The sequence below is a fragment of the Amphiprion ocellaris genome, chromosome 16 (assembly GCF_022539595.1).
Source record: "Amphiprion ocellaris isolate individual 3 ecotype Okinawa chromosome 16, ASM2253959v1, whole genome shotgun sequence".
Taxonomy (NCBI): Eukaryota; Metazoa; Chordata; class Actinopteri; family Pomacentridae; genus Amphiprion; species Amphiprion ocellaris.
Window position 1 is genome coordinate 14607472 of NC_072781.1, and position 69715 is coordinate 14677186.

At 39.3% G+C, this 69715-nt stretch overlaps 1 protein-coding gene and 2 long non-coding RNA genes across 3 annotated transcripts; 1 reads left to right on the top strand and 2 right to left on the bottom strand.

The window, feature by feature from the left end:
- Window positions 1-41545: 41545 nt before the first annotated feature.
- On the bottom strand, window positions 41546-46893 carry LOC118469719 (uncharacterized). Its single transcript, XR_004846671.2, has 3 exons — window positions 46181-46893; window positions 44007-44130; window positions 41546-41980 (listed from the first exon to the last, which is right to left on the bottom strand). It is a non-coding gene; the product is annotated as an uncharacterized LOC118469719 (long non-coding RNA).
- A 1305-nt stretch (window positions 46894-48198) lies between these two features.
- On the top strand, window positions 48199-59659 carry LOC111562964 (E3 ubiquitin-protein ligase Mdm2-like). The gene is made up of 11 exons (XM_055018773.1): window positions 48199-48263; window positions 48758-48852; window positions 52196-52263; window positions 54308-54376; window positions 54973-55106; window positions 55206-55255; window positions 57271-57329; window positions 58043-58109; window positions 58200-58381; window positions 58458-58711; window positions 59220-59659. The coding sequence occupies exons 1-11, from the start codon at window positions 48199-48201 to the stop codon at window positions 59509-59511; spliced, it is 1335 nt and encodes a 444-aa protein (XP_054874748.1). The 3' UTR covers window positions 59512-59659.
- A 2042-nt stretch (window positions 59660-61701) lies between these two features.
- LOC111562980 (uncharacterized) lies at window positions 61702-63052 on the bottom strand. The gene is made up of 3 exons (XR_002745645.3): window positions 62864-63052; window positions 62729-62792; window positions 61702-62186 (listed from the first exon to the last, which is right to left on the bottom strand). It is a non-coding gene; the product is annotated as an uncharacterized LOC111562980 (long non-coding RNA).
- Between the last annotated feature and the right edge of the window lie 6663 nt (window positions 63053-69715).

Genomic DNA, 69715 nt, shown 5'->3' on the forward strand with positions numbered 1-69715 from the left:
TGTAGAGGGCTGAGCTTAACATCAAAGCATTTTTCACATTACTTTGCCATACATTTTTTCTTATCCCCAGTGGAAAGCAACACTCTTGACTGCAACACTTTCACTGACGCCACCATCACATTCATTTACTGTATGTTTACACTGGTTATCTGACCATGACCTAACACTTTCAATATTTATTCATCTCCTCCCTAAGTAAGAGGCTTCTGCAGCATATATACATTAAAAATGCAACATTAACTCATCCACTCTATATAGATTGTTACGATAGCGAGAAAAGGGAAAGGATAGAAAGGTGAAAACTGGTCACTTCAAAGCCCCTTTTGGCATCTTCTTCCTTTATAGGGGAGGTGTTGATGTGGAGATCAGTGAATGTGGTAATCATGGTCACATGATGACAAGACGCTCAATATCCATACATGTAATGACAACACGGATATTGTGTCCTGTGTTTTAATGTAGTAAAATCTAAACATTTATGTGAGTATATACAGTGCTTCTGTGTGAAATTAAATGATGTGGAAGTGAAGTGAGATAATACATACAATTATTAAGTTTAATGACGCTATAATCACCCATTTAAACTAATGTCCTAATTAATTTGTTTCAATTACCAGCAAGCTCACAACAAGCAATAAGCGAGTTATTTTTTCATCTTCCATGATGTGATTAGTGACATACAATATCTGCCAGTTCATTTGTGAATCCAGCCGCCCTCCCTTAATATCTGTCTGCTTGATTTGTATTCCACCACAGAAATGTTGAAAACTAAAACCATTCTTTCCCACTTTAACACTGTTTTCAATCCAGCTGCAGAAATTGCTTCATACATAATACATTAACTTTTAGTTATTTATTCATTACAACTGTTAGCATCGTTACAAATACATATTTTTTATGCAGTCCTCAGCCTCCACTTTCCTTTTTCTATGCCATTGCACTATATGGCACAGGCTGGGTTGAACTTTTTTTTTTTCCCCTCTCCTCTTTGATGTTGATTTATCTATTTCAATTTAAACATCAAGCTTTCCTTGTGATGAATGATGCATAGCCGGTTTTCTTGCTGGAAAGGGAGTTATAAACATGTTAATAACATTCCAAATTCAGGCTCAAATGGGAAAATGGTTGAAAGCACGAGTCAAATTGAAAACAATGTATTTGTGGGTTGGTGACTTGGCTTTATATTTGGATATGTCGGTCTGGCAGTTTGTCGATCCACTATTTTGGTTCAGGCTGAAATATTATAGTGTAGCATCTACAGTGTAAGATTGACTGTCATTAAAGTTAGAACAGACAGTCACGGTCTTCAGCATCATCAGCGGGGGAAAGTTAACAATATTTCAACATCTACCAGATGCACTGGCACAATATTGAGTACAGACCTTCATTTTAGTGATCCTCTGACTTTTCCTCTCACATCACCATAGGGTTTTGTTACTGGATGAATTTCAATAATATCCGGCACACACATTTACTTTCCCAAAAAAGAGAAATTCTAACTATTTCAACAATCTACTGGCTCTCAGGTCAAATTTTAATTTACCTGCAAAACTATAAACATTACTGTCAGCTGCAGCTGCACTGAATATATGCAAAAAGAAATGTGAACATGTAAACAATATACCTGCATCTTTGTCATTGTGAATTTGTTAGCATTTAGCTCATGTACAGCCACACAGAGTCAGTACAGTGTAGTCTGCTAAGAGACATGACTCTATGGATTGCAAATATAGGTCTTGCATATTTTATAAGTCTTGTCAGCTCAAATACTTGACACAGAGTCTGAAATTTCTTATTACTGGGTTCTCACCCTGGAAATAAATGTTGTTGTATTTGCATGAATATATTAAGTTTGAAGTTTAAAATCTGAATATGATTATAAATTTCAACTTGTGAGCTCATTTACTTTGCTGCTCATTTGGCTTCCATTTCTTTTGTTGAGTTTTAGCTGTTACAACGATCAACACAACACCTGAAACATATGGATTTGTTGAGAATATTTTTTGACCCTAACACTGAATAATCTTTTCTCTGCTCACCTCATTTACACGTTCAGTTTTGGCACTAAATAAATAAATAAAAAATGCTTGTTGAGTGCACCGAATGTCACTTTTTCACTTTTTCACCTACCTAGTAAGAATCTTTCGAAATTTGAATGAAGTCACCTCCCACCCTGCGGTCCAAAAAGTCACACTTTTAATGAGTAAACAAATAACAGACATGAACATCATGAAGTTTTGCACCTCGTGAAATGTGTCAGATCAGATTGTTCCTGTGCAGCAAGTCTGCCCACCTCCTTTTGCTTTAATCATCTCCTGTCTGGACTCCGACTCACTGCCAGCCAGCCTCTGTGTCTTTAACCTTCCCAGAATGATAGAGCATCTCAACCGTCCTGCTGTCTCTCCACAAATTCAAAACCTTGGTGTCACACGTAGCCGCTGAGGGTGTTGTGTTTTCCTTTCGCCAACATGCTTATTTCCTCAGTTCAGACTGAGCTCCTCTCCCTGCAGGCTCTTCAGTGAAGGAAGGACACTCTCACTCCTGCTAGTGCTGCAGAGTCACTCCAGATTTTCAATCACAGACTCTGCTAAATCATATCCCCTCTCACTAATCTCGCCTCTCTACCCTGCTGCTCTAATATGCATTTAGCAAAACAACAACCAAGGATATATCCTCCCTTTTGGCTGTTTTTCTTTTCCTAGATCTTTTCTCACAGGAATATTGTCACTGCATAAGGTGTAATTATAATTTTGGTTATCAAATTGAAGCTGATTGCACCTTTAACTTTGCTCCGGATGAGACTATTATCACTTAAATGCTTTATAAATGCCTTTTACATAAACCAAGTAGTATTTTCCACGTTGCAGCAAGTGGAAATTCGCCCTTGTTATTGATCATTAATTGTGCGTCTGATGTTTGAAGGTGACTCCTTCTGAGCTCAAACTGGGGTCTGCCTCTTTAATAACTGCCGGGGTTCTTCCAAAGGGGGAAACACTGCTCTAAGTCCGACGCTTTGTGCTTGTATTTACCCCCTCTGACTGCCAGGCAGAGTAAATATTTTATTTTGACAATTTTCTAATTCTCCTCTCCACAATAGCGAGCTGTTATTGCAGCAAAATTTTGCTGCTACAAGCAATTATGGCTAAAGGGCTCCACAAGCTGGGCTTAGTGAACTATTGTTAGAAGCATCAATCCCTTCAAGAATATGAGATTTAATGCATGAGAGGTGAGACTTTTCATTCCACTCTACTGCAATGAAGCTTTGTCCAATGTATTTGTTTGCAGCTAAGGTATTGTGTTTGCTGCCATGACAATTTATTCCTTGCCAGCCTCATTTAAATTGTCCTAAAGATAACATGCTTAACCACACAATGCTGTATTGCATTTTAGCCACAGATTTGCGACTCTAAGTAATTTATTTTCCCATAAATATGTGCATTTAGTAGAAACAATGTCAGAACGGTGGCCTCTATTTATTTTCTATTTACTCATAGTTGTGCTGGTGAAGGTTCAACATTTCTGGAAATAAGGAGAGTACCAGGAAACCTCCATGTTAAAGGCTGCATTTGGTGGTTGTCTGTGTACCTATTGCAGGATAACAACTACGTCCTTAAAAGCACAGCGGATTCCACTTTGTACATGTCAGCATCCCTGCCAGTGTGGAGGCAATTACTTTGATCATATAGCGTAGCATCTCAGTCCATTAGGAAACACTTCAGACAGTTAGAACTGTACGTTCTTTATTTGAAAAGATGGCACAATAGGCCAAATAAATTACTATCATCCCCTGGGATTCCATAGAAACTCACCAGAGTCACAGTCTAGGTGACGTGGCAGGTTTCAACTTAACAAATTCTCTCTTCAAATGGCAGTTTTTCACAATTCGGTCGTATCATTTGGCCAAAGAGGCCCTGAGTGATGATAACATTCTGTTTGTGAGCCCTCCTGCCCTGCGGTATCCATGAGTGCACAGTACATGTAAGGCCATGACCTTTGCTGTCTCGACTATCGCTCTTGCTCTTTACACCTGTGTGGAGCAGTGTAAAGGTTACAGTTTTTGTTTTCAACCGCTCTGCTGAAACTGCGCATAAGTAGTAGTGTAACAGCTTCTTTTTGTTTAGGTACTAGAGGAAAATCCTGGGTTTTGGACACCTCAATATTCAGGACCAAACGATTATGAGGTGGGCCTCTGCTGGATCTGCAGACACAGTCCGCTTTAAACAGAAAGAAACAAGCTGCTGCCTGAGCTCTCGACCGGAAAAATGATCGTGGAGGGAGAGAATGCGATCTGGCGAGTGCAAAGACTATCAAAATACACGGTGTCTTACAATGGACCCACATTAAATATTCTGCTGTTTTTAAGCTTTTATTTTTCAACAGCACATATTTTAAAATGACAAGTGTTGATAGGAAGGTTGGTGGTACATTCACAGAGCTGATATGGCTCTGGGGTGACTGTTAATAACCATGTGTTACATTAATTTTGTATAGACACTGGCATAGTGTTGATTTTAACACTCAGGCTTAATTAACACTGATGTTGCATACAATGGAAGCCCTAAAAGGCAAGGTGAACATTTGTTGTTTTGCAAGATGAAAGACACAATAACTACACGGAACACAGAAAATGTTAACAAAAAAATTATTTTAACAGAATAATAATGCGTGTGTGTGATGGCATGGTTAAATCACCTGCAGCGTAGTTCTCTTAGTGATTATGTGTGAATGTGTTCTCCATTCAGTCACTCAGTTATTCAGTTATTAAAAAAACTAGACATTATGCTACCTACCACTACTGACCTAAGGAGTCAGTGTGTTCAAATGTATGAAATCAGGAAAAAGAAAGAAAGAGAAGGATAGGTTAGAGGAAATGCTCAAATATATCCTTCTAAGATTTAAAGAAAGCCAATGCAATTCTTTCTGTACTTGCAATGTAACTATAGTGGTATTTTTATTCAAATATGCTGTACAAAGCATTGGCCATTTGAGAATCATCTTCCATGATATGAAACTTGATGAGGTTTTATTTGTATTGATTGTACTCCTGACTATTTCTAACCTGATAAGCGCTGCACATTCTCACAAGATCCAAATGCAGAGTCGGTCAGGACAGTAGATGAATGAGTTTGTGAGCATATTAATGTATGCGCCTTTATGTACATTATAAGCGTGTGCTAGCATGCATAATTTAATAATCAAATCCGGCATTATAAAGACATATGAAGTTCTGCGCTGTAGCGACTCCTTCCTATTGTTTTGACGCTAAATAATGAAGTCCCATTGTCACTCCTTTATTGTTATATGCTCACTGTGCATCTCCACGCATACAAACAAATGTCTTGCCAATATAAATCAACATTCTCTCACCACTTTCTCACATATATTACAGGCATAACTCTGAGTTACAAATAGCTTTAACTTTCATAGACTCAAATTAAACCCACCAAAGCTACAAGAGAGCATGAAAGGATGATTTCCATTCCTTAATCTGCATTGTTTGTGACTATTTAAGGTCATGCATATTTATAAGAGTGAAAGCCCCGAAGTAATGAGCATGTCTTGCATTTATCTTGTTACTGTCATTTTACAAAGAATGCCAATCTCCTCGCAAAGAGGCAGCAGTATTCCATTTTCTTGCTTGCATTTTAATTCAAACCCTGCAAATAATGTGGAATTAATATACAAGGGAATCCAGATACAGTAAACACCTTTTAAGGCAGAAGCGACTATACATATTGATTATCTCTGTGGTTAACTTGTGCCGATATTTCCGGTGCTGGGATTTAAAGCAAATCCACATCCAGTCTTTGTTTTATTTATTTATTTAAAATCGTTTGTGATGTGGAGGCAGCAGCCAATAAAATGCTATCGCTCAGAGATCAGGAGTTTGCATAGGAGCCTGAATATAATTTCAAAGCATAATAAAGCATATTGAATGATAGAGCACCGTGGTTTTAAAGGAAGTGCTGTTCTCATATGATTGTTTACCTACTAGATTGTCAAGAGGCCAGTTTTCTCCTCGTCTTCAAGTGATTGATCAAGAAATGTCTTTGACAGTTTGATGGGAGCTTGAGTGATGGGCATCCCTGACTGTATCCCACCTGTCAGTGTGGAATGAATTGTCCATCCCATCAAAGATCACCTTTGATCTTGCTGGTGGAGATAGTGGAGAGGCACGAGCAGGGGGCTCAGGTGAAAAAGCACCAAATAATGTTTCAACAGAGGGGGGAAAAAAAAATACGGTGACTCCTACACTCAGTTTCCAGTCAATCTCATTCTATGGAATTGCTCACTCTTCCGAGTCACTTCACATGTGGAGTTTATGTGATATGGTTTAAAGATTTCTTTTTTTTAGATTCTCACATGATTTATCTATAATTGGACACTTTGACGTAATGCCAGCATGACTGACTTAAGCTGTAATCAAACCACTTTGCTATCACAAGTAAACAAGGCTTTGTGCAAATGTGTCAAATTTTAAATCAATCACGAGTGAGCATGACCTCTTCAACCTTCAAGTGCTGATGTGTAAATGTGTAAGCAAACAGATTTAGATGTGTAATCTGTCATGGGAATTTGTAGTGTTTCAGTTGCCAGGCAGACTTAAATATGATTATCTCAAAGACAAACATTTCTTCTCATTGCAGAAACCCCTCTCACCTTCACCACTTCCTCACAACAAACATGGATGAGCCTGGATGGCTGTCTGGTTGTGTACATACAGTAGTGTTTGGAAGGCCAGTGGATGTGGCCCTGCTTGAAAGAGAAGCAGAAATGCATGCTGGTGGTGTAGAAGTAAAACAATCAACAGCCGCTGCAGGGATTTGGGCTCATTTCCTGGCAGCCTCTGGACGAGGACAATGAACATGGTGGGAGGCCAGCTAAGGATCAGATCCTGGTCACTGCTAGCATCTCATAGTGGGTAGAATCTCTCCTACTGGGTGGTTTCATTCTCCCAGTGAGATGTGGCAGTTCAGGCCAATGAACATTGTTAACACAAGCACCGAGGAAAAACTGAGCCAAAGTGGTGTCTTGGAGGAAAACTAGAGCACTGTTACAGCTTCATATCTGAACGTAAGCCAGGCTCGCTCTAAATATTTGCTGCGCTAATCTGTCAGTGTAGTATCACACAGGATGATGGGATGTTGCAAGAATCAGTGTTTAGCCTTCGTTATTGTTTACTAAAAGATGATTTTTTTTAACTTGCCACAATTTACTGCATTTGCTGTAGCTACTCATTGATAACAAACTCAAGACAACCCAATCAACCCCACCCTGTCAAAATAAATGTGTGACTTTACAGATAATTTTTCTGTCATTTTTACAGATTCCTCTTATGATAATGAATAAAATTACAACAATAGAATGTATTTTACAAGGGATGTCCCGGACCAGTATAACAATTTCTAGCTTATCAGTCTTAGCACGAACATAACCTCGACTCTTGCTTATTTTTGCTTATATCCACTTGCATACAGATATCGTAAATTTGAATTATTCTCAATTTATTTATAATACAAATTTACCGCATTAGATACGTATCCTGAGCAGATATTACTGCATCAAGCCACAGGCAGACATTATGGGCCTGTTACATGTACTACTGTTCAAAAGTTTGAGGTCACTTAGAAATGTCCTTATTCTTGAAAGAAAAGCAGTTTTTTTCAATTAAGACAAAATTAAATTAATCATAAATACAGTCTAGACAGTGTTAATGTGGTAAATGACTATTCTAGCTGGAAACAGCTGATTTTTAATGGAATATCTACATAGGGGTAGAGAGGCCCATCTCCAGCAACCATCACTTCTGTGTTCTAATGCTACAATGTGTTAGCTAATGGTGTTGAAAGGCTCATTGATGATTAGAAAATCCTTGTGCAATTATGTTAGCAGTTGAATATGTGAATATATGAAATTGTCTGGGTGACCCCAAATTTTTGAATGGTAATGTATGCCTTTAGGATTTGCTTGTACTATTCTAGTTGACTCCAGTTTGATAAAAAGACATGTAACCAGGTCATTAAGCATCACAGAAGACTTTGTCATGGTGCCGCATTATTACCTATATCCCCAATGCTTTCTGCTTGTCAGCATAGAACTGCCCACCTTGATGGTTGCTCTAGTGTTAAACAGTAAAAGGTTCCACCTTGGGGTGTAACGTGGTGCTACAACTAAACAATATTTGAAGTATGTATTGTCAACAATAATTATTTTGGATTAGGACTCGGTATCAGCAGATACCTAATATTAAATGGCTCCTATTGGATCAAGTGCCAAAGAACTTGATTATGAAATTCCTAAAACGTGCATGTCTTATGTGAAATAATTAGTGGCCTTTTTATTCAATAAAAGAAACTGTTAAATATAAGATTATATAAGTGACAATTAACAAAGAACTATTGGTTCTGTAATTTTACATGGATTTATTTATTAAATGATATTTGAGAGATATAATTACAGACATGTTTACAACAACGTTGAATGAATGTGTTTACATCGGCTTATAATGTTAGTCTTGGCAATGAAACTGGAAAATGCATTTTAAATAATAAATACATTTTTGTGGAATATGGCTGTTTTATTTTTAAATGTTTTTTAAATGTATGTCAGCCAGCCTTCACTTTGTTCTTCAGTCCCGACTATTTCCTTTCATTGAAGCCCAAGCACACTTAATATTAGAGTGTGACCATATAGGTCAAACACTAAAGCACCATCTTAGCCATAGCATTGACACCTTATCTCACTAAAACGTTGAAGCAAGTGTGACAAATATTTGATGACATTTTCCAAGTTGTTGTAGTCAGTGTGAAGCCGAAAACAGTCTGGGCCCAAAAAAGAGCGACAGTTTGACTTTTTCTTCGTTAGCATCAGATATGGCTCTCTTTTCCGAGCATTCTCACCTATAATTGTTTTATGTTGTTGTTTTTTCAAGTTTTTCCTCGTCTTCGAGGTTGCATAGAGAGCTTGCACTGTGTCAGAAACTTGTGATGTTGTGAGCCTGTAAAGCCTTTTGAGACACTGATTGTGTCTCAAAGGGCTTTACAGGCTGTGATTCATGGGCGATACGAGGAAACTTGACTTGACTTACTTTGTTATTAGGTGTGCATCCCTCTGCTCTTTGGATTGCTCTCAGCCCACACAGTTATCAAATATCCTATAAAAGTCCATTTATATCTGTTCCACAGTTATGCAGAGATGAAATGTGACATTTGCTTGCAACACCATTCGTCACTGTCGTTGCATATCACATCAATATTTGGCCTACAAATACTTCTTTTATGCTAAATTCAGCTCATTTGATCATTTGTGACTGTTTCTCTTCCTTTATTATAGGTAATCTATCGTCCTTAAGGATAACCATAGCCATCATTTATCATAATCACATTCCCTGGATCCATCTCATGGTCAGAGATTAGGCTGTGAACTGGTATAATAAATGTATAACATAGGATGTGACTTGGTCTTTTGGTGTGTCTCTTGCCTATATTTAATTTATTTGGAGATTAAATTTCTCATAACCCATCTAAGAAATAACCCTCATATCTCGCTGATATTCTTTGATGCAATCAAAGCATCTTTTCACTCTCTTTCACATCTCAGCCTGTGGTGTTCAGCGCATTTTATACAAGGTTTTGCATATTGGGAAATTAGCTTTTTTTCATTTTATGTTAGCGATTTTTTTGTGTGTGTTTCACAGAATGCTTTACAGTGACTTACAATATGGCCAGTTCACCTGGACCTGCTGCATCCAGCTGGGTTTTATGTGTATGGAGGAGGAGAGAGCAATATTCATGATTGATGACTTACCGGGCAAGAAAAAATCCAAAGCTGAAAAACCTTAAATGTCTTGTGGCTACAGTGCATTACATTACAGACTATTGAGACCACTGCTGGCAGAAAAACTAGAGCAGTATGTCATTTTGGCTCTCTGTAGATCACTCCATCTATGATTGCACACTGCTGCATGTCAGTGACAAATGAATATAGAAAGGCTTTTGCTTTTTGTTTCTTGCTACCTACAGACACCAAAATCTTACATATTTTTGAAGTAATAGATTTTATTTATACAATTAAATACGCAACCTTTTTCATATCTCCATGTGACGTAGTGCCATCTAAATTTTCGGGAGCTCGCTTTCTTTTCTTTTTAATCCATGGAAGCACTGGTTGTTCAAAGATCTAAATCCAGCACATCTGTCACAGTCATCCGATGTGTTTTCCAAGCCCACAGCTCCTTCTCTACCAACTCCCCAGTGCAATGAGGCTACAGCGAGGGCTCGACCTCAGTCGTCCCTCTAGGTTCCAGCCCGTCCTTTCTTCACTCTGGTGGCTCAGACCAGCAAGAAGATGAAGGTAAGGACTTAAGGTGCTAATGAATTAACTGTCCAATTATAGATACTGTGGTTGCACAGACATCCACACACACTGGACTGCCTGCGATTCCTCTGTTTACCTTATTCAGCCTCCCCAGATAAAAGGAACATACTGCAGCAAGTCTGGCCAATCTGGTTGTTATTAAGCTAAACGTTACTGAAATAAAACCGTCTCAGATGAAAATTGCTAATTTTCCCAAGTGTTCAACAAAGGCTTGGTATGACTTCAAAGAACTCCAACTTTGTTAAAAGATCTCCCACATATATTCCGATTCTGTATTGCAAGACTTTCAAAGTAGATGTTTTTTTTCTGTTTTCACCTACAGCTGTTGTGTCGGCATCTACGGAGGCAGCGGAAATTTTCGTTTCTTCTTTGCTCTGACAGTTAAGAAGGAGCCTTGGCTTTATTTCACACCACAGCAGCTTGTGTCTTCATATTTGTCTCAATAACTCCTTTTAAGTACCTGCTGCTATGTGTTGTTTTCCCTCATTATAGGCAAATTACTGCTCTCTCTTTGTTTTGTATGAAGTAGTAAACCTAATGTAAATTAGCAAACAGCCTGAGGCCCCTACCCACTTGAGCCTGAGACTGTCTTCCTGTCAATCACATATAATTGGATGAACAGAAAGACGGAGAGTTTATGAATCATTGCAGGAAAACATGCAAAACTAAATTAGACGAACACGTGCACAGAGCACCATCCACGTGGACAAAAAACAAACGAGAACTGTACTGTACTATGCATGCACTGAATATGCTGTAAGTGGTGGTGGTGATTTTATCATATTTTGTCACCAAAAAAGCGTTTGTGGTTCTCAAAACATGATGACCGCTGTCAGCCACTCAAAGCACATAAAAGGCTGAAATTGCTCTAGCAACGAAGAAAGATATAAAAGTATGGGCTTTTTGTGCCTTTAAATTTGGTTCGCCCAAGGTTGCGTTATTTTGTTAAACACCTGGACAAAATGCTGAATAAAGACGTGCACTAAAGCTCGACATGTAAACACAATCAGGACAACTTTTGCGCAGCTGGTAGTGAATCAGTCCATTGAAACAATTCCAAAGCTGCAAAGTGAATGAATTTCCTGGCAACACATTTTGGCGCTAAACACTTTCTGCAAGACACACTCACAGGGGAGAAGGAGACAAGAGCAGTGTGATATGTCCTGTAAACCTACATTGCATCTGTTTTTTTTTTTTTTTTAAATTTCATATTGAATGAAAGACAGAAGTTATATGACAACACGGCGTAAACCAAATTTAAACTCGTCTCCGGAGTGGCAGTCGAACAAAGGCGAATTATACCCCAGCGGCACCTCGTCAGGCATCTTCACAGCTACAGCATATGTAAATCCTAGAAGTGAAGCAGTGTCTGTCACAGCTGTCAAAACACTACTCTGTGGAGACTTCACTCCATGTAGGAATGAAAAAGACACCTTGTGCTGGCGCTTTGTTATTGTCATCTACTGTAAATACACTCAAACACGTAAAAATGGAATTGGCGCTTATTCATCACTCAGCTGTAACAAGTCCATCCGCTTCAAAATAACTTCATTTCACAGCAGAGTGTTGCATCAGCAGATACGAGCAGCTCTGGCTTCCCAAACACAACTGTGCTATCACTGTAATGCTTTAAGGAGGCTGTAAAATAGAGGCAGATGCTAACCTGTTTTAGGTACACCCAGAGCCACATATCTTCCTGAACCACATCAAGGAGGCATATTCTACCCGTACCTTTCATTCCTCTAGGTCTATTTTTAAGTGAAGAGTTTCCATGGTAACCCGAAGGTGCAGGTATTGCTTGTTGAAAGTGGTTTTTGAGGTCTAGCCACAGAGTTGGACTTGAATAAAATAGGAAAGAACCAGAAACAACAGCCATACTTTCAATCTTTCTTTTTAGCTGCATAGTCAGAGAGGACATGAAAGAGGAATGTTTGAACTGTAGGAGATGGGCGGTAAGAGGAGGTGAGGATACCAAACTGTTGCTCGATAGATGCAAGCAGAGATTTGGCAGCGTTTGTGAGCTGGGAAGCTTTGTTTCAATTCCACCGTTTACCTTCAGGGTATTTTTCAGAGCTGGCTCATATGTTCATAACAATGTGCACAGACGACGCCACGCTCATAATTTGAAGGGCATTACAAAGTGACCTAGACATGTGGGGAAAATTAATAAGTATGTTGCGTTTGAGGCAAAAGCTGGGGAAAAAAGTGATATATATTCAACCACTGAAGTGTAGAGGTAGAGAGCAGCCAGTCTTTCTTCTTCAAAGCCTTCAGGATGAAAGAAATGATGACTTGGCTGTCAAGCAGCATTTCTTGACTGCAATGATTGTGCTGAAAAATTAGTAAAGAGTAAAGACAACTACATTGATTATATTGACTGTCAGCAACATCGGTGGTGGAATGAAATGGTAGCTCTTTACAAAAAAAAATGTGAGTCGACTGAGAAATTAATCAGGAATATAATTAAAAAATATAAACAGCATTATCATTTGAATTAGATATATTCATTCTTTTTTAACAACAGGTAAGTATTCGTTGTGCCAACACACGGCATCTCTACAACAGAAAACACGTCATGAACCAATTAAGCATGCACTACTTTTGAAATGATAATGGACAGATTGACAGTGGAGCCATAAACCAGAAATCACAGATCAGTAACACAACTGTGAGCATCCAGCAGGAAACAGCCCACTCTTGTCTTTCTCTTTTCATCAGTGGCATTATGTCATTTAAATAAAGCTGCGTCCTCAGTGTCCTTTGAAGCCACACCTGACCAGGGTTGAGAATTCAAGAAACCGAACAGCTCAAAAACCTTTCGTTCACAATTGACTAAATTTAACCCTTTACTAACCCCCCACCCCCAAACAAACAGAAATTCCATTTGAAACTATTTCTCTGAGCGAGGAAAGAAGAGCATTTGTCTGCTAGGTTTCTATATACTAACCCTATTAATGCCCCCCAAAATAAAGTATCTTCATAAAGATGAAGTATACTGTGAGTTTTCACTGAGTGGTTTACAATTCATTTCTTAATAACAAACCAGACTGTATACAAAAGGAGTAACCATTGATTAGACAGTGCTAAGGAATGAGTGATTTTTAGTGCATGTGATTTGGTGCCCAGTTCAATTTTAAAAGGAAAAGAATTATGAAGTAAGTAGTCATTAATTTGTTTCACTGATACCTATTCTCTCCTAATCATTACTTAATTCATTATCTACTATATAGACGTGTATTCTGAGTTACTCAGGAACTACTCATTAAGGATTAATTAATTATGAGGTTTCTAATTCAGTCCTTCCACATTCTTCAGTAAATTGTCACATTTTTGTGCACCGTATTGTAGAGGAGGACTGTTTCTTGGCCCGTTTGACACTCCTGGTAATTACAGGCCTCATGACTGTCACGATGCATAACAGTCGTCACTCTGCCCTCCAAACACAGCTCTGTTCTGTGTGTATCTTCAGCCACTTGGATCAGTTGGATAAAGTGGGTCACAGGTTCGATTCAGATTCAGGGCATTGATTGTTTTTCTCCACACACTCACTGCACTTGCCCTCTATTCCTGCCCCTTTTCACAGCATTAGGCATGTTGTTGTGTTCAGTGGTCTGTAACCCTGGATATTCAGACAGGACTTCATTGTGTTGCTTATAATGGTGTACTAGATATGAAATTTTATTGGTTCATAATGGTGTCACGGTGGTGCAGCGGTAAGTATTGCCGTTTCACACCAAGAAGGTTCTGGTTCTCGGGTTTAGCAAGATTTTGCAAAGGAAATGCTAAACCGCCCCGTTATATTTCATGGTGTTAATATTGTGTGTTAAGTGTCACCAGTCAACTCCATTACTTATATATAATGCAAAGAAACTATCACTAATATGTGTTAAAGTGTGAAAATTCTTCACTTATCAGTGTAAGTCGCACCTTAATAGAAAAACCTACCCACATACAATATGTTTACAGAGATTTATATTAGGCAGTAAAATCTAAAAGATTTACTGTATTGTTTTATGTAAAACTCTACAGTATTAAATCTCTTCTTGTTAAAGTCATCCAACCAACCAACCTCTCAAGAGTACGGCTACTTTAAATTCTTAAAAAACATTACTCGGTCTTATAACATTATAAATTAAATGGTCTCTTAATAGAAGAAAAAGTCTTAATATGAATACTGGCATTTGCCAGTGCACCTTTCCACACTTTTTTTCAAAGGCACTTACTGTGAATCTTTAAAATTATACTTTGCATATGGATATATCGCCATAATGGTCTGCATCTCAAGTTGACAAGGGACACACGTGTATAAGCACATCTTTTTTCATCCTGCCACCCAACCTACTCCCTTTATGTGGCACAATGCCACTGCTCATCGTATACATTATTTTTCAATTTCTGTATGTATCATCTCTAAGTGTGGCTATAAAAATCTCAACCTGATGTTATTTATGTCAGTAACATGGGTTGAAACTGTGTTTTAGGGAGCATCTGTCCTTTAATCAGAGAATAAAGTCTAACCTTTACTTTTGGCTTTGAGACATTAAAACGGCTTTTACTCAAGTGCTGCAGTTGTGCCTTACCATGACACAAAGTTGTGGGATTAAATGTGACCTGTTAACACGGTTCTGCAGAACATCAACACAACCCCCACAGCAAAACAACAAAAAGATGAAAACGCTGGATTTCACACAGGGACACTGGCATTTAAAAATTATGAATACCTGTTTTATAAATTACAGTCTACACAGACAGACTAGACAGACAGTCAAGGAAATCTAGTTTTGTACTCTGAAACAAAATGTTACGCAAATCATGTCTGGGCTTCTGATTATTGAAAGAAAAGGTGCAGGTCTTTGGGTGAGCATAAATGACAAAGTAAGTGATTACGGACATTTAAAACAGAATCACTGAAAAGACAAACACAATTTATAACTGGGAATATGACTCAGTGGTGTTTTGTAATTTTTACTTCATAATATGGCCAATGCTGAGGACTACATAAGAGATAAACTGAAATGGTAGTGAATCTCTATTATGATTACGCCACATTTGGATATGCTGGGTTTTTTCCCTGTTATTTTCCATGCTGTCTGCTCAGCAGCAGGTTTGAACCTTAATAGGACAGAATATAGAGGAAAATTGGGCAGGGTAAATTCCAAAAGCTCCAGTGGCCTGTGTAGTCACTTGACTGTAATGCAAGCAGGCACAGATGAGACATAAGCAGTTCGTCTCTTAGCAGTAAAATCATGTTGGAGGTTGCAATGGTCCAGAGATAGAAAAAAATATGTGTAGTTGTAGCTGTTACAGATACAAAGCCTGTCAGGATCTTTTCATGAAAACATGTAAATAACCCTTGGCTGCCACACAGATGTTTGGGTTGCTTGTCCGGCAACACCAGCTAGAACAGAAAAAAATAGAATAGAAACTTCTTTCATTTTCTTCTTTAAAGGTCCCATATTGTGCCCCTGGTCAGCAAATTAATGAAAATCAGTTCAAAATACTGCAAAGATAGCTAATTTTTCTATGGCGGTAATAAGGCTTTTTCCAAACAGACTGTTTGAGTTGCTGTTGTTCACGCCCCCTACAGGCAGAAGATTCTTACAGCACTTGCAGCACAGCACAGCACTCTTGTATGGTGAGATTGTCAAATGACATTGTGATTAGAAATAGAAGCTGCTTGGAAATGGCTGTGAAGTGCCTGCTGGTTAACATGGAGTCTTAGTCAGTCGTGTTTCAGTATCTATTTCATACTTGTTTAGTTGTCAGACAACAAAAACAGAAAAACATGTAAATGAGATCAGCTTCAACTGTAATAAAATGCAGAACATGTGAGCACAGAGAGCAGGGAGAGGTGAGATTTCATTACATCATCACATCTTTTGGGATATTACAGTTCTCTCTCTCATTCTATCACCTCTCCAGAAACCTGAAGAAATTAGCATTAGCAACAAAAACGACAGAAACGTTCTCTGTACAACTGTTGAAGAGAATCTAAAAGCAAACTAGCCTAGAGGAGTTTAACAGCCTTTCCGGATCAGTTCATGTTTAGTTGTTAAGGCTGCACAGTAACAAGCAGAGCCATTCTAATAGAGCAGTTATGATCTAAGTTCTGGACCGATGTTAGACTTGCATGAGGAGATTGCCACAGTGTTACAATGGAATGAGACTTCATTAAGCATGTAGGAATGCCGTTATTACTAATGTCACATATCCTTCCCTGGAGAGAAGCAAACAAATGTAAGCACCCGCTGAGTTTAGATTGGACTGAAGCACGTAAAGCGACAAAACCCAGTAACCCACCCAGTCCTTTTTTTAGTGGTTTGAAACTGGCTTTGAAGACCAAAGATGGAGCCCTTGTCTACAAAATCAAGTGCCCAAAGACTAAGAAGGGGCAATGCTCCATTCAGGCTGTCAAGACTAAGCCAACATCTGGCTACGTGGACAACGTGCTCCAGATCCTCTTCAGTGAGGTGCTCAATGATCCTGAGAGATTCACCGCTGAGCTGGACAAGCTGATCGCCCCAGAACCCCCATCTACTGAGCCCAGAAGGTCTGACAGGGACGAGGCCATTGCTGGGATTTTGTCGCGATTTAGTTGTCCAGGAGAGTGGAGTGAAAAAAAGGAGAAGTCTGAAGACCATCATCTCTGAATTGACCTCAGTATTACAATTTCCACAGGGATCTGACCTTTGGGCACACCATCAAACGGTTGTCAGAAAATAAAAGGACTCCTCAGATGTTCCTCAGATGAAAGCAGTGCATGAAGACTCTTGTGTTCATTCTTTCGAAGACAGAGCAGAACATTAAGTTTGCTTTATGTTTAAGCGCTTTGATTTTACATGGCCAAGTTTACAACAACCACAAAACACAATAAAAAGGTTAGTTTTTTTGTCACTCTGCCAAGGAACATGGCGGAGGTATGTGATGGTCAGTGTACGTTTGTCCATCTGTTTGTCTGTCCGTCTGTCTGCCTGTTCGCAAAATGACTCAAAAATGGACTAACGAATTTGGATGAAATTTTCAGAGAAGGTCAGAAATGATGCAAGGATCAAGTGATTAGATTTTGGCAGTGATGCGGCTTATAGTCTGGATCCACACATTTGTTAAAGATTTTCTGTATCATTGTGACATAGTAACAGTATCATTGCGTCATTGTAACTATGACAACAAGTGAACACTATGTCACACTTCCTGCTGACGTTCACATGATTGCGATCCTACTACAAATCAACCGCTGTGGACTTATCGGGACTTATCGGAAATGATACAAGGAACAATTGATTAAATTGTGGGGGGTTTTCCGAGTCCCATTAATTCCCGCTGCCTGCTACATACACTATATTGCCAAAAGTATTCGCTCACCCATCCAAATAATCAGAATCAGGTGTTCCAATCACTTCCATTGCCACAGGTGTATAAAATCAAGCACCTAGGCATGCAGACTGCTTTTACAAACATTTGTGAAAGAATGGGTCACTCTCAGGAGCTCAGTGAATTCCAGCATGGAACTGTGATAGGATGCCACCTGTGCAACAAATCCAGTCGTGACATTTCCTCGCTCCTAAATATTCCACAGTCAACTGTCAGCTGTATTATAAGAAAGTGGAAGTGTGTGGGAACGACAGCAACTCAGCCACGAAGTGGTAGGCCACATAAACTGATGGAGCGGGGTCAGCGGATGCTGAGGCGCATAGTGCCAAGAGGTCACCAACTTTCTGCAGAGTCAATCGCTACAGACCTTCAAACTTCATGTGGCCTTCAGATTAGCTCAAGAACAGTGCTTCAGCAGAGAGCTTCATGGAATTGGTTTCCATGGCCGAGCAGCTGCATCCAAGCCATACATCACCAAGTGCAATGCAAAGCGTGGGATGCAGTGGTGTAAAGCACGCTGTTCATATGCGAGTCAAGGCAGGTGAGCGAATACTTTTGGCATTATAGTGTATTTAGGTGACGCGATTCAATATCCATACATGACGCACACATGCATAGCACACGCCTGTGCTCAGTGCAAGGTCATTTTGCTTGTGAGTACATCTATATTAAACGGCCACATTCTATGTTACCGTGATTTCTGATCAGCAATAACAAATAAACAAATGCTGCATTTAAAAAGAAAAATGCTGCATTTCTGACAATGCCATATGGGAGAATGAACAACCTTGGCAGAGTACTGCGCTCTCTGAGTGCTTTTCTAGTTACCATATAGAACCTTTAGGTTAGGTTGAACCACTGCTGCAAGAACTTTATTTGACATAACAAATAGCCACTTTTTAAAAAATATTTCAAATAAATCATTATGCTGTTTTAGCCTGCATATCACAGCTCTATATGGTGCTTCCATCCTCTTTAGATGATTTCTTTTTTCTGAAAGCATGTTTCATCTTCAGTAGAAATCTGGCGTACCTTCTCTTTTCCCCCCACTACGTTATATTTAGTCAAAGAGCATTATGACTCATGGCCATTGTTCAGCTTCGCTACACCTCTTGTGTTGCTAATCTGGCCTGTTATGATTGTCCTGTGATTATCCTACTGCGGTGAGTCAGTCAGTTTTCAGGTGTAGATTTATAATGTTTTGTTCTCCTCATGGTAATCTTATCTTCCCTCTTCTTTTTGTTCTTCTCCCTGCTTGTCTCCTCCACTCCCACCCAACCCCACAGAGGCGGGAGTATTAATCAAAAGAACTGTGTCTCCCCATTCCCTCCTAATAAGTAGAGAGTGAATGCATGGCTGCCTCCATCACAAATAGCAATGAGACCTTAGACTCCATTACCACGGGTTTGTTAATTCATGAAGTGGGTTTCTTCTTGCCCCCCTCCTCTCAGAGGTCTCCGCTTATGCCCTCTTCCCTTATTCTCCTTGATTCTTGATATATTTCATACCCTCACACTTTCGCTCCTCTCACTTCATTGTCATATTTGAGGCTGAAGAACATTGTTTCATTTGGGAGTGCTGCCAGTTCGAACCATGTCCCACTTCATAATTCAGCAGCGTACAAGGCACAAGTTATTTCTGGACATGCAGGAATAACAAAGGAGCAATTATGACACTTTGAGAGCCTCCTACCTGCTAATGGATTTACCTAAATGGCATGAAAGGGGAAGATTAACATTATTCAGACACATTTAGTCTTCGAACTTCTGGTTCTTTTTTTAAAGATTCCATTGCCCTGATATTTTCCCCAATACACTTTAATCCAAAGTAGCTGGTCGTTCTTGTGTTAATAGTGATGCATTTTGTAGTTGATACACCGTTCCTTAATTTACCTGAGCTTAGTTTAACTTGTTAATCTGTTCTCAAATGAACTATTTCCTCTTTTGACCTGCTGTTGACTTTGTAATTTTAATTCTATAGATATTGTGTTCAATATAATTATACAGAAGACACTGGCATTTTAAAGGGCAGGGAGCTAAATGTAGTAAGAGTAAACTGAAACAAATGTCCTGGCACTGCTGCTGTTTTGTATATGCTAATATCATTTATAATGCAGTAGCATTTTATAATTCTTCTTGTTTGACAGTAATGTTCATCATGATAGCCTTTTAGAATAATTTAAAATAACTTTGACATTTTGAGAAATTTGCTTTTTGACTGCAACTGTCTTGTCTGTTAAATATGAAGCTACTGCTAGTTTAGTTTAGCATAAAGACTGGAAACAAGGGGAGACAGTTCACCTGCTGGTTACTAAACATGGTTAGCAGCATCTGTAAAACTCACTAATTAACATGATATATCTTGTGTGTTTAAAATTTGTATATCAACAGTGCACTGATTTCTCGAAGTTTTAGGGTTGCTGGTTGGTGGATTTTTGTTGTCCTGGGTCAGGCTACTAGTTTCCTCCTGTTTCCACTTTTAACTCTCTGCTAAAGCACCCATCTGCAAACTGCCACTCCATATCTGACAAACACAAATGACAGCGTCCTCAATCTCCTCATCTAATGCTTGGCAAGAAAGTATGTCTCCCAGAATGTCAAACTATTCCTTTAAAAACAGAGGCAAAAGTTTTATCCTATCTTTTAGCATGTGCCCCAAAGTACCAGCATTACTTCAACCCTAAATTATTTTTGTAATTAAACAATTAAGTTTAATTTACCTGCATGCAGGTAAAGTTTGCTAATTTTCCTCGGACTATTGAAGCTGCTGCTCTCACTACAATTATATCTTCTACCTACAGCCTGTGGCCATTGCGCCTGAGCCTTCCTGCTGTCACTGACAGAGACTGAGAGCCCCAGTAATATTTGCAGAGCTCATTTGCACTCTGTGTGGCACATGAAATTGCCATTGACTGCAATCTTGCAAGCTCTCAATGGCCTCACATCGACAGTGCTTGTTAAAACCGCACCATGAATAAGTCCTAGGATAGGGACACACGCCTCAGGGGACTCCAAGATGGCTAACAAGCACATTAGGTATGGCAACTATGTAGTGCACATTGTTTACACCCACACTCAAAGCACACATGCACATTCACACGCAGCCGTACAGGCCTAAAACTGAAATATTGAAGGGAAATGGAAAGGGAGCACGGACAGCAGTGAGTAAAATTAGCTTATTAAGCAAAACACTTAACGCCTGCTGCAGCCCCCAAGTTAAGGATCACGAACAGCACAAGTGCCAACAAAAGATCGGGTAGTAAGGATAATGATTGTAAAGTGGTTTTGAGGTAGCAATTAGCTGTCAGTCATTGCAACAAGGGCTGTTTGTCTTGTCTGATGGTCTATAACAAAAGAAAATCTTGCTCATACAGTTTCCCCTCTCCACTTGTATTCCTCTACACTCCTCCTCTGTACTCTGGTGCATTGCCAGAAAATCTGATTTCTCACATGGGCAACTTTTCTCCTACTGAGAGATTATTTCTATAAAAAATAAACAGACTTCCCCCGCAAGGCATGATCACAGGCCAAATGATCCACTCAGAGAATGTGGCTTTAAAAATGAATAATGCATATGTTCACAGTTAAATTGTATCTAGCTTATGAAAAGTGAGAAGAAATCTGTCTTGCTGCCAATCTGGGATGTGTTAAACCAATGAGATATTTAATAATGAAATGTTATTTTGACTGCACTTGACAAAAAAAATGGCAAATGCTCAATTAAAGCAGGGAACCAAGTAGCAACATTAAAAAAAAAACTAAGCTAAGTCCTGCAGGTTATGTGTTTGTGACCTGCTGTGCATGCCTTTGTGCAGACTCTCAGTTGAAATCTTTAAATGTAATCAGTAAAAGTCTGTCTAGAGTGAAAATAAGCATATGGTACTGTATTAGAATTATGTCTTATACTGTATAACTAATAAAACATTAGTGTCGATAGAGGATAATAGGTGTGTTAAATAGGATACATAATTTAAAATGTATGTCAAAGCGAGCCCTCTGAGAAAGATTTTCATGGACACACGAACTACACAGCAGCCAAAAATAAATTAGAAGATTATTCTTCATCCCTGACTCCTGGATCCTGATGTTTTTAATTAGTGCCTGTGCTCAGAGATATTGTACTTGCAACCCGAGTCCTCCCTGCAGGAATTTTAGTCATCAACATCTGCCCTGACTCCAGCATTAATTAAGTAAACTCTTAAATTATCAACAAGCCAGTTATAGTATCTTACAATCAAACCCCAGGTGATGATGTAGTTCTGTACTCAAAAGACTTTTACAAGTTCCTCACAGCGCTAAAGGATTCTTTTAAGATGCAACGATTTTTTTCAAAAAAAAATCCAGAGAGCAGGTTAAACTACTTCTGACTGTCAATGATGTTTTTTATCAACCGCATTATCATGCTCTTGTAACATTTGCACATTGTCTTTAAAAATATCGCCTTGAGAAATAGAAAGAAAACATTTTGTGCACCAGCCCACTGAGTCTATTTGGCTGGCATCCTGCACTATTTCCATTAATCCCCATTGAAATGTTGGCAGGTGAGGATAATTTGGCACAGTCACAGTATGAATATGGTAACAAGAAGGAGAAAGCAGGAGAGGAAATTATTGTCACAAGCTATCTGAAGGACTCATGACTGGCATCTTAATATTTGAGTGGCATTCATTTTCCAATATAGACACAGAGTACAAAATACATTGCTGTGAACACAGTCAAGGTATTTTCCTAATCGTCTAGTCTAGTCTAATTCTTGTTCTCCTTTAGACTCTCTGTATAAATTACTAAAGGTGTTGAGCACTTTATATAGTTACACAATACAGAAACTGCAATTTTCTAATACAGTTTAGATGGAGTTAAAAGAAGTACACATTTAGTTAATTAGCTAACTATTGTAATAATCGATTAATCGCCCTTTTTAAGCACAAAACTCCAAACATTCTCTAGCTGATTCTTCAGTGGGAGGATTTGTTGTTGTTGTTTTGTATGATTGTAGATTTAACGTCTTTGGGCTTTGTTCAGACAAAAGACAACATCTGAAGCTCTGCCCAAACTATCCAATATCAGAAACCCTCTTCCCACCACACCTTTCCAACATTTGAATAAGAAATGTCGACCGTAACTTTCTGCTTCCTGGCGAACCGTGTGGAGGTGGTGGAGGAGTACGACATCTCTGTCTAGCTCTCCTTTTTCATTTGTTACTCAACTCTTTATGTCATCTATGTGCACAATCCAGTGTCTCAATATCTGTAAAAATGTGAGCCATTATCCCCGATTTTAAGTGAAATAGAGTCTCCTTCTGTGTCTTTGATGGCCAACACAGGCGTGCAGTGCGCTGTCTACAATAAACAGCAACAATCAATCGTCAAGGACAACCTTGACAAACATGCAAGGACAAACGTACAGAAACAAAAGTTCCCCCGAAGAGCTTCTGCTTTTTGTCTCAGCCTGTTCAGTGGAGAGACTGATCTGGGACATGTCAGCTTGGAACAGGGACCTGAGGTTAAGGAGAAGTGATTCTACCAGAAAAGAACAAATGTGGCTCCTAGATGGTATTTTCAGGGTAATTTAGGGTAATTTACAAGTTGCGTATTATTAGCTGCATCACCTAAAGAGAATTCATCATTGTTTTTTGAGGTGAATGAAGTTAGCTGTTGATGGTCAGTAAGTTATTTTAAAATTGCAGACTGCTGCTTATTTAAAGGTATTTTCTATTTATATTAATACAGAAAATATGAAGGTGTGCAGACTTAAGACTGAGTTGGGGAAGATGCTTAAGGTACCTGAACCTGAAGTCGCTGATTTAACCCTTAAAAACTCATAGTGGTGCATCAAAACTACACGTTTAGATGATTTTTTTCAAGAAAACTGAATGTAACTCCACATGGTTGTGTAATTCAGCCATACATGTGGGACCTGGAAACCGATTCTGAAGAAGAATAAGATAACCCTGCAAGCTGACAGGATTGGTTATCTCAGGTATGTCACATATGACATCTTAGCTATCTGTGTATATGAGACTGTCATTGGTACCTGAAACTTCAAGGTAGAAATGCTCACATGACACTGACTGCTTTTTTTGCTCATGATGTGTCTCCCAGCATGTAAAAAAAAAATCCATAAGGATATGTGAAAGAGATTAAAAAAAAAGAAGAAAAGAACTCGATTCTCACAGGAGAGGCCTTTACAAAAAGTAGCATGTAACTAACTACTTTTATTGTTGAGGAATTATTAAAGAAATACAATTTACTATTCAGCTGTGGCTTGTTTTCTTGTTTCATCATGTACAGAAACGTACACATACGTCAACATGAAGCTGCGTCCAACATTGCGCTGTTTTAAAAAAGGCCTGATACAGACACAAGTTTGTTAATTAGTTACTATCTCTTTTCCCCAGAGATACCTTTCAAAGTAAAATCATTTCTAGTAACTGCAGCCAGTGTATGAGGGCAAGGGAGGGGGGGGATCAGCCAAACCGCCTGCCAAAACAGACCATTAGCAACTGATCAAAACCCGCATCCCCCATTATCTCAACCAGCCTCTTCATTTCTCGTGCAGAGCCATGTGAATTGTCACTCATATCTCCCATCTTTAAGCCACTCATCTTTATTCAGCTGATCTGATTACACTTAGCATTTTCAATTAATGCTACAACCCAGAGAGAGAGAGAGTAGGGATAAAAACAGAGAAGAAACTGATTTTCAGATTGAGCTTGAAAATGTGGACTGATTGTAAATGAAGTGAACAAGAGCTGGATGCATGGAAAGACGCCAGATGTGCTGCGGTCCACAGTTCTGGAGGAGCACATCTGGAACTCCTCCAAGTGCCCTGCAGGCGTCGCCAAGAGGAGCTCCACTCCCCAGCTCCATCAGGAGCAGCGAGGGGGAGAGAGAGCATTTAAGAACACAAGAAGAAAAGAAAGAGAGAGAATTGGCTCGCAGGGTCTGTTTTGTACTGTTGAGCAGCTGTTCCTTGCAGAGTTTCCTGTTTTATCAGCCCTCAAAGAGAAACTTTGTCATAGATCCACAAGGCTCACAGACATTCTGCATCCTTATAAAGAGTTTATCTGTCACTCTACTGTGAAATACTAAACTGCAGAAGTGAACTTGATAATTCTGCTTCAATGCAGGCAGGTTTAAACAGGCAGTATCCCTAAAAAGCAGCATATTTTCAGTAAAAAATGAAGTGCTGGGTCAAATGTGCTGTTTGGATCTCTTTGAACAATGTTCAGTAGTAGGGACTTTGTGAGGACGATGAGTGTGAGGTTGGAGGCAGGGTGCAGGCAGAAATAGCACTGAGCTCAGGGCATGCAGAGCATCCTGTGTGTGCAAGAGGTGATGTGGAAAAGGGGGTCTTTCTGGAAGCACAGAAGACGATGCCTCATTTGGATGCAGTTAATTAGAAAGGTTGATTGATTTGATGGCACTAGTGGGGCGGGACAGCAAAGTGCACTGGTCTGTGAAGGAGTCCACGCTCAGGTCGATATTTACGTCTCCCAGGGAAGCTTTAATAACAACATTAAAGGCGCTATGAAGAAGCCCAGACTCCCTTTTTTGTGTTTGTCTTTCCCGGACACAGTCTACACATGAATACATGAATCCTTTACAAAGAAACGTCTGTTTGCTCTCACTGTGAATCTGCTCCAAATATGTGGTGAAACATTGTGGGGACTTGGGCTTACACTATGCACTTGTATCAAAGAGCATTGATTCTGAGATGAGATAGCCAGCAGAGATAAGCAATTTTAATGAGATGCTGTTTATGACGCGTGGTTGTTCAAGAGGATTTGAAGCTCTTCTGATGATGATCCATGCCACATCTATTTATCACTTGGGGACTAGCTTGTGTATGAAAGCCAAACTGCCGTTGAGTCGCTGTGCTCCATGCATCCTTTTCTCTTCTTTGCATCAATTTAACTGCATTAATCAATTTTTTTCCCCTCACATACTGCCCTTTCTAAACATATTTTTTTCCCAATACATGTGATTTTGTTATTAGATGAACAGAAACATAACCCCAACCCCCCAATATCTATTTCTACTGATGGAAAAAAACTCATAAGTCTGATTTTATCCACTAAAGCTCAGTCAAAGTCAAATTTTAAAAATACATTTAGTGTGAACAGAAGTTAAAATTTTCTTTAGCCCTCGGGCTTATCAACTTTCCCAACAGCAGCAAGCTACATATAAGACCTGAAAAACTTAAAGTGAGTGTTTTGGAAGCACCTAAGTAAAATAACTGACAGGAATACACAGTAACTGAATGACCTTTCTGCATCAGTTGCTTTTAGAAGAAAAAGGCGGTTGAAGTGTCTTATTGGCAAAGAAGCAGGATCAACAGTTTTGCTAGTTTTTCAAATATTCTTTTGCAATTTTAACACAAAATATGATAAAGCATGTACATGACTAAAAGGCAAAATGTGAAATAAAGTGCAGTGAGTGAAAAGTGAATGCCAGTCAAATATAATGTTCTGCTTGGAGTCCTTCACAAGTCAGAGTCCACTTTAGCTCAAAAAATATACTTAACATGGATTTGCTAGCTTGATTCATCACGATTTTTCCCAATTCTGTGAAAATTACTCTAAATGCAACTGAAAATGGCATACCATTACTGCTTTTTCAGACCAAATGCATAACACACTTTCTTTTTTCTTTTCTCTTTCTCTTTTTTTTTTTTTTTTACAATTTTATCTCTGTATATGTTATTGGTGAAGAGAAAAAAATATAAGTGAATTCAATCCATCTGCAGTTTACCTCAACAAAAGCACATTATTACGTAGGATTACATACCATACATTCACTCGTCTGTAAATGACTTTTTGGCAAATAAAAGCAAAATGTATTTGGCATTTACTTGCCCATATAGCACATAAAACATGAAATATGCCCTTGCTTTGGCGTACTTTATGCCCATAAAGAGGGTTAAACTGTGTTTGACACCAAATGACAAACCCAGTTTATGGCAAATGGGAAGAGTTACCACTTTAATACTTCTCTATATATGAAGGAACAAAGAAGTAAAATCAATCTCAACAAGTGATGCTCCAAGTGTCTTTTTGGCACACTCATTTCCTTTAAAGACATTGGAGAAGGAGAAAAGGAAAAATGAAGTGGGAGATAAAGAAGGAAGTCGGCCATATATGCAGTTGACATTTTGGAGGGTGAACGTTTTTGCAAAAGAAAATTAAATATTCATTTGCACCTGAAAATGTAGATAGACAGAGATAGGGTATGAATAAATGGAAGCTCTCTCTCTCTCTCTCTCACACACACACACACACACACACACACACACATTCACACACTCACAACAAACAATAAAAGTCAATCATAGTCTTGACATCCAAATTAAAACTAAGCGTCCCTGGGAGGATTGTATTACCGGAGTGGTGCGTGCTTATGACAGCTTCATCACAGTGGTATGAAATGCAGACCAGGCCAGAGGGACACTATTGTTTACCCCCAAACCATTACCAGCGTTTCCCTCTTATAAATCATTCCTTGCATTCTCTAAGCCTGTTTTTTTTTCTTTTTGTACTCTGTGTCTGGTGCTTTATTAATGCTTGCACCCTTCATGCTCGACTGAACGAGCTGAGCCCCAGACTTCTGGTATCATCCAAGCACCTTGTCATGCAAAATTGATTTTGCTTTGTTGCTTTTGGGCATCTACTATCTGGCACTGTCCAAAAGTGTTGGCAGAGGCCTCGTATGTATGTACAGTATAGTGTGACGCTTACATAATGGAGCAAGAAGTCAGAATTTTATGCTCCACATAGTCATTGAACTCACAGTATGTAATTTCTGCCGCAAGGGGTCTCTTAATCGAAACAATAACAAAAGAGGGGGTTTGATGGCATGGAATCATGGGAGTTGTCTTCACCACCATCTATGAAAATCTATCGGACATGACGCATGCAGAAATCATGTTCACAGACGAGGTAGTGAATTAAAATTTTACTCACACGTTTAGTCACATATTATATCAATTCATTCTTTCAAAAGCTACAAGTAACACTCTAATGTAATGTTAAAGGAGGAGTAAGTGATGCTAATCCAATACTCCTCAAACATACAGTACTTTTAATGCAATAAATTCAGTGAGCATCTCACAGTTAACTAACTGTATGTGCATTCAGTGTTTGTACACAACTATGGCTTTTGCTGGCTCCTTCAACTGCTAATTTACCATTAGATTACCATAGGTCTATTCATACAGCTACTGTTATATGACGAATTCAATTGTGTGGTGGCCCGGGCAGCACAATCCTACCAAAATAACTGATCCATCATGAGGAAGCAATACAAACAAAGCAATGAACAAAATAAGAATGGCTAGCTGGCTACTTCACCAAATTCTTCCCAATTCCACACTCAAACAAGCATCATCTAGTGTTTTTATCAGCTACAGTGGGTGAAGGGGATGTGACGTAACTGACAGGCAACCAAAATAAAATACATTATATTGAATAAAAGTACAGATTTCTCTAGGTTAGGTAGGAAACACTTGGGATAATGTAAATACACAAAATACATCACATTGGTCTTACTGCTTTTAAACATTTTAATGCTGAAATGTTTCACGTTCTAGTGTCCGTTTTCATTTGTGCAAATTCAAAATGTCATAAATTGCATAATAAATTGCTTCCTTATCAAAACACTGTTGATTTTGTTTTGATTTTCAGTTTGGATCACATTCATGTTGTTGTCAAATTAAGTTTGAACCCCTATAGAAGAATGTTTCCAACTTGAGATCAAGATATAAATTAATGCTCAATAAGTACTAGTTATTTCATTAAAAACAAAGCTTGAATAAAGGCGTAAAATGTATAGAATTTTTATTGGTTTATTCTGTTCTCTGACACACGTGTAGCATTTTCAGCTGTTAGGTATGGCAACTGTAACCCACTTCAAGGTATGTACACGTCACTACTAGGTTCGTAAGGAGCTGTGAGTTTAAGTAATAACGAAGCAACACAGATTTAAAGTGGTAAAGTTGTAACTTTTAGTTTTGCAAAAATTATTTTTAACAGTGTACAAAAAATACTGTGCACAGAACCATGGGCCCAATAACAAAAAAAATGAAATAAATTGTCTTTTTCAAAGTGTTCCTTATGAGTACTGATCTTTGCCGATCCAAGATTTGTTCAAGTCAAAAGTCAGGGGGAATAGTCAAAAGTCATGAGTAAGTATGCAGGAAGGGTATCTTGTTGTTGGACAACAAGATTTGCACGATCCTACCACCAGATCCACTTGCTAAGCGGTGTGGTGGACTTCCACAGTTCGTCATGGGAGGCTCGCCATCAAATGGATCGCCAGTCCGCCTTGTGGGATGACTGGTATTTCTCGATTCTTTCTTGCATCACAAAAAGACCTGACCTGTATGAAGAACAGGTTTATAATCCAGGATAATATGAGCAAAATAATCTAAATAGGTTTCCAGGTGTTGTACAACATTAAAACTTCCATTTCAGTTAGGAAAATGAAGTAGTATTGTTTACAAAAATGTAACAATTGTTATTTTCCCATTAATCAATTCAAAACAGTCAAAATATAGCATTTTAACCCTTAGTAATTACAGTGAATTTTAATAATGGGACCACATTTTACTTATGAACTCACTAATTTATGAAAGACACATTACCTTTAAGGTAATACGTATAACTCACTTTTTCAGCATGTAGTATCTCTTTTTAACATTTAACTTTTTCATTTAAAATGAAAATAAATGAAATACATTGTTTTTAAAATGACAACATTGACATGTATTACAGCTTTGCTGCTTTTAACCATGTTAATTTACTTAAAATGAACTTCACTGTGAGTTAATCACAAAAGAAAATGACCATGCGCTTAACAGTGTAAAAGTTTCACAAAGTGCCTATTTTAGTGAAATATACAAAATCTGTATGAATTCTCTTTTTAAACCATAAAATAAATTCATTTTACATGAAATACATTCACCAGAAACAACATAAAATGTGCAAAAGCCTAGCATCATTCACCTCGTGGTGTTTTCCACACACACAATCACAGAGAACTTTTCAGAGCTAGCTTACCAAGGAAGGGGGTTTCTACCAGAAAACCAGGGCAACACAATGCTTCCCTATCGGTCCTCGGACTTCTAAAATGAAATTACACAGGTTTACATCATTGACAAATAAATTTGAAGTGTCAAAGAAAAAGAACCAGGTTTGCATACCTTTTTCCCTCGTTTAACACCCACACGGGAGAAAACAGAAGCCTGGGCTCCAGACGTATTAACTCGCTAGGCGAGAGTGAGTATTACAGAGCACTACTTCCGGTTTCTTTATAAAATAAACTTCCGGTTTTCAAAATAAAAATACAAATGACTCAAAAACGCAACACAGGGACAAATAATAATTGAAATGAATAAAGATTATTAGTTAACCCCTTTTTAGGCGGGTTACATCCTCCCCCTCTTAATTAACATGAGTCCCTTCATGTTCTTACAAGAGTGGAAGATCCTTCAAATGTTTCAACTAAGGCTTTGTTAAATCCATCAAGAATAGTTTGTGCAAATGAAATCAAGGGTATGCCAAGTTGTGGGTATGTAAACTTAGCAGGTGGCTTTCTCAAACGTTCAGATCTTCGTGTTTGATCAGCAGTCTGATGATTGGGAATATCACGATCAGCTAGATCTTGATCGGTATTGTTCATTTCCGTAGATTGTCTTTGTTCAGTTTCTTTGGACTGTTCAACTCTCTCCGAAGTTTCGGTTTGAGAGGAATTGTCTGTTTCATGTTCCATTTCAGGAGTTTCACATTCTTTTCCATTTTCAGATTCCAGTTCAATTTCTGTCATATCCGGTAAAGGTCCATTCAGGTTTTCATATTGTGTCTCATCCGGTAGGTTTCCACTTTGGTTTGTCCTTTCCTTTTCCACAGGTTGACCCAGGAGTTCAGGGGGTAAGTCCTTAGGTAAGTTGGCAGTTTTCTCAACATTTGCTTTATGCTCATTTTTAGCATTTGCGTTTGAGTTGACATTTTTTTTGTTGGATGATTGTTGTAGTTGTCTCGATTGTTTTAGGATAGTACCTTGGACTATAGTCACCTTCATCGTCAGAATCAGGGGGATTTTCATCATGAGAGATGGTAGTTTGCCTTGTTTTGGGTTTTGTGGCTTGCTTTGGCTTTTCCATTTCCTCATCCTCCTCTGAAAGAAATCCGCAAGGGAGCAACAAATCACGATGGAGTGTACGCAAGGGTCCTTCCTGACCCTCAGGACAGACAGTGTACACAGGTACATCTCCAGGGTTCTTTTGAACAATATAAATGGTGGACTCCCACCGATCGGCTAGTTTATGTTTGCCGCGAAAACGAAGGTTACGCACTAGGACTCTGTCACCTATGTCCAGTGTTGACTCCCTTACTCGCATGTCAAATCTACGTTTGTTTTTGTCAGCTATTTTCTTTGCATTAGCAGATGCTAACTGATAACTTTCTCTCAAATATGTCTTAAGATTTCTCACATACTGCGAGTGAGACATGCCCGGATCTTTCTTAACTGGTAGACCAAACGCAATGTCTATGGGCAGTCTAGGTTGGCGCCCGAACATTAACTCATAGGGCGAAAACCCAGTGACATCACTCCTTGTGCAATTATACGCATGAGTGAGAGGTCGGACATATTCACGCCACCTATTTTTTTCTTTGTCCTTGAGCGTACCCAACATACCGAGCAACGTTCGGTTATACCGCTCGACTGGGTTACCGCGGGGATGGTAGGGGCTCGTTCTTACTTTCTTTGTACCGACCAAGGCACACAACTCTTTGATGACTTGTGACTCAAAGTCGCGGCCTTGATCGCTGTGGAGACGCTCGGGGAACCCGTAATGAACAAAGAACTGCTCCCATAGGCATTTGGCTACCGTTAGGGCTTTTTGGTCTCGAGTTGGGATAGCAGTTGCATATTTCGTAAAGTGGTCAGTTATGACCAGAATGTCCTTGAAATTATGGCTGTCAGGTTCGATGGACAAAAAGTCCATACAGACGAGTTCCATGGGGCGACTTGTCTGTATATTGACTAATGGTGCAGCTTTGTCAGGTTGTCTTTTTCTTTTAATGCACCTTGGACAGCTTTTGATCTTTGACTCGACATCGAGAGACATCTTTGGCCAATAAAAGCGAGATCTCGTTAGCTCAAGAGTTCTTTCGGCTCCTAAATGGCCCATCTCATCATGTAGGCTATGAAGCACAGCGTTTCTCAAGGCTTTAGGGAGGACAAGCTGGTAAACTGTTTTCTTTTCGCACTGTTTTTTCCTATACAGTAGACTGTCTTTCATTTCAAAGCGACTCATTTCTTTGAGCATGAGCTGAAGTTCGGGGCAGATGACACTAGCAGATACAGGTGCTCCTGACTCACACGACTGTATGACAACATTAATTGCCGGATCTGTTCGCTGTAGTGCAGCTATCTCTTCCTTACTGTACTTAGGAACGGTGGAAAGACCACTAAGATTTTCATCATCAGCAAAATCTGAGGGGATAGCATCTGGGTGCACGGCAAGTGACTCGATGTAACATGGGAACAGTTCAGGGTCATTTTGAAATACAGTGTAAAGTTGACATGTGGCTTGGACAACGTTCACAGGTGCGAGATGGTGTGAAGTGAAGTCATGGATTCTTTGACATTCCTCTTGAGATGCACTGTCGCTGACTAGTTCACCATGTGGCCTCCTTGATAGGCCATCGGCATCCTGATTTTGCTTGCCTGCGCGATACTTGATGTCAAAAGTGAATGTAGACAAGGCTGCTAACCAGCGATAACTAGTAGCGTCTAGTTTGGCTTTCGTTAGGATGTAGCGCAAAGGGTTGTTATCGGTAATGACTGTGAAAACGTTGCCATATAAATAGTCGTGGAATTTTTCTGTGATAGCCCATTTTAACGCTAAAAATTCCAACTTATGGGCAGGATAGCGGGCTTCACACTGCGAAAGACCTCGACTCGCATACGCAATGACACGGGTCTGGCCGTCTTGTTCTTGGTATAACGCTGCGCCAAGGCCTGTTGTGCTCGCGTCAGTATGAACAACATAAGGCAATCTGGGATTTGCAAATCCTAGGACTGGCGCAGAAGTTAACTTTTCAATGATCCGGTCAAAAGCATCTTGGCAAACCTGGGTCCACCTTTCTCTGAAAGGTTCTTTGGGGTTATGGTACTTAGCGGCTAGGTTGGTGATTTTAGCGCCTTTACGTACGGGAGGGTACCCTGCTGTGAGGTTGGTTAAGGGCTTTACTATTTTAGAATATCCCTCCACAAACCTTCTATAGTACCCTGAGAATCCAAGAAATGACCTAAGGTCTTTCAAGGTCTGAGGTCTTGGCCAGGTCTTAAGGGCTTCAGTCTTTTGAGGATCGGTCTCAACTCCGTTTCGTGATACAATATGCCCTAAATAACGGACCGAAGTTTGAAAGAAACGGCACTTTTCAGGAGATAACTTTAAACCGTTCTCTCGCAAGCGGGACAGGACATTTGTAAGACGGGCCTCATGTTCCTCTAGCGTTTTTGAAAAGACAATAATATCGTCTAGGAACACAAGCACTTCACGCAAATTGATGTCCCCCATGCACTTTTCCATTAAGCGCTGAAAAGTGCTGGGCGCGTTCGTGATCCCCTGTGGCATGCGATTCCATTCCCAAAAACCTAGCGGGCACACGAACGCGGTCTTTGCTTTGTCACTCTCCGTCATTTCGATTTGATAGTAGCCGCTTTTCAGGTCCATTACTGAAAACCACTGAGAACCACTCAGGGCTGAAAAGGATTCCTCAAGATTCGGTAATGCATACGCATCTTTGACCGTTTGCATGTTCAGTCGTCGATAGTCCACACATAATCTGACATCACCGTTTTTCTTTTTGACAATGACTATTGGAGATGAAAAAGGGGACTGTGATTCGCGAATGATACCCGCTTCAAGAAGAGACTGCAAATGACGCCTCACTGCATCATAGTCTTGTGGGTGAATGGGACGCGGGCGTTGTTTGAACGGCGTTTCATCCTTTAGTTTGATGGAATGTTTCACCTTTGTGGCATGTCCATAGTCGAGATCGTGACGTGAGAATACATCAGAAAATGTGTTTAACTTGTCAGTCATACGTGCTCTCCACTCTTCGGGCATTGACTCTCCAAAGTCGAAGCTTAAATCAGAATTTGGCTGCTTGTCTGTTTGGCTAGTTGGCTGTTGGTGGCTACTGCTGTTAACGGTGTTCTGAGCTGAAAGTACTTCTTTAACAGCACTAAGTTCACCAATAACACACCTAACAGGCAGGCAAATGTCCCGATCAGTTTCATTTCTTACCACTACAGGTATTTTGTAAGGGGAGACTCTCGGAACGGTAATGAGACAACATTCAACAAAAATTCCCCCGGGTAAGGATGACATGGTAGGTTGCTCAAGTAGGACACAACTTTCATTGTGTATATTGTAAATATCTGCATATCCCTCAAGCATTATCTTTCCACCAGCAGGGATTACACTTGGGTTAGTATTTCTCAGGTTGACAAGGCCAACTCGGCCATCTTGACTTTGCTTGTGTCTGATCTGTAAGGTTTTCAGAACTTGATGGTAGCCACAGTAAGCACTATTTTGAAAGGAGTTGCCATCACAGAACTGTTCGTAAAGTGGATCAAGAGTGTTAGTTCCGATTAACAATGGTGTGAGACTATTGGAACGAACATCGGGCACTATGAGAGCAAGAGTCTCAAGTTCAGGCTGAGTGTCAATGAACTCTTCTGGGAACTGGAGTGTAACTTTGACATACCCCAGGTACGGTACACACTGACCATTTGCTCCTTCTATCTCTAGTAAGTCCGTAACTGGATGAATAGTATGATCGGAAAGGTGACTGTTATAGAAGGACAATGACATGGTCGTTACCTGAGACCCTGTATCAAGTAATGAATTGCACTCAAGGCCATTAACTTTAACATTAGCAGTGCTCTTACTACCAACAAGTCCTTTAGGTAAGGTTTTGAATTTTGTTACTCTATGTTCTTTTAACTTAGCTTTCGGTTTGGTCTTTAGTTCAGTTATGGGACTTCCAGTTTGATTTGTTTCCATTTGTCCCTCAATAGAAACACAGTTCAGTTTAAAGTTTTGTCAGGAGCTGGATTCTCTTTTTCCCAAGCTTGTTGTCTCTCTTTTAAAAGAGTTCTTTTCGCATTCACTAAAGTGGGATTTGGAGGATCATTACAGCTTGTGGCGATATGCCCATCCTCGCCACAACGAAAACAGTACCATGGTTTTGGCTTTGGTTTAACTGTCCCGTATGTGGCTTCAGATGTGAGTTTTGGGGTTGATGTCTTTCTGCTAACGGGTTTCTCTTTTTGTTTATCTTTCTCTTTTTTCTTTGCAGGTTTGTTTGCAGCTGATGGTTGTGGTTTAGGATTCGAAAGAGCTGCGATTTGAGCCTGCAGCTCAACAATTTGCTTTTGAAGTTGTTGCATAGCTTGTGGTTGGGCAGAGAAAGATTGAGATGACTCATAGGTGTCTCCCAGATATGCATCATGCGCTTGCGCTGAGGCTTGAGCTTTTGGTTTTTGGAACCCCAAATGTTGTTTCATCCTGTTCGCTTTTGCAGTCTGTTTGTCCTCCTCTGTGCGTAAAAGGAGTAAAAACTCTGGAAAAGTGGGCGGGTTATATTTCCGTTGCTCAAGCTGGAGATTGTTAATTAGCGCATTGTTCCAGCAGCCCCTACAGAACTGTTTTAAGAGCTGCTTGTCGGAATCTTGGGGTGCAATGGTTTTCATTTTTACGATTCGGTTCAAAAATGTCTGCAATCTTTGCAGATAATTAGAAGGTTTCTCACCTGAATTTTGATTGACATTGAGAAACTGGGCGAAAATTTCATCCCCATCTTCCACTGTTGCATAAGCTGAGTCAAGTAGGTCTAGAAAAGCTTTTGGACTTGCATGGGGACCAAGTGACTTGACTACAGTAGCAGCAGGGGGAAGCAAACTATCAACAATGCGTCTCACCATTTGTGCAGTAGAAACAGAAGGGTCAGCCAAGTGACACTCAATATTGCTTCTCCAAGTGTCATAATCAACCTCAAAGTTTGGGCATGGGACTTTGCCAGAAAATGGTCTGAGTTTGGCAGGTGCGTGTATCTGGGAATTGAGGTCTGAAGTTTTAACAATGTGTTCAACCACTACACGCTGCACCTCAGGTGGGTTAAGTTGTTCAGCAGATGGAATGAATGAGGTGACTGATCCTACCTGAGTGGGCATAACATTTGTTGGGGATCTGAAAGTTGAGTTAGGTGGGTCAAGACTGAGATTTTGATCATCAGCGCCCAAGTCTGTTTGAGGGGCATCAGGAGAAATGGGGCCTACTTGTGTTTCAGCTGATCCCACGGATGTGTCCTGATGTATGCCGGACCCACTTTGTTCTTGTATTAATCCAGAGATTCTTGTTAGCTCCTCCTGTAACAGGAGTTCAAAAGATTTTCCACTGAGTTTAGCAACATTTTGCAGGTCTGACAGAAAAGTTTTGGTGAGATCGGTACTTTTTTCACTTGAGTATACACTAGCTAGGGCTTCAATGTGAAAGACAACAGTATTATCTGAATCACAAAGTTTATCCATAGGTAAATCTTTCTCAAATGTCTCCATAGCAGCACCAGATGCATACTCTATAAGAGCCTTACCGTACAACGCAGACATTTTGTCTGAAACCTTGATTACTCTGCCAATAGACCCAAATTGCTTTAAAAACTCACAAATCTCCTCGTCAAGTTCAGTATTTGTCAAACCTGATACAATGACTGCATTGGGAACCTTTATACCTTCTCTCTCAATCACATCCATTTTGGCATAATTTGGAAAAATACTAGTTCACACTTGTGCGCACTTTTAGTTGAAAGGGCCTCCAGGTTATTACTTAACTCAAAGCTCCTGGCTGGCTCGCCACGTTTTACCGTGTAACCCACTTCAAGGTATGTACACGTCACTACTAGGTTCGTAAGGAGCTGTGAGTTTAAGTAATAACGAAGCAACACAGATTTAAAGTGGTAAAGTTGTAACTTTTAGTTTTGCAAAAATTATTTTTAACAGTGTACAAAAAATACTGTGCACAGAACCATGGGCCCAATAACAAAAAAAATGAAATAAATTGTCTTTTTCAAAGTGTTCCTTATGAGTACTGATCTTTGCCGATCCAAGATTTGTTCAAGTCAAAAGTCAGGGGGAATAGTCAAAAGTCATGAGTAAGTATGCAGGAAGGGTATCTTGTTGTTGGACAACAAGATTTGCACGATCCTACCACCAGATCCACTTGCTAAGCGGTGTGGTGGACTTCCACAGTTCGTCATGGGAGGCTCGCCATCAAATGGATCGCCAGTCCGCCTTGTGGGATGACTGGTATTTCTCGATTCTTTCTTGCATCACAAAAAGACCTGACCTGTATGAAGAACAGGTTTATAATCCAGGATAATATGAGCAAAATAATCTAAATAGGTTTCCAGGTGTTGTACAACATTAAAACTTCCATTTCAGTTAGGAAAATGAAGTAGTATTGTTTACAAAAATGTAACAATTGTTATTTTCCCATTAATCAATTCAAAACAGTCAAAATATAGCATTTTAACCCTTAGTAATTACAGTGAATTTTAATAATGGGACCACATTTTACTTATGAACTCACTAATTTATGAAAGACACATTACCTTTAAGGTAATACGTATAACTCACTTTTTCAGCATGTAGTATCTCTTTTTAACATTTAACTTTTTCATTTAAAATGAAAATAAATGAAATACATTGTTTTTAAAATGACAACATTGACATGTATTACAGCTTTGCTGCTTTTAACCATGTTAATTTACTTAAAATGAACTTCACTGTGAGTTAATCACAAAAGAAAATGACCATGCGCTTAACAGTGTAAAAGTTTCACAAAGTGCCTATTTTAGTGAAATATACAAAATCTGTATGAATTCTCTTTTTAAACCATAAAATAAATTCATTTTACATGAAATACATTCACCAGAAACAACATAAAATGTGCAAAAGCCTAGCATCATTCACCTCGTGGTGTTTTCCACACACACAATCACAGAGAACTTTTCAGAGCTAGCTTACCAAGGAAGGGGGTTTCTACCAGAAAACCAGGGCAACACAATGCTTCCCTATCGGTCCTCGGACTTCTAAAATGAAATTACACAGGTTTACATCATTGACAAATAAATTTGAAGTGTCAAAGAAAAAGAACCAGGTTTGCATACCTTTTTCCCTCGTTTAACACCCACACGGGAGAAAACAGAAGCCTGGGCTCCAGACGTATTAACTCGCTAGGCGAGAGTGAGTATTACAGAGCACTACTTCCGGTTTCTTTATAAAATAAACTTCCGGTTTTCAAAATAAAAATACAAATGACTCAAAAACGCAACACAGGGACAAATAATAATTGAAATGAATAAAGATTATTAGTTAACCCCTTTTTAGGCGGGTTACACAACATTAAAATAAAAACTTTAAATTATCTATATTTATTTAATGGCAGACTTTATTACAGTGAACTACTTCTGTGTACCTTTGTTTGTTTTTTTTAATTATTATTTTTGGCACAGGCAATGAGGAAAGCAGAATGTCCTGGTGAATTAAAGATATAAAATTTCCAGGCAGGGCAGTACTTTGGATGTCTGCCATATGGGATCATGAAAGGATTCTGAAGCTCAATGAGATCGAGATAAGAGACTTTGCAGTAATGAGCTGCTGTTTAATCAAGAGATGCATCTTGCTTCGCATGGATCTCTAAGCCACCGACTGTGTGCATGATGGAGGAATAATATCAAAATCAGGAGTCAATACTGAGGAGGCAACCTCTGTGTGAAATTCTTGTTGGGATTCAAGGATTCTGAAGTGCAGAGGAGCAGAAATACTAAAACAGAATCCACGTTTTATTTCTATGATCACGTCATTGAAAGTGAAGATCTCAGGCCTGAAGAAGACTGCTGCTGCTACTGAAAGCACACATCTCATCATTTATTCATTCATATATCATGCACCAGAAAATGCATTCTCCAACTCTATTTTTTGACTTATGTCTTCACTATATTTTACTGTACATGTCCTTCGGGACAGAAATAGTGGATTAGCACGGTGGAGACTTTTAAAACCTATAGTTTATTCATGCAGTTATATTACCTTTCTATTCTGGGAGATAGGATACTCGAGCCAGTCTTTGGGTGGTTTTCTTTCTAAAGAGCTTTGTTTTGTTCAGGTTATTCAAGCAGGTGATAGCTCATGTCAGCATGATGACCGTTTAAAAGAGCTGATGAGATATCGGCGTTCTGTAAAGGCATGCATGTTGATTGGCTGCTTATTCTTGATGCGCTTGTGACCTTTCAAGTCAATCAGAGTAGTATTTGAGGGGGGCTACATGATGCTTTGGGATGTATTGACTGTTTTCAGCAGATGGTTAGAGCCATTTCAAATCCCGGAGGAGGCTCAGAGGCCCTACACCACATACTTCCATATACACACACTTCAGGGCTGACGCGATAAAAATCAATCTTGCCATGACAGTGCCTCCCCCAGCAGCTAGGGGCCTAAATTTATTGGTCTAAATTAAGATCTGACCCAACACCTTTCTCTCAAAGGAGACAGGAAGTAGTGCAATTTGGAAAGCAAACATTAGACTCTAATGTTGGCAAAATGAAAGGTTCCCAATGGAGCCCAAAAATATATATTGCAGACTGATGCGGGAACTCGACTGTTAGAGTTCAGATTAAAGGATCCCAATGCACAACACTGGAGGCAGATAGAAAAAAAAAACAAGAAGAAAGGTTTACTTACTAAAGCTGGTACAAGATTACAACAACCAGGCAGGCAAACAAAAATACGGGGAACTGGTTGAGGCACAATCTAAGGTTCAAGAGAAGGTTAAAAAAAAACTAAGTAAGGCATGAACTGAGAGTAGTGAGGAACAACGGCACAAAGAACACAGAGGATCTGACAGCTGAACAGTGTAGAGCTGAAGGTAAGTATACTGAGGGAGTAATCTGGGAGGTGGAAGCAGGTGTTGACTGAGGAGCTGGGAGCAGGTGAGGTGGGTGTGGCGGGTATTTGTACTTCAGGAGGTCCTCGGTAGCTCAACCAAGCCCCTGTTTCAGACATGCACTCCTTTCTGTTGTCTGACTACAATTTTGTTGTAAGGAGAAGTGTAGGTAGCAGCCATTTGTTTGCGGTCTCGAAAAGGAAAAAGATATCAAAAACAACAAGGGGAGAATGTTCAAACCTAACAAGTAGCAAAAGCTGCACAGTGAAGCATTGTGCTGCCTTCAAAATAGATCATTGCCATTCTTTTCCACTATTACACATATTCATATTGGGCAAGGGGTTGCCGTCTTCCCAGATCAAACTGGACAGTCAAGTCAGAGCTCTAAAAGGAGACGACAAACGGCAACTCCACGTGAGTTTCTGCAGATTCTTCTGACAACAATGCTTCAGTCCATAGATGCACAGTCAGTCATCAATACCGAACATTCAAAATGCACATTTGCGTTTGTGCATTTCTGCTTTGAATTTCATCCCACATCTATTGTCCAATCAGATTTGAGTCCCTGTTTACTCTTCTAAAGCATAAAAGAGCTGCTTTTGAGGTGTGCATTCTCTTTAAGCTCCAGCACAAGATGGCTCCCACATGGGACAAGCTCTGACAGGTGATGTCTTTTCAGATGTATTGCCTTTTAAACATGCTGCTTGTACAATTCAAACAAATCATTTTAAGAGGCAGTACAATGCTGTCTGCAGCCACTGGAATTATTAAATTGCATAAAGAAAACTGAAAAACAACAAAAACCTTGCATGTAGTCAGGTTGGCAGCTAGTGCTTCCTAACAAACTGAACATGTTGGATTTATGTCTGAATGAGCAACCTGGTTACTTCTCTGTGAAAAGCTGTAATGTCAGTCTTGTTAGGTCGGATGTAGTCTTCCACTACCAGATTTTTCTGGACCACAGAATGGTGTGACTGCACCTCGATATTATTCTGCAATAGAGAAGAAACCTCTGCTGAAAAAAGCGACAGGGAAATTGTTTTGACGGAACATTTGCACACAAAAAAGCGAGCAGGGTTGCTTTACTGCATGATTCAAATCTTTTGCTAGATGTGAAGTTTCAGTCTGGTACGTTGTTTGCAAAATGTAAATCTTGAAAACGGTAACAGATAGCAGAAAGGGGAAATACTTAACTGAAGCCTATCTGGTGAGTCAGACTAGGTATCCATGGTTCTCTGTCTCCATGGTGGGTATGTCTGAATGAAGCCATGATGAACATTTACGGAAAAGTGACCTATATCTTAATGAAAGATTGCTGTCACTTTTACAAACTGATGAAGCCAGCAATGGTGCTTATCCATATATTCAGGTTAAAGAGAAAAATACCACTGCATTGGATTGAAAATGGATAACCTGTGAAATAGCTGCATATGAAAATCAGTCAGCAAGTGACAGAAAAGTTTAAATAGTTCGCGAAAAATAATGGAATAATTATTTTGTCTCATTTTTCACTTCAGTTTTGTTTATATTGCACCAATTTACATGAGTCATCTCAGGGAACATAGTAAGGTCAAGACCAGACAATATTATGGAGAGAAACCGAACAAAACAAACTCAAATTTAGGAGGAAAAAACATCCGGCAGAACGAGGTTCAGGAAGATTAGAAATCTGCCACAACTGGTTGGGGTGAGGGTGAAGGTGAAAGTATGAGAGAAGAGAGTAGCTGAGAGCAGTGTATAAAATTGTCAGATAATGGATGAATGAAATATATTGAAAAAACTTTAGTTAGTTGATAAACATTTCTCATGGTTTGCCAACTGTAATGATAAACAACTGATATAATAAGCTACGTAAATTAAGTCACAAATGTCATAACCCGGCTCAATGGCCATGACAAAAGAACAGGAGGAGTCCGCTTTCCAAAATAGCCCAAATAATTTATTACAACTGAAAGTAAGTCAAACTAATAATAACTACGAGTATGGGGTGTGTCTTGTCTGTAATATCAGTAGTGTGTATGTGGGTGTGTGAGAATGATGTGGTGCGAGGTGTTGAAGTGTGCACTAACAGAGAAAACTAAATAAATTGTGCATGTGGCTCAGGCGAAGGAACAGGGAGCCTCACAGGTGACTGGAAGCCAGCATATATAGTGGAGGTGGAGCAGCAGGCCCAGGTGCTCCACATCTCAGTGATTTTACCTGGCCAATCCCAGCACCTTGGAGAGAAGACATGTTGTTAGCTCCTCTATTATACATATACACAGGGCCGCCACCTCCCCATAAAGTCGGGGCTCCAAGGGAGTCACCGGCTCCAAATCACCAATACCAAATCTACAAAACCACAGTGACCCATTAACAAATAACCCATAACTATAAATATCATATCCTCAAAAGCAGCGATGAGCAAGAACAAATTATACAAATCCCATCCAGTCCAATGTCCACCCAACAGTGTACCGTGTAGACTATCCCACCCACTCTCAGCAACCCCGGTACCTGAGAAGCACATTAAGAGAGGAGAGCAGAGTAAGCAACAACACAACACACAAGGCATCAATAAAACATTATAAAGGGAACTCTAAAGGTCAGAGGTCATGGCATAGGTGCACGGGACAAAGCATCCGCCATGACGTTTTCTGTCCCCTTAATATGCAAAATGCTGAGGTCATAGCCCTGCAAAAATAAAGACCACCTAACCAGTCTCTGATTGGGTGACCCAAGAGACTTCAAGAATGTAAGGGGATTGTGATCAGTATGTACCACTAGGGGCGCCCCACTCACGTATACGTCAAAATGTTGTAATGCCCAGATCAAAGCCAGTGCTTCCTTCTTGATCACAGAATAATTGCTCTCATAACGGTTGAATTTTTTCGAGAAGAAGCTAACTGGTCTCACCACCCCGTGGTCATCCCCCTGCAGCAAGACTGCTCCTGCTCCCACCTGACTGGCATCCACCTACAGCATAAACGGCCGGTCAAAACACGGAGCTGCCAAAACAGAAGAAGAGGTCTGTACAAAACCTGGGTGTTTTATCTACTTTTGGCACCAAAATGCACGGAGATGCCCAACTCGAGAATGAAGGCTCAGCAATTCCATTTTCAATCATGTAATTAATTTCAGAATCGAGATGTTTAAGTTTATCAGGTGCCATGCGATAAAACCTTTAATTGGCGGCGCTTCATCGACATCAATGTCATGCTCGATCCAATCAGTACGTGACGGCACATCACCAAACAAACAGGGATACCTACCAATTAGCTCTGACAACTCCAGACGCTTGGACAAAGACAGGTGTGATAGGATTTTATCCAAGTTATGAAGTGATTCCAAATTTTTTAGACGACCATAGAACAAACTGTCATCAGGCTCAGGAACCCCATCTCCCTCTGAACCCTCCAACACAGAGCTCACAGCCAGCACAGAATGCACAGACTCAGGAACATTACCTTCCACCAGATCAGACTCACGCTTGTAATAAGGTTTAAGCAAATTAACATGATATAACTTTTTGGATTGTTTACGACCCGGTGTTGAAATTACATAATTAAGATCAGACAATTTTTCTACAATACTATAAGGGCCTGCAAACTTAGCCTCAAATGGTGACCCCACGACAGGTATGAGAACCAAAACTTGGTCTCTGGACTGAACTCCTGGTGTACCGAGCAGCGATCATATAGTGTTTTCATTTTATTCTGAGCCATCTGCAATTCTTCTCTCGCTAAAGCACCAGCGACAAACAAGCAATGATGAAAACCATTAATGAAGTCAATCAAATTTTTTAGGAGGTTCTGTTTCAACCCAGTCATCTTTAAGGACAGACAACGGACCACGCACACTGTGTCTGAAAACCAGCTCATTTGGACTAAAGCCTGTGCTTTCCTGAACTGCCTCTCTTGCAGCTAACATCAGCCAGGGAAGACCTTTTTCCCAGTCCCTGTCCAACTCAGTGCAGTACGCCTGGAACAGAGATTTCAGGGTCTGGTGAAACCTCTCAAGAGCACCCTGGCTTTGCGCATGGTAAGCTGAAGACTTACTGTGTTTTATTTTTAATGTTTTCAGTACATGTCCAAACGTGTGATGTGAAATTTGAACCTCTGTCGCTCTGCACAATTTTGGGGATGCCAAATACTGAAATAAACTGAGTAAGCGCCTTTACCACAGATTTAGCTGTAATGGACCTCAGCGGATACGCAGCAGGATAACGCCTGCTTTGGCACATCACTGTAAGAAGATACTTACTGCCAGATTTTGAACACGGTAAAGGGCCAACACAATCGACTATAAGATGTTCGAAAGGTCCACTTGCGGCTGGTATCGGCTGAAGAGGAGCAGGCTTCACAGACTGGTTCGGTTTCCCTGTTAACTGACACACATGACAGGTTTTTATAAATGTAGATACATCTCTTTTTATATGTGGCCAGAAGAAATGTTTCAAAACGTGCAAATATGTTTTTCTGACACCGAAGTGTCCACCATCATCACGGGCCACCTTCAGCACCAAGGGACGGAACTTAGCCAGAACCACTAACTGGAAAACAGCCTCTCCAACAGAATCACAGCCGAGGTGCATCCACTTCCTAAACAGCAAGCCATTCTGCACACAGTAGCCAGTGGCCACATTGTTTACTTCAGCTGCTGGTAAAACTCGACCAAACATTTCCTTTAATGAAGGATCACTTTGCTGCTCTTTAATCAGCTCACTGGCTGATACAGCCAGAGGAAAATCAGACAGGTGGGACCTCCACTGTAACGACATCATCATCACCAATGCTCGTCACAGCCTCAGCCTTACCCATGGCACGTGTTGGAACCATCTCCTGTAACTCAGGAGAACCCTTCATGGACAAAATATCCACAGGATCAAGTGTCAAAGGCGAAGGAGCTGACGCTGACCACACTCTGCTACCAGCCAACCCATTACCCAATATAAAATGAATTCCCTCTATGGGCAATGCTGGTCGAACTCCAACAGATACCTCACCCTGCACCAGTTCGCAATCAAGGACCACCTTATGTAACAGAATGGGCAACACCGTCAAACCCATCCCACGGCTGAGAATACTGTCTCCCGTATCCGTCTGATCAGAAAATGCCAATACAGAAGCCACAATACAGGAATCATAAGCTCCCGTATCCCTCAGGATTTTAATTGGAACCTTTGACTCATCACCTACCAGAGACACAAAACCATCCCGAATGAACGGCGCATACGCAGCCAAAACATCAGGTTTACAAACATCGGAAACAAGACTTTCAGAAACTCTGCAGGTAACAAAGGGCGCTGCTGCAGCTGCAGGTTTTACATTTGATTTTACAGCTTTATTTCTGGCTTGTAAAACATGGCATTCAGCCTTCCAATGCCCTACTTGATGACAGTAGTTACAAACCTTAGCTTTGTCAACGCTACGTCGCGTTCCAGCCTCTGAAAGCAAATTATTTATATCGAAAGGATGCCTAGGATCCTGCTCACCCTTTCCATCACCATGTTGCTCCCCTGCTTTATTCCTAGACGACTCACTTCAAACTCCAACCTGGCTCTCTCGGTCTCTCTCTCCTGCCGGATGCGCTCGATTTCAATCTGTTTTTTAATTTGTAGTTCATGTTTTAATTGATCGTGCTGCAACTGTAACTGGAGAAGCTCTTTCTGTTGCTCAAATGTTAAGCCTTGTTTGCACAGAAAACGATGAGACGGCAGGACACTCTTCCTGATCTGTGGCCATAACTCCCATTTCCATTAATTTTGTTTTCAATGTCACCTTAATATTTTCTTTTAATCGTTTATCCCCCAAACTAACACTATAATGCTCAGCAATCCTCACCAACTGGTCTTTTGTACATTTTTCCAAGTTCTCCTCAGATGGAGCAGCAATAAATGACTCAATTTCTGACATTTTGAGAATTTATTCAAAAACCACTACAGCATAGGAGAACTTTACACTTGTAGAGGACCCGTCAGGCACCACAAGGCCACCGTGTGCACTCGGAGGATCACCCCGAGCCAGTATGGAGCTTTCCCACTATCTAGACAAAACCCCGCTGTCTAACTCTTCCCTAGTCTTCATGCAACGACTAGCGGCGAGTTCTTACGCACCGTTGACCGCTGGCCCGGTTGGGCGACTAGCACGCCAGCAACCCTCCCTAAACCACGGACATGCTCCCAAGCAAAGCTTTAACCGCACGCGTTACAGCACTACCAAGCCCCACGCAACGAACCCAAAGGGGAACGCTGCTACAGCCTACAGGGAAAACTCCACACCACCATAACAACAAAGCACACGATACTTTCTAACCTGACTTTCCTGCTACCTGCGTAAACAAACTGCAGCCGATCCACGCCGAGTCCACACTGTAAATAAACAACTAAACATAGATACAGCTTAGAGTCTACATTAACAATATACCAATTAACTTACCCCGATGACCAGCCAAAATAAGCTATGCTCTTCTCCTCTGTTCCCACAAACGCACGGACAAAACGTTTACCGTCAGTATAAACACGGAAACAAAAGGAAACAGGTGCGCCAAACAATTTTACGCACGTGCGCTCTCGCCGGCACAAAGCACCAATTAAACATCTGAATATTCTGAATGAAACAACAACACAGCACATCATGAACGGATCTCAGAAGAAACAGCTTGCAAATACCACATTTTACTTGTGCAAACAAATGTGTTTATATTGCACCAGCAAATTTTTTTGTACCTGCTGTCCAAAGACTTATCACATAGTCACATGATCACAACTGAGGGTGGATGGAGAAACAGAACACCTCTAAAGCGACATGCCCAGCCAAGCTAGAAGTTTCTCACCAGACCTAAGGTTACATAGCATTGCTTCCCTCCCACTGTTAAGTCTTTGACTTCACACTGTGTTGTGTGTTACCTGTCAATAAATCGTTTTACGTGATTTAATTTCATTAGTACAAAAACTTGAAGTTGTCTTTGACTTAGTCTAATACTTTTTGGTCTTTCACAGAGCGTAGAACACATTTAATACAAAATAAACTTGTAAAAGTAAACTGCTGCACATTGTAAAATTGAGATGAAAACCCTACATGGATGCCTTACATAACACTATGTAATCTATAATCTCCCTGTGCAACACCCTGCATTTACTGTAGATTACCAGTGCTTACTATTTACCAAATCTTTCCTCTCACCACAAAAGAACCTCCATCCTGCAGATATAAACTTCTGCAACAATGGTACTTAAGCTGCTAACATACCCACAGAAGTAAATGCACACCCACATGTAATTTTGCGAAGCAAGATAGGAAACAATTTGACTACCCTTTTTGTGTATATTTACCTCCACAAAGTGATCAAAAAATTATGAAAAAAGTACTTGAACTGATTTCATCAGAGTCACAAGGCACATTAATGTGTGCAGGAGATTTTAATACAGTAGTGAATGGGATACATCTAATAGTAAGAGAAATATGTCCCCTCTGACTAAATCGCTGAGAAGAGGTTTGGTTGAGATGGGCTTGCATGATATTTGGAGTGAATTACACCCATCTGACAAACACTATACATACTATTCTCCTCCACATGCAGTATCCTCAAGAATAGACAATATTTTTATGATTCAAAATGACAGGTACAGGGTTTTAGAATGTGACATAGGAACTAGAGATAATTCAGATCATTCACCAATGTATTTAAAAGTACAATTAGACAGCAAACCAAAAAACACAATCTGGAGACTTAATACAAGCTTGCTCAACAATAAACGGTTATAAATGAAATAAAATCTGAAATTAGGACCTTTCTCAATCATAGTGACAATGGGGAAGTGAATCCAAGTATACAGACCTGATCAGAATCTTAAGACCAGTTGAAAAATAGCTAGAATTTACCTTTTGCACATTTGGATCCTAATGAAGTTTTAAGTAGAGCTAAAATATGCAAAAGCAAGAAGGGGGAGTGAGACAAAAAGCACTTTGAAAAAGTAATTTATTGAAAACAACAAGTAAACTGAAATAGGCTGTTTATCAGCTGATAAAAAGTTTAAGACCATCGCTCAAAAAATTACAAAAAACACTCCAAACCAGAACAAAAACTTTTCTCAGTAGGACTCAGTAATGAGTAGCTCCACCGTTCTTGTTAATCACTTCAAAAATTCATTTGGGCATGCTTGATGCGAGTGTTTCCAGGAGGCTGGTGGGAACATTTCTCCAAGTGGTGAAGATGGCTTCACGAAGGGCATCAACTGTCTGGAACTGATGGCCATTTTTATAAACTTCCCTTGCCATCCATCCCCAAATGTTCTCTATGGGATTTAAATCAGGGTAACATGCGGGATGGTCCAAAAGAGTGATGTTATTCTCCCTGAAGAAGTCCTTGGTCAAGCGAGCATTGTGAACTGCAGTGTTGTCCTGTTGAAAAACCCAGCTGTTACCACACAGACGAGGGCCCTCAGTCATGAGGGATGCCTGCTGCAACATCTGCACGTAACCAGCCGCCGTTTGACGACCTGCACCACCTGAAGCTCCAGTGTTCCACTGAATGAAAAAGCACCCAGATCATGATGGACCCCCCTCCACTGTGCCGGGTAGAAAACATCTCAGGTGGGATCTCCTTGTCATGCCAGTAACGTTGGAAGCCATCTGGACCGTCAAGGTTAAATTTTTTCTCATCAGAGAATAAAACTTTTTTCCACCTTTCAATGTCCCATGTTTGATGCTCCCTGGCAAAGTCTAAACAGGCAGTTTTGTGGCGTTGTAGGAGACGAGGTCTTTGAATTTGTTTTTTGTTTTTGAAACCCTTTTCCCACAGATGCCGTCTGATGGTTATTGCGATGCAGTCGGCACCAGTAAGGGCCTTAATTTGGGTCGAGGACCGCCCTGTGTCTTGACGGACAGCCAATCGGATCCTCCGGCTCAGCGCAGGTGTAATTTTTTTGGGTCTACCACTTGACTTTTTTGTTCCATAATGCTCAGGATCTTTCAAAAAATTTTGAATGACTGTCTTACTGCGTCCAACCTCAGCAGCAACGACACGCTGCGAGAGGCCTTGTTTATGCAGCTCTACGATCCGACCACGTTCAAGAAGAGAAAGCTTCTTAGCTTTAGCCAGCAGGAGGGTATGACCGTGTGAATGCCTGACAGAAAATGAGAATTTTGAGCAGATTTGGGCTTTTATAGCCTGTGGTCTTAAACTTTTGATCAGCTGATAAACAGCCTATTTCAGTTTACTTGTTGTTTTCAATAAATTACTTTTTCAAAGTGCTTTTTGTCTCACTCCCCCTTCTTGCTTTTGCATATTGTAGCTCTACTTAAAACCTCATTAAGGTCCAAATGTGCAAAAGGTGAATTCTAGCTATTTTTCAACTGGTCTTAAGATTTTGATCAGGTCTGTATTATGGGACACTTTAAAAGTTGTTATCAGAGGTAAATTAATAGCACAAAAGAAAGTAAACAGCTTGAAATCAACCTAAAAGAATTGGAACGACAACACAGTGAGAACTCGGACTCCCAGATACCAATTAAAATGAAAGCAATTAGGAATCAGATTGTGGACATTAATAATGAAGAATCAGAGAAAAAAATATATAAATTTCTGAAACAATCACGTTACGAGGTAGGTCCCAAAGCTACAAAATTATTAGCTGTTTGTACTGTAATTTGTTAACAGACCACGTCATTGTGACACAGAAAGGAAAACAGCGCTGCATAGCACAAAGAAAAAAACAAAAGTAGAAATGTGAACATAGGATAATCTCCTCAGGGAAAACTGTCCATGCAGTGCTGTAGGAATTCCAGTGCAGTCTTCCTACACCTCCTGACGTTCCTGTCTGTTGGGACACAAATTCTCATCCACATCATGAATATTTTCTCTTGTGTCTTTGAGTGATTTCAGAAAACCTTCACACATTTCCCTTCATTAGAGAAAGTCAAGATTCACCTGGGAACAATTTACCAATTCAGGACAGATTTAGAGAAAAAGTCTAATGGAAACGTATAGAAACATCCTGACATATTATGACAACTTGTTCAACCATTCTGCATGTAAAGACTGATGCCTAAACGTTGTGGGGGTGAGACGATTCAACAGAGACCCATTATAATACATTTAGATCAACATGACACAAGCAATTGATAATTCATTTCAATTCAATTCAATTTTATTTATATAGCACCAATTACAGTCAGATTGTCTCAAGATGCTTTACAGAACCCATATGCCTGACTCCCAGAGCAAGCCAAAAGGTGACAGTGGCAAGGAAAACACCCTTTTAACAGGGAAAAAAACCTCTAGCAGAACACAGCTCTGATGTGGGGGGACCCATCTGCCTGCTGGCCGGGTGGGTTGAGAGGGACAGAAGAGGTAGAGAGGTAGAGAGGTGGGGGGTTACAGGTAGAGGGGTGGGGGGGACACAAGGACCATAAAACACACAGTTTAATACATGCATGATAAGACAGATGATACATGCAAGGTACAACTAACATGGAAACTAATTCTAGTTTACTGATGGTGTACGGCTCTGGCATTAAATATACTACGGTACATATAATAAGGGAAACAGCAGCATTTGCAACTTGTTCAAAGTAATGAGAAATTGCTTTTTTGATGTGTACAAGTGACATGATGATGTGAAGATTGAACAAGTAGTTCTGGAAATTTCAATTCTGATCTGAGAAATGAACCAAAGTGACTGAGAAAAACTGTAATGAAATGTTAGCCCCTGAAGAGAGGTTGTCATCTCTGTCATCCCAAAAGACATACTTCCTTTTGTAGCTTCTGTAGTTTTTAAACTTCCCTTTTTGCCTTCTTGAAAAAAGACTAAAAATCATTTAAAAAAGGTTTGAAATGTTTTTGAGTGGGACTAAAAAGGAAAAAGTGCACCAGGATGAATTTTACTCACTTCCCTAAAAGTGTTTCAGATCAGTCCAGTGTTAAACCGGTGAGCTATTCTTGTTTAAACCTGGTTGGTTAGTGTGGTTACTACGGTTACTACTCCCCTGGTTAGCTGGTTTCTGATTTACTCAGCGATGACTCACACTGGACTGGTCCTGGCATGTTCTATAGGAGCCGTATGATAAAATCAGCTGCTGCTGTGGGTTCAGACATGAACATAGGCTGCTGCTGACTCAGCCCTGGTTGGCCCTGATAGGCCCAGTTAGCTTAGACTGTGACAGCCAGGCCAGTCTAGTCTTGACCTGTCTGAGCATCTCTATAAGAGGCTGAACTGCTGCTGCTCTGCTCTCACTGCACTTTATCTGCTTTTTCTTGCACAGGATGAGCTGCTGATACAGTTTTCTCTGTAAATACTTGTAAGAAATTTTCTTTTCTTTTTATTTATTCACAGCACATGATTAGTAAATGTTAAAAACTGGTGTGAAAACTCACTTTTTATCATGTTATTTTACACATTTTTGTTATTAAAAGCTGCAGAGTTCACTTATTCTTCAAGCATAAACATGAGTCACTTCCAGCAGCGTCTTAAATATATTATTTAGAATATCATCCTCTGCAATGTCTGAAGTTCCACATATAGGAGAGGAGAATCTGTACAAAATGCTGTTTATTTCAATTTTTTCCTCCAATGTTTCTGCATTTTTATGCTGTGACCTTTGACGCTATAAAACTGCAATTTTCACCACTGTGGGATGAATAAAAGCTTATCTTATCTGAAATTACATTAAAATTAGAGTCATTTTAATGCAGTTGTAAGACAGAAATACATTTTAAAGGCCTTTCTGAGTTACATATGTGTGAAACAAGACATTAACAGAAAGCTAACAATAGGACACTTCAGAGCTAATATTAAAGAAACTAAATAATAATTTGGATATATAAAGGCTTTGGATGGGGATGTTTCACATTTTCTTGTTTTGTTTGCCTGAGAAAGTTTGACAAGTGCATTTTTGTGTGTTTTTAAACAGTCAATAATTGAAATAATCTGTTACACCCCTGGTTTGAGTTCGATTTTAAGAAAATGCAACTTAAAATGAGTCATTTCTGCTTTAGTTTGACAAGTTAGTCATTAAAATCATGTTTTTAAGTTTAGCCATAAAGGCAGGTCCTGCAGATGTGATGTTTTATTCAACTTATTATATATTTTTGTAAATTGGTTTACCAACTGTTGCACTGATTAGCTGCTGAATATAACTCCAAATACTGCAGTTCTGGTAGTACTGGCTGCATATCGGGCTCAGTACAAAATGTACAACCACATGTAAAGTTTAAATAGTCACAGCTGATGTTTTCTACAGTTTTGAGGTGTAAATTTTTAATATTTCCAGCTTGTTTTCTGTCTGATACTTTGCCAGAGAGCAAGAAATAACCAAAAAAATCAAACAGGAAGTGTTAACTGAAGCAGAGTAGGAGGGTGAAGCTCAGCTGTTTGACACATGACTCCTGTTCACTGTATTGATCTTTACATTAGTCTGTAATATGTGGTGACTTGTTGTGTTTGTTTGCAGGATCGATCACCTTCACCATGTCAGCTGACGGGGAGGTCAGCGCCGACGTGGCCGACGACAACAAACTGGTGAGGAGCTTCTTTACTGGCTGTTAGCTGTTCAGCAGAGGGGGAAATAGGCATATTTTGGATGAATTTATGAACATTTTTGATCTGTAGTTTTACTAAAGCATAGATTATACTCTGTAGTCTATGTCGCTGCTTTTAAAATCATTATTTGCTACTGAGCAGGTCCAATATCTGAACATTTTACCTGCCTTTTTATAGCTAACAAGGCTGTCAGTTAGCAAAAAGGCTAATGGAAACATTGACACACTGACTGAAAAAAAACATACTGTTGCAGGTACAGTTTAGGATTTAAAAAACTAAGTTCTCTACCAACAAGCAAAGTTAAGTAGACTCTGTTAACCCAGAAAATAATCTCCTGCTAAACCTAAAAAACGGTTTAGAAAATGGAGATAAGCCAGCACCTTGAGGCTGTCGCTTTCCTGTTTGTTTGCATCACGTTGGCAGAAGTTTATAGAGTTTTACGCCGGTTAAAATACAGTTTTAGTTTTCTTTTAACTCTCTGAACTCCAGACAGTTTCTGCATTTTTTGCTCCTGTTTAATTTTTCCTCACTGTGGTTCATTTTTCACTGCAGTATAAAATCATGAACCTCCGTGGAAACAACAACCACGACTAGATTGAAAGAACCTGTCGGCAGTGCAGCAGTTAGAGAGTCACAAAAGATCGAGTAAAGTTGGAATTTCTTTGAATGTTTACTTTCTAAAAAATTGACAAAAGCTGCAAAGTGTTATATCATAAAAAATGGTAACTAAATACTGTAGAGAAGCTGTTTGACCAGAACTTTTTGCATTTTCACAACCTCTAAAAACTTCTCTACTCTGTTCATCTGTAGAAAGGTGTTTCTCCATGCTGAATGTATCTCCAACAACTTGCTCCTCTGTTCACTGTTTCTGAGCCATGCTGCATTTATTTTATTCATCCAGTAGCTTTGATTTTCCTCTGTGGAAACACTGCCTGCAGTTCATCTGAATATTTACTGAATTTTAGTCTCGTCACTGTGGGTCTCAGCTCAGTCAGTTGTGGCTTTTTAGTTGTGCAGAGGAGCGCAGAATTTTAGGTTTTTTTTACAGTCTGGTTAAAACTGTTTATTTTTAGTGAACTGACATGTAGAATGAAGTGATTCTGAGCATATTCTTGGTCGTTCTTACCACTAATTACAGCTCAAGGGAAGTTAAAAAGTCCAGTGACTCACTCTGTTTGTGACTCATAAATGTGTCCTTGTGGCTTTTTTTTTTTTTTTTTTTTTTTTTTTTTTTTAAGGAAAACTTTTAAAGCCCCTTGGAGTTCAGATTCTGCTACGTATGTCTTAGTTTGGTCAACTTATACCTTTTTATTATGTTGTCTTATTATACATTAACTCTCCTGTTGTCCTCATTTACGGGCACCAAAAAATATCGTTTCCTTGTCTTAAAAAAATTCAGCAAAAAAAATTCCCCAAATTTCAGAAAATTTGCAAAACCTTCAGGAAGAAAATTCCAACAATTCCTTAAAAGTTTCGCTTAAAAGTTTTATTTTTAAAAAAAAAATCCCCCACATTTGGCAAGAAAATTCTTGTAAGTATTTTGAAAAAATGAGTAAAAATCTTCCCAAAAAAATCCTAAAAATATCTAAAGTGATTCCATATATATCAGTAAAACTTCTAATATTTCCTTTAAGAACATTCAGAAAAAAAAATCGATCAAAATCCAGCAAAATTCGCTGGATTTTGGTTGATTTTTTTGTGAATGTTCTTAAGAAACATTTTTAACGTTTTTTTTTTCCACCAAAAAATGTTCAAAGATTTCCCGAAAATGTTGAAAATGTGGACATCAGAAGTTTCACTGTGAAAATATATATTTTTTCTCCACATTTTCGAACTTTAAAACGGGTCAATTTTGACCCGCAGGAGGACACGAGGGTTAAACATCCTGATTTAAAAAGTGACCAACACTGTCAGTAGTTTTTGAGAAGAATGCTTTTATTCAACACTGAAGTTCTCTTGCCATCCCTGATGTTTACTGACTGTTTACTAACTTCTTGTTTCCTGTTTGTGTTTTCAGGTCTGACCAAAAGTAGAGTTTTGTTCTTTACTTCAACATGCCGGAGCCACGAAAGATGTTTTCACCATGAAGGAGGTAAAAAACTGTGGATTTAACCGATACTTTCTGTGATTTAGTCCAAATTTTCTGAGCTGCTTTTTGTGTTTAGTCATAATAGTTGAAGGAGTAATTGTGTTTGGGAGTAGTAGTCCCACTCAGATAAATGATAATAAGCAAATAAACTGATTTTTATGCACTTTGTATTACCTTCAGGAAAGAAAAAATTGAATTACTTTTTGGTTTATTCTGATCTCAAAATGAATATTCGGTTCCACCTCAACGACCGAATATTCAGATGTTTGGGTCCAGCCCTAATGCAAATGTTACATTTTTTTTTTAAGTATACAAAGCAACTTAAAAATGTAAATGATGTGATATCAAAAGCAAGTTTTTTTTTAAGAATAGCTGGAATATGAAATGATAAAAACTTTTCATTGCAAAGATATTACAAAAAAACAACCTCACCGAGTCATTTTTGACCCACTTATGCATCTAAGAGTTAAAAGCTTCCACTTCCTGTTGTCTGTAAATGTGTACAGACGTGTATGACTCTAAATAAAGTCTCCTGGTCTCTGAGGAGCTGATTGGCTGTACATTTCTCCCATGATGCATCTGTGCTGGCCTCTCTACAGGTGATGTTCTACCTGGGTCAGTACATCATCCAGAAGCAGCTGTACGACCAGAAGCAGCAGCACATCGTCCACTGTTCCCAGGATGCACTGGGGCGAGTCCTGGGGGTCAACAGCTTTTCCATCAAAGAGCCTCGGTGAGGAGAAAGAAAAACTATTGTTTAGTTCAGATTCTTAAAGGGAAAGAATCTTTTTTTCTTTCCCACTGAGATGAATAAATCTTGTTTCTGTTTCAGAGTTCTGTTTGCAATGATAACCAAGAACCTGGTGACTGTAAGAACCCAAGGTAACAACACTTTATGTTCTTTATTTACATTTTCCTCGTATTCTCCTCTTTTCAGCATTTTTTAATCACAATCAGTTGACACTCGGACAAAAAAAAAGCCCTGATAGTTTGTCAACTACACTTGAGAACCTCTTATTAATTAATTAATTCTTGTTCCAAGAAAATGAACTTAATATTTAGCCGAAAATATTGTTTGAGCATCAGTTATAACAGCTTCTAATGAAATTGTGTTCAAACAATAAACAATATTAAGTTAGAATAATTAACTTTTCCTCTACAATCAAAGGTATTTTTAATTGTTGGTACCATAAACACAAGTTTTTAAGTTGTTTGTAAAATTTAGTCGTTCCAAATTGTAATTCTGTGTTATTTAAAAGGATTTTTAAGTCTTTAAGTTGACAAACTTTAAAAAATTAAGTAGCTCTGATTGAAGAAAAGTTACTGAGCTAGTTTCATTAAATTACTTCAATCTAAATTTAAGTTGAAATTACACAATATTAAGTTGATGCAGAATTATTACATCACCCAGCCCATCAAAATAACGTTTGAAGAATTAATCTAAATCAGTAAATTAGATTTTTAGCTTGGATCAGGTGGAAGCTGGCCCCTAAAGTACTTTTTAAAGTGCATATTTATAAAACAGACCTAAGTAAAATGGGATTTCTAATATTATTTTATCTTTTCAGCTTATTAAAGATGTTAAAAACGGTTTGTTCTTTTATTTGTGAGGAGGGGAGATTACAGTGTTGCAGCAGGATTCAGATAAATTCACAAACTATACAGAAACTCTGTAGCAGATAAAAACAGACTGGTTCCCTTAGAACCAGATGTTCATATTAATGTACAGAACTGAATGTCAAATGTGTGGAATGTGCGTTTCAAGACATTTAAAGTCTGTTCTGTGGGAAGAATCGAACTTCTGTAACTGAAGACTCAGAGTTTGTTGTTGTCGCCTCCAGCTGATGGTGAAAAACCTCAGAGCTTCTAAAGATGCTTTTATTTTACCAACAGCAGCGTTAATATTTACGGTCTGCTGCTTCTTCAAAACATTTCTTTTTGTTGTAGACCTTTAAGATAAGATACAAAACTTCATTAATCCAGAAGCTAATTCTAGTGCCAGATGTTGTTCAGAAAAAACAAATAACTTTCCTCCAATTTCCCCGATTTTGGACATATTTGGTTCATTTTCTCTCACTGTGGGCTCATTTTTCCTCACATCACATAAAACTGCTAAACTCATGAACCCACAGAACAAACTGATTGTGTGTTTACAGAGGAATAAATTTAGATTGATTCTTCGTTCCTGCACCTCTGTGGAAACAGAACAACCATGAGGAAGTAGAGAGAACTCAGAATTCACAGTTTCATACAGTAAAAGGAAGTTAGAATACCATAAATCTGAAAGTGAATTTTACTAAAATTGCAAAGATCTGGACGTAACACGCCCAACATTTATCCAAGTACCAATAAAGTAAGACACTAATTATTTATATTTTACATTCTTATTTTGTTGCTATATTTGTCTCCTCTCTGCTCTGTAAAAACACTGCCTGCAGTTCAGCCGAAAGAAATGAATTTTTGAATCACTTGTGGCTTTGCAGTTGCATCGATGAGTGCAAAAGTTTTTATAGAGTCTGTTACAAACTACATATTTTTTGCAACTACAAGTGATTTTGAGGAAATATCTCAGTTTTAAGCTCAGATTTGTTTGTTTTTTTACATGATTCGTTCCAGAAATGTCAGAAAATTGGAAATCCGATAATTTCGTCTTTTTTTTTTTTTTTTTTTTAAACGGTTTCTGGTTCTGATAAATGGTGTCATATTAGCAATTTTCAACACTTTTATTTAAAAATAACATGCCTATTAGCCTTACTGGCTGGTTTTGGGGTTAACAGATGGCGGCAGCAGAGGGTGGATTGAATCAATCCAACATACAGACATTAGAAAATAGATGAACCATCCTGCTGCTCAGATTCTGACTAAACAAACCCGTCTTTGTCTTTTTTTCTCCTCAGAGTCAACAGCAAACTCCAGTGAAGCTCACGGCAACAGCCAGCCAGACAGAGGAACAGAGGTAAGACATATGTAGATGGATAATACAGCTGTTTAACTGCACAACATTTAAAACATTTATCCAACAGTCTGTGTTGTAATTGTAGCAGGATTTGGGTTAAATATGTTGTGAAAATTAAAAGAAACAGCATGAAGTAACGTCTTTTCATGCTGCGTTTATTCTAACACAGTATTGTTTAAGAACGTGTTGCATGTGTCGTTCTACAGGTCTGTTAACGTGGACAACAGGAAGAAAAATTAAAAGTCACTCATTTTTAAATGAAGTTTGGTGATCAAGTAATTTGTCCACTAAGTGTTTGAATGAGGGACTGAGTTTGTGTTTCAGATGAGATTTATTAATCCAGCAGCAGAGAAATTAGCAGCGTCACAGCTTCAAAAATCAGTAGAAAAATAAGAAATAAACAGGAAATGTGCATAAATATTGTTGATTTTGCACAAAATCCTCTCGATGTGGGTAAAAAACTATTGCACAGGTTTATTCTAAAAGGAGAAAAACGTTGATTTTACAATTCTTTGTCCATGAGTAGGAACAATGCTGATATTAAAAATACTGACATTCTTCTTTATGCTGAAAAAAATGTACAATATATTCGTAATGCAGTTTTAAATGCTCTGATGTGACAGGTTTTCTGTGATTTCTAAAGTCTGACAGCAGCAGGAAGGAAGAACCTGCACCATTTTCCCTCTTAAATCCAAATTTTTTGGTTCTTTCAGGAGGCAGACACAGAAAGTCGCTGTTCATCACCAGACAGGAGGAGGAGCTGCAGGAGCAGCAATCCAGGTGAGAATCTCCTCTGAGACTTCATCACTTCCTCTTTAAAGCTTCATAAAAACACCTGTATCTTAAGCTCCGCCCACCTGATGTGTGCAGGTCTGTCTCACAGCCTGGAGGAGTCTGATGAGGAGGAGGAGGAAAAAGGAGAAGGCAGGAAGAGGAGGAGGTCCGACAGCTACTCCCTAACATTTGACAACAGCGTGTCCTGGTGTGTGATTGGTGGACTGGTAGGAGGGCGGGACAGAGGCAGCAGCCAATCATCGGACTCCCACAGCACAGTGAGCATCACGGACACAAACACATCTGAGCAGGTTAATTAACGCAATGCTGGTTTCTAACGAGGATTCTATGTAGTCGGGGAGGTCGGAGGTCACCGTCGCAGCTTCAGACTCCGACAGCGACAACTTCAGCGTCGAGTTTGAGGTCGAGTCGGTGGATTCAGACGATTACAACGAAGACGACGCTTCTCTGTCTGAAGACGATCAGGTAAAAACTCATATTTATCAGCAACAAAACCAATTTAAAGACCAAAACCAACAGAGAATGTCTGCTACAGAGATAAATTACTGTCAAAGTGCAACATGTGGTCTATTCCGCCACAGAAAATAGTCCCAAACTAAATCCTTGCTCCTGCCAGTTTGGGTAATTTTTGCTAAAAATGATGTCTTAAAATGAATTTAGTGAAGATCTATATTGTCAGTAGGAAGCGCTACTGCAGAAAATATAATAAATATGTTGGTTTTGGTCTTTTCAGGGGATTTGTTGACATTTCTATTATTCATGTTGTCATTAATTTAGGCCTAGATTAATGGATTTTTTTTAGCCAATCGCATTTGAGTAACTCTGTTCAACACTTGAGAGGATTATTAAGAACAGTTCATGACATCAAACCTGATGAAACAGATCCTCACTACGTTTTCAAACCTCACAGCAACGGTATAGCTTTAAACCAGGGGTGTCAGACATGCGGCCCGCGGCTCAAAACCGGCCCTCCAGAGGGTCCCAATCAGGCCGCAGGACGACTTTGTAAAGAGTAAAAATTACAGAGAAGACATTAACTGCAGATTGTAAATTAGTAAAACTATAAATTTAAAATCATTTCTAGACCATAACAAGTTGTTTTGATCATAAACAACCCAACTGTCAGCTGTCATCCTCCATCGACTCCCAGGAGCTCCTCCCATCCTCCTCTCCTGCTCCATCGTCGGCCAAGTGGCGGCTGCCGGACTCGTGTCCGGACCCCTGCCTCATCTGCCAGTCCCGACCCAAGAACGGCTGCATCGTCCATGGCCAGACCGGACACCTCATGTCCTGCTACGTCTGCGCCAGGAAGCTGAAGAAGAGAGACAAGCTGTGTCCGGTCTGCAGGCTGCCCATCCAGTCCGTGGTCCTCACCTACCTCAGCTGAGACCCCCGGTGGTCCTCAAGCCCCAGACAGCAGATAATGACGTTCTACACTCTAAAAAGTAATTCTGTGGACCTTTGGTCATAACTTAAATAAATATATTGTTGTGAAATAAAAATTCAAGTTCTGTAATAAAGTTAGACTTTTTACTTGTAAATGTTATTTTATTGAGCTTGGATGACATAGAAATAATGCCTTTTGATTCAATACACTACCATCACCTTGTCAGAGTTTAAAAATTTCAGTTTATCATGAAACAATTTGATTTTAAGTTCTGCTAATGTAAAATACAATTTGATGACGTGTCAACGGCCCACAGTTTCTCTTTCCCGCGTGCGCGAGCGGCCATGTTTAAGGCCAGAGTGAGCACATGGTGAGCAGCCGAAGCTCATTGAAGCATTTTGGTGAACGGTAAGTAATTTTATGCTTAATTATGCATATTTGCATTTGCTCAGGATTCTGTTGATGATAGCCTACTGTAACTGAATATCGAAATCTGGAAGTCCTTACTTTTAAATGTGTGCAGTGTTGGTAGGGCAGTCTGTGTGCCGAGGTAAAGTTAGCTATAGGTGATGCCTGTACTTTTTTCTGTAGGCTTCAATGCGGGAGTAATGGGTTAATTTTGGCATGTGACTAACAAACCGGCGCACAAATAGGTTGTGTGTTGGTGAGTTGTATTTATTATTTCTTCTTATCTGAATCACAGTCTAATTCTGGGTTACCAGCCGTCCCTTAAAATACCGAATTGTCCCGCATTTGAAACTAAAATAAGCTTCTTCACCTTACTTAAAAATTATGTTGGATCAACATAAAAACTTGCATTCATGTTGACCATTATGAAGTTCATGTTACTTAGAAATGTTTTATTGTGGCCAAAAAGCTTCTTCACCTTACTTAAAAATTATGTTGGATCAACTTAAATACTTTCATTCATGTTGACAATTATTAAGTTCGTGTTACTCAGAAATGCATTTTTGTTTGGACTAAAAGGTAATTCAACATACTCAAAACATTGCGTTGAATTAATGTAATTCTGCCAGCAATTGGTTCAACCTAAAAATTCTAGTGGAAAACGTTAACATACTTTTTTTTGTTGACCCAGTGTTTTATTTATTAGAGTGCAGGTGCTCCACATCTCAGTGATTTTACCTGGCCAATCCCAGCACCTTGGAGAGAACACGTTAGCTCCTCTATTATACATATACACGGGCCGTCACACAAATAATCAATTAAAACAACAGATAAAGCTGAGACGGAAAAGGCAATGAATGAAGTAGCAATCAATAAATCACTGAAATGTAGAAGATAAATGGGGAAAAAAATGCTTCTATCAGTCAATATAGTTTTTGAGTTGATCTCAACAGCAGAAACACTGGCAATTCAGTCGTACAAAATTACAATAATATTTCTTTGACAGATGGTACATAGCATCAGGTTTGTAGTCCACTGATAAAATTTAAGTTTGAAACATAATCGGATCTTATAGGGTTGTCTCCTACCATTCTCTGTCATTTATATGGTACTTCACAAGGTGATAAAGCGGAGTGCAAATTTCTCCTTATTTCACTCATTATTACACATTATCAGTTTCCTTGATGCACACAAACCATACCAAAAAACTTTTAATGAAAGCGCTTAGCGGGGTGCGATTCGACACCTTCTTAAAATCTACCCTTTGTTTACTGTCATCAATATGCTTAATGAGCTGGAAAATAACCTGCATTCAAATGGCAGCAGTTGGTGTCCGAATCTTCTACAGTGGTGGTGAAAAGCGATTCACAATTGCTCAATTCAAAGGAGTGCTGCAATCAGAGCACAACTAACCTCCTTATTACGGCTCCAAGCTGTCATCTTCATCAAAGAAGCTTGAAAACTATTTGCCGTCTTTCAGAAGCCATCTAGTTAAGGCAGAGCTTGTGTGGAGGTGTCCTGGATCAAAGATTTACAGAGGTCCAAATAAAACATTTAGTTATTTTTCAAGGGCCAGACAAGGTCAACAACTCTATCTTTGTGCCACTCGTGTAGGAGAAAAGCAACAATGGAAAAATTACCTTAATGTAGCCTATATGCCGCTACTATTAGCGCTGTATTAGTACTAGTTTGCAGTTAGAGTATTGGTTGAATTGGGCTAGAGATCAGACAGATCTAAGTTCGGCTCTAGGAGTGGAGGAAAGGAGACTGAACACAATGATATAAGTTTTAGGTGGTACCAATTATATTATATTTTGACATAGACAACATTTAACATTTAAAGTGAATGGCCATTCATGAGAAGTACAGAATTAAGTCACAATTATTTCACAAGAAAACATTATTCGATGGATCCATTATCACGCGAGAAACGATCCATTAGACGCGCGAAAGAGTTCTGAAGTTCAGCCGAGATAGAACACACGCAACAGTTCAGTGGCCCAAATTGTCCAGAGTCCAGAGGGAAAGGGCGGTGTCCAGGGAAAGGGAGTATTGAACGAGTGGTGAATGGGTTTGGGCCAAGAATGAGTTGTTGCGAGGGGCAAAAAGTAAAAGAGAGGGGCGGCTGCCTTAAAGGAGCCTCCTACCAGCCCAACCAGGTGGAGGAGGTGCAGGAGGTCCAGTTCAGTTCACTTCAGTTCGAGCTCCAGGGTTCTTCAGGCAGTGTGAGCCTATAATTCTTTGGGTCTAGCTCGCCATCACCTGGCCTATATAAAGGACAGGACTAATTAAGTTTCCAGTGCGCACAAAATAAATCCAATACATTCAAAAGACCAGTGCTAAATATTAATTATAAATAGCAGTGTCAATTCTTATATTGTACAATATATAAATAATCAAAGTTCAATTCAAAATATAAATCCCAATTGAATAAATAATATAATATTTGTCATATTAAAATATTCATTACAATCAAAGTGTCAAAAATACTAAGCATCCAAAGCTAAAGTGCATAATCAGCCACACTGACTAAGTGGACTGGGTTTAAAGTGCATGGAGATGCATAGGACCAATAAACAAATCAAACTTTGGCCTAAAAATGGCACTATATGCATTTAAAAGTCATAAATACGTAACACACATTTCAATAAGTAAACCACAGTGATTTCGTTTCATTTAATAAAGTATATTCTGAGAACCGGGCATGAAAGATGAATGCTAACCAGCCCCATTCAAATTAATATGGTGGCGTGGCTAGTTGAACCCTATAGGAAATGAATGAGAAGAATGCTAATGCTAACGCACTCACCAATTCCTTCTTTAATCAACACCCGCGACTCCACACGATGCCTGGCGGCTCCGGTAGTTGGCTCCTATAGTTTGAGACGTGTTGCTTTAGTTTTAAAAGTTAATGTTACGAAATTAAGTGAAAATAGCACCGTACCTTGCAGCAAATGTTCCCAACGCGTCCCCCTCTCGAAGCTCGCGGCTCGCGAGTGACTTCCGGATATAAAACAACCCGATTGGCCGCGCACCGTCACGTGACAGGACGCACAGCATGACGTATGACGTCATTACGCATTTGACAGGACAGTTTTGGAGACGGGAATGGAGGATATACTTATTTATTTATATTTCTAACTAGGGTTTTATCACCCGGGTTACATTAAGCCTAAGAGTAAAAGCTGAATCTTTATTTTTTGTTATATAAGACTGGCTTTTTCACCTATATATTGAAAAGCACTATGGATCAATGTCTGTTGTTTTAAATGTGCTACATAATTAATAATAATCTGACTTGACATTTATTGATGTTTTCAGGGGTATGACCTTTGTCTCCCGGTTAAAGGGTGATTCTTTCAATTCTGCTTAATATGGATGTGATAACAATGCTGCTTTCATTCTATACAAATGATACATATTCACAACAGTTTTAATGGCTGTTACAAAATTTTTGGGGACCCCATGCAAAATCTTGTTTGGAGGAAGGAAATTTGTGACATTGTTAACATCAAAATCCAAACAAACATGCTAATTATAAAATAACTTATAAAATACAAAACATTCCTTCCTGCACTAAGCACTGTCTGAATACTTAAGGCGATAACACCCTTGAACACAACAACAACCCTGATGCTATGACAAAAGGGGACAAGTGAGGCAAAAACAGAGGGCAGAAAAATCATTGTAACTGATGTCGAAGAGGCATTGCACAGTGAGGGGAAAACAATCATAGGCTCAGACCCACAACTTTGATGTTTGTAGCGTCGCACTCAACTGCCAACTGAGTCAACAAGGCAAACCGTGCACAAAACACGCTAATGTCTGGGTGGTAGAGGGACGACTGTTACACACTGTGACAGAGTGCCAATTTAAATTTAAGGAAAAATTTTAAAAACAAGCGTAGTCCACAAATAGCAGGAAACGGCTCTTATTAAATGTATTATGTACTGTATGATATACTATTGTTTTATTTTAACTCTCTCTGAGTCACCACACTGTTTAAAATTTACATTCTGATAGTTGTTGTTCGTGTGTTCACAAGCTGTAGTGCCGGAACAAGTATTCCCCCAACCTGAGGTTTGCAGACTAGCATATCATGACATCTTTTAAAAAATGTCATTTCAACCACTTTACTTTTTGTGATGGAAAAGGCATCCTGAAAGAAGGAAATAACAATACCATTGCCAAAAAAAGCAATTCAGCTGGCATATATCACTTATAAGACAGTATTTACAATTAAATAAAGCATTTGGTTAGGTAGTTTATATAGTCTCTGTAGGGAAGTACACAACACTGTCACTTTACATAACTTAAGCATTTACATAGCTTTTCATAAGTAGAGCAGATTTCAGTGGAATGAGATGAAAATCTTTTCTAATGAGGTTCTATAAATGTCCCACATGGTGAAAATATGGTGTTTTGTGGTTGCTAGAAACTTAGAAGTGTTGAGTAAAGGTTCAAGCCCCACACGACGACACAGAGTTCCAGCTTTACAAGCCAGTAAGAATTTCACTGAGCTGCTACATTCCAGATGAGGAACCAATAGTTAATGAGTTAAAATTTTGCAACATCCTGCCCGCTCGTTGCTTGCTGCTTGTGACCTGAGCCATTCCGACAAAGCAGCTGCTGCAAAAACTGGTAAGTTTAGATACTTCGTAGAGTTGCTTCTGCTAATTTTAAAATGTCTCAGCCACAAGCAAAGTACACCAAATGTTCTGCTGTTAGCTGCAAGCGTGAACACAAGAGTCTTCATGCACTTCCAGCATATGAGGGACTAAAGATCAAGTGGATTTCTTTTAGTTTTGATGGCAATGTCACAACATTAGGTTCCAAAAGGACTCCCGCACACTGTCTAACCTGCAAAACCACAACAATAGAAAAATCTGTAGTATTAACGCATTGTGAGGCTAATGTGGCTAGCATTCCAGTTAGTTTTAATGATATGTCCACAAGTCAGATTTATGTGTGGAAATTGTAAATTGGAGGGACACAGACTGATTTGAAAACAAATAAACAAGGACAAAATAGGTTATTGTGTCTTCATGCCACCTGTTGTGCTTCACTGCAACCTAAGCTAAGCCGATGTTTACGTCTATTTGCTTCTCTCCTGCTCTCTGTGCTCACATGTACTCATATTTTAATACAGTCAAATTCCCAGTGAGGCTGTTCTCATTTGCACATTTTTAAGTTTCTGTATGAAATAACGACTGAAAAGATGTGCATTAAGACCACAGGTTAACCAGCAGTCGCTTCAAAGATATTTTCAAGATGCCATTCTGCATTGCTAAACCACTGGTTTTACCACCACAACATTGTCAGACATACACGAGTTGAAAACAAGAACTGTAAATGCTGCAACATTTCAGTGTCAAATGATCAACAAGGGAAAGCTAGAAGCATGGCCTCACACAGGCAGCTGTTTTGCGTTTTCATCCGCATGCAAAGACAGTCTTCTTCCTTAGGAGGGTGTGGAAAGCAGCACTTCAACTGTATTTAAAGATACAGACACAATTTGAAACAGGAAGTGAAAATGGGGGTTGTACATTCATGGCAAAATGAACATTCTTTGCAGTATTTTGAGCTGGAAAAATTGAAAGACATTTAGCAGACATGTAAAACTTTCAGTTATTAAATAAATGTTATAGCATTGATATAATAGACCTCTAAGAGAATTTATTTACAATTAAAGGAATGGGGCAAAATGCACAATCCTTGTTCTGTGCAATAAAGCATACTAGGTTGTTTGCATAGTGACTCCTTATTGAGTTGCTGACAAAGGATTGTGACACAAAGAGAGAATTTTATACTAAAATAACTAAGTCATCTCTTGATTCTACAAAGCCGGCCTGCAGAAGCCTTGTGTATAATTTCAGATATAATATGTTGTCAATGGACCTCTTAATGCCATGTGAACAGGAGGAGTATTTGACCTCTCAGTGAGGAAATATTGTTTTTGTATATCCTACATGTCAAAACAATACAAGCAGCAGAGACGAAGGGATGCTGCAAAACAATAATCAACATAATTTTTTCGAATGTTGTTGTTAGCATGCTAGCCAGGCTCGCTCCTGCAGTTCATGTTTACCAGCCCTTTCACAGTATTTCCTGACTAACCTGCTTTTTGCAACAATATGTGACTATATTTGACCCAGTGAAGTTCAGTCTGAGTGAGTGCAGTTTCTACTCTTTTATTTCATCCATTCCTATCTCTCCTCTCCCTCCCCTGACATCTGCCCTCTGACAGACTTGTATTAGATACAACCTGAACTCTTGATGTTAGGCAAATCGATAGGGAAAATTAAAAAGAAAAAGAAGGATATACACACCCTTGGTTCTAATGTAAGTTTGATAGATGCATACTGTTATGCAGACTAAATGTGTCTCAGCAGCTAAGACTAATATCACATTAAATGCAGATATAGTTTGTTGAAATTTGATCAAAATTAGCTTATTTAAACCTGAAACTCTTTGTTGTTTCATTGTCATCTTTTCATATGTAAATTGCATGCCTGAAATCAGATATCACACCGCTCCATGTAAGAATGTTGCACTTTTGGTCAATTTATGAAGTCTGCTTGTGAATCTCAGCACACAGAGAGCAGTAGAGAGACTGCGTTCTGACCTCTGATTGAATGTTGGTTTGTATTTGGATTCCATTTTTTTTTTCACTTCAAAATCACTTTCAGTAACAATAGCACTGAACATCTTTACTGTTTTGTGTCATTTCCACGGTATCTCATCTTTTCTGCCAGACGACACCCTCTCCAACACAGCACCTATTTTTATGGAAAATGTTTAAAAATAAGCTAAACCAATCATATTTTGCAGATGGGGGGATTGTGTAGCCATGGTTACAATGAATTTGCAGGAATGAAAACTTGCAACTGTGAGATTTTAAAATGGACAGTTGTAAACTAGTTATAATGTAAATGATAAAAACTTGAGCTGGGACTTTACTGCATTAAATTTGATTAATTAATTACAGAAAACATAACATGTTAAAAAAAAAAAGATAAGGCATTTAATCACACCTTTCTCAGTTCCCTAATTTCTGGCACACTGGTAACACTGATGCACACTCCAGCCCAGTAGGTGGAAGAAATGAACCTAAAGTCTGCTTGCCAGCCCAGAAGAAGATGTACAGGGAGCACTGAGTGATGTCAGCGCACAAAAAAATTTGTTGAACAGTGATGGAAGACCAGACCACATTGCTTGGCTTGTTGGGTGGAAAGTTTTCATTTAAAAATCTTCCTGATGGCAGCTTGGATAAAAGCGTGGTTGTGTGCAAATTGTGCAACAAAGAGTTTTCTGATCACCGCAGCACTTCGAGCCTCATTGCAAAACATGTTGCTGCAAGCACAGACAAAGTACGTGTCCACAGAGTCCGTTTTTCTCGCATGGAAGCGTGCAGCATCTGAATATCACCTGCTTGGTGGGCGGGTCAGTAGCAGGCCACTAAGTGGTCACATGACAGTGCTTTCAGCTTCAGTCCGGTAGAATCGTCGGACCAACATGGTGGTTCAGTCGCAAACTTTCTCTTTTATTACGAAAATACTTCAGCAAAAAGTATTTCTGAAAGCATCTGAGGCAAGAAATAATCTGTGCTGTTGCTGAATCTCTCCTCGTTTTAGTTCAACGACGGCTAGTTTAACAACAATTTTGCAATGTATTGGAACTCCGCTCACTGCACTGAATTTGCATAAAGTAGAAGTCAGGTCTACTTTATGCAAATGAGCTCCAGGGTGACGTACCTGAATGCAGCTCGAAACGTGCTGCAACGTAACCAGCATGCAATGCGGTGCGTTTCACACAGACAGTGAATGGGATGTGAGAACTTGATGAATCCTGTGGACACATTAGCTACAGTCCTGACCTTTTCAAGACACTGAAAGTGCCTGAGTTTAAAAAAGTCTTAAAATGTTGAATTTTGTATCTATAATTGCACTGTGAGTTTGCAGTATTCTGTGAATGTAGCAGACAGATGAAAAATGGGGATAAATATAAATGAAACCTAAACATTTTTGTCGTTTACGTCCACGTATATGTCTATTTATTGATTCAGTCGTCAACCAAAAAGTACTTGAATTGAAAAACTTTGCTTATTGTGTCAAATATTGCTATTTGACAAAAAGTGATTAATTGTGATTAATTACTTACAAAGCCTTTAATTAATTAGATTATTTTTTTAATCACATCCCACCACTCATAAAAAATATTACCTTTTTTTAAAAATGTAATTAATTTGTATGTTTGGCCGGATCGGTGTGTAAATTTTCATAAAATCCATCCATCCATCCATCCATTATCTATACACCGCTTATTCCTCACTAGGGTCGCGGGGGGGGGGCTGGAGTCTATCCCAGCTGACTCGGGCGAAGGCAGGGGACACCCTAGACAGGTCGCCAGTCTGTCGCAGGGCCACATACAAAGACAAACAATCACTCTCACATTCACACCTACGGGCAATTTAGAATGATCAATTAACCCCAGCATATTTTTGGACTGTGGGAGTAAGCCGGAGTACCCGGAGAAAACCCACGCATGCACAGGGAGAACATGCAAAGTCCATGCAGAAAGATCCCGGGAAAGCCGGGACGCGAACCAGGGACCTTCTAGCTGCAAGGCGAAAGTGCTAACCACTACGTCACTGTGCAGCCCCAATTTTCATAAAATCTTTTAGGAAAAAAGGAATGTCTCTAATTTCATGTTTGATGGAAATTATTATTTCATCTGAATGTTAAAATTTGCAAACAAAAATACATTATTTAAATATGTTGAAGCACTATCATAATCTGCTCAGAATAAAGAGAAAACATTTCTTTATCAGAACCGAAATAGACTACAGTTAAGGAATTACCTAAATATTTGTTGTTGTATTTGAGAACCATAGGAAATTATTCATAGGTCTGCAGTTACTCAACAAGCTGCAATGTTTCGCTCTTGTTTTATCCTCATAAAAATATGGATGTCACAAAAAATGTTCACTGGACTGCAAACTTTTCAACTTACATCAAGGAACGAAGAAGCGAAGTAAAGGTAATTTAAATTTTCTTGCCACCATGCTGACATCTTGTAGGCAGGGTTGATTTGCTGAGGTTAACATACCTGCAGAAAAAACTGGCAACATTTTATTACATTTGTGGCGTCATACCTAATAGACCTCTGTCAGTGGAAATTGTCTATTTGCTTCTCGCCTCACCGCAAGGTCACATTTCAGGGTCAGCTTTAGAACAGCAGCCTTCATGCTGGAAGAGCTTTGATGTGTTATTCAAAGACCCGATGGCACAACAAAAGCACCTTAAGTTTGGATTTTTTTCTTAAAGGGAGTGACTAAATTGACATTGCTGCCAGAGATGTCCTCATCTTCAACACTATCACCTCACCTTTTATCATTTCACAAGTGTCAGTGACAAATTTTGATCAAAATAGCATCCGAAGTTCATGTTTTTTTAGTTATTTCAAACATAGTTACATAGTATTAGTTATAGCAGGACATTGCAGATGTTTTGCTTTTCATATTAGCATTATTCTATAACTATATTATAATAATATACAATTTTCCAAAGTGTGCATTTGGAAAATAGCCTTTTGCAGGGCACATTAGAGTATTTTTGCCTGAAATAAATTACTTTCTATATTTTCACAATAATTTCCCATGTTATTTTTCTTGAAAACACTGACAGTGTTTCTTAAAAACATTGAAAGTGTTTGACAGGGCCCTCCCAGGCTCCCTCCCAAGCCTTCTTCTCGCTACATAAAATAATATAAGCAAATAATGATAACCATGATAAAT

Coding starts and splice junctions, on each gene's coding strand:
- LOC111562964 (XM_055018773.1), top strand. CDS start 48,199: ATGCCTGCTGCAACATCTGCACGTAACCAGCCGCCGTTTGACGACCTG. Junction 57,330..58,042: donor AGCCAGACAGAGGAACAGAG/GTAAGACATATG, acceptor TGGTTCTTTCAG/GAGGCAGACACAGAAAGTCG. Junction 58,712..59,219: donor CTATTCCGCCACAGAAAATA/GTCCCAAACTAA, acceptor GACCATAACAAG/TTGTTTTGATCATAAACAAC.